The 53,055-nt window shown below is 40.5% G+C and overlaps 2 protein-coding genes across 2 annotated transcripts; one reads left to right on the top strand and one right to left on the bottom strand.

Annotated features, from left to right (window-relative positions):
• Positions 1 to 11,460: 11,460 nt before the first annotated feature.
• Positions 11,461 to 15,363, bottom strand: HINT1 (histidine triad nucleotide binding protein 1). Its single transcript, XM_057385117.1, has 3 exons — positions 15,209 to 15,363; positions 12,589 to 12,693; positions 11,461 to 11,805 (listed from the first exon to the last, which is right to left on the bottom strand). Exons 1-3 carry the CDS (start codon positions 15,317 to 15,319, stop codon positions 11,641 to 11,643), a joined length of 381 nt encoding a protein of 126 aa, XP_057241100.1. The 5' UTR covers positions 15,320 to 15,363; the 3' UTR covers positions 11,461 to 11,640.
• A 3,991-nt stretch (positions 15,364 to 19,354) lies between these two features.
• LYRM7 (LYR motif containing 7) lies at positions 19,355 to 27,265 on the top strand. Its single transcript, XM_057385106.1, has 5 exons — positions 19,355 to 19,420; positions 21,456 to 21,528; positions 22,148 to 22,218; positions 24,670 to 24,751; positions 27,122 to 27,265. The coding sequence occupies exons 1-5, from the start codon at positions 19,403 to 19,405 to the stop codon at positions 27,196 to 27,198; spliced, it is 321 nt and encodes a 106-aa protein (XP_057241089.1). The 5' UTR covers positions 19,355 to 19,402; the 3' UTR covers positions 27,199 to 27,265.
• Positions 27,266 to 53,055: the final 25,790 nt, after the last annotated feature.

The following is a 53,055-nucleotide window of genomic DNA, read 5'->3' as shown; positions in this document are numbered from 1 at the left end:
AAAAAAAGACAAACCCAACAGCAAACAGCAAAATGAAAGAGCTACTGACATTCAGAATACCCTTGATAACACCTGACATTCAGTCCATCATTTTGTACCTCAATGCTCCTCCAAACCGAAATGCAACTCCTTGTCTGAAGAGTGATTAAAACGAACTGTAGTTTTTTCAGTCAATATGAAGTGACTACAGCATTATTCACAAGGGGCTTTTATAGTATGGTGTATGAATCCAAAGCATTTCTGAAAAAAAGAATGCACTGTTATATAATTACAGCTAAGTGGTTGTTAAGCTATTTTGCGTTATTACTCAAGAGATTTTTAATGACCCTTTTCCGCTAAAGGTTCTGATATAGCTCTAGAAACATAATGATACACTGCAAAAATCCACTACTTGTCTGAATCATGAGACAACAAAGGTAGGATTCCTATTGCGAAGAGTTATGCAACCATGTATGTTTTATGTKCCTGCAGTGACTATATAATAGATGTGCATATAAGTTTTTACACATCCCACCTTCAAAACATGAAATACCTCTCATCTTTGTAGCACTTATATTGATAATTCTTGGAAAGGACCCTCCAGAAACATCAAGTTCATATAACTATAAGTGTAGGTAATGAATTCTCAAGGGCAATCAATGCACGATGCACAAGGACACCAACAAGACTTTTTTTTCTAAACACGTTGCCACTCTTAAGAATTCATCAAGCTAATTAGAAGCTAAAACTATGAAAACCTAAACCACGCTGCAGTGACGAATGCTGATTTTGCAAAGCAGGAATACTGTGCATCAGAGAAGAAGGCATTTARAAGCCAGTCTCACCTATCTTTTGTTACAACTTTTGCCATTAGCAKTCCCCCGCTGTCACACCGACGGGGAGAGCCGATCCGCTCGAACCAGGGGCCAACAGCGGGCTTGGGCTGCCCCCGCGTGTCGGCGCCTGGGCAGCACACCTCGGGAAGGAAAAATGCTCGGGAATTCCATCCGCCCCTCTAAGGCAGGATCCCGTCACTGCAAACGCAGCGCGCTGCTCTAACAAAGACACAAGGGCGCTTCACGGTGGATGCTTGGGTGTGGCGTTTTTCACTGCACCCGCTCGCAAAGTCCGTGTCATTTCAGTCACAGAACACACACCAGAATCAGGATGCCTCTCACTGGACAACATTTATCACTGCCACAATAATTTTTATATATTTTATATATTTTAATATGCCCTCGTATATCCAGACAGGACAGAGAAAATTTTTACAAGTGCTCAGGAAGGGCTAAATGTGGATGCCGCTGAAACTAGTGCAAATTACAAAGGCAAATGTCTGCTAAGGGCATTTGAAAAACACTTCAGCAAAATAAACATTAAAATTATACTTACTGCAACAGTCAGTATCTGGACCTGAAGTCATGTTCAGTGAGACATATTTATTTAATCTCCTATATCTCAGTAACCCTGAGATATTATCCTGTAATGTGCCTTGAGATTCGCCTTCTTTCTTYTATGATAAAACACAACTATTAAATTTTTGACTGTCACAGTCTTTCTTACGGTATTTTGTTCAGTTAGCCATTGTTCCAGCTACAACATATTGAATTTTTTAAAATTTATTCAATTTTTTAATTTCATCTTGTCACATCTCTTTTGAAACATCAGATGCAGTATATTTCATAAGCTCCAGCAGTCTAAGATAAGCAACTAATTACAAATTTCCTTGTCAAAGACTAACTTGGAGTTCTTTTGTTTAAATCTATCCCAGTATTTTCAAATGGGAGCTACACAAAAGTTCAGACTGAWCACAGTGACTCAGAAAAATGTAGTGCTAGTTATTTTGCTTGGGGAAAGAAAAGAGGAAGAATTTTAATGTCTGGCCACAACTGCCTAGATTAGCCAGCCAATCGCCTGCAGGTCACTTTTTTCCAGGCTGTGAAGATGGTTTTAAAGATTTGTGCTCTCCAAATACTGTCATTTTTCAATTCCTCAATCCTCCTTTCTGTAAGACTGAAAGAACTAGTTGACAGAGGATATAATAATTTTTCCTCTTTGATTACATCACAGTACCAACTAACCAAATTAACCTCATAAATGTTTGCATCAAGATTTACAATATTAACAAGTAAGTAGCATGCATAACTTTGKTTCCAGTTTTCCTTAAGAAGATGCAAGAGGTCTAAGACACAACAGAAGTTTGGGGATTGGAGTTTCGGACTCCAATACCTATAGAACAGCTTTTTATTTGTCTGTAAACACTGCCAGACAGTTTATTAATATATCATATTAATCTGCTTTTCCTGAGTTCATATGGGAATTAACAATGGTTAACATCCCAAGACAGTTTCAATCCATGAGGGAATGCAAGGGGGTAGAGGGACATTATCCATGTTTCTCTTACAATTTACATCCTGTAAAACAAGAAACAATCATGCATCTTTCAAAACACAAAATTCAGTCTGTTCATAGAGCATAAGAGCTCTAATTCTCCTTTGTTCCATTTCTTTGTGTTCTTTWCTCTTGTTTTGTGCTTGCAAGAAATGCGTTCCACATTCTGATTGTTTCCAGACATTGATTTACAATTAATTGTGGCTAACAATGAGCAGATTAATATGGCATTTCTCCCTTCCTCAACACAGAAGGGTAAGATATGTCACAAATTCTATACAAACATATAAAGTCTCATTGAATTTAAATTTCAAAATCACAAGATTTAAGATATAACCAACTCTTCTGCCTCACATGTTTTTGTCAATTTGTGGTTTTTGCCCTATGGCTTTCTTTTTCTTTCCATCATTTTATTTTAAGTCTTCATAGAAGATGTTTATGCTGCTGCTAATGGAACCACAGAACAATGTTGCAAAGGACCTTTGGTGACTGTCTMGTCCATGCTTCTGCTCAAAGGAGAGCCAGATTTTAAGTCAGATTGGTCAGGGTCTTGTCTAGTTAAACTTGGAACATCTCAAGTCTCCACAGTTTCTCCAAGCAACCTCCTCCAGCATTTAACCTTTCTCACTGTGAAATCTTTCCTAATATTCCTATTCAGAACTTCTCCTGCTGCAACATCCCCCCATTGATTCCTGCCTTTTCCCTCTGCATCTCCAGAAACCTGTATTCTCTACAACCATCCATTAAAAAGTTGCAAAGAGAAAACCCTCCTATAAGCCATTCCTTCTCCAAGCAAAAATAACACAATTTCTCAGACTCTGTTTGARTATCATGTGCTTCAGCAACCATCTCAGTGGCTCTCCACTAGATTCTTTCCTGTTCATCTGCATCTTTCTTGTGCTATTGGCTCCAAGTTGCACAAAGTACTCCAGGCACCATCTTGYAGTGCTAAAATGAGGGCATTAATGAATTCTCTCAATTTAAACCATTCCTAMCGCTGCACAAACTGGGCTTAGCTTTCATTGCTGCAAAGGGCATCCTGCTGACTTCTGTTCAAATTTTTGTCACCACAATTTTGTCAGCCACAATTCTGAGATCCTGCTTTGCAAGACAGCTTTGCAGTCAATACGCAGTGTACCTGTTGCATGAGACTGCTGCCATCCAAGTGCAGGGYTCAGCACCTCTGTTGAAATTTAAAGGACCCCTCTTGTGCCTCTGAGTATCAGTCCTGACCTCCAGCTTATCAATCACTGCCATTCCCAATTTTATGTCACCTGTGAATGTCCTAAACATTCGCTCCATCCCATTTTCTAGGTAATTGATAAAGACAATAAACGTTAGCAATTCAAAACACTGAGGAATGTCATTCCTAACCAGACACTATTTGAACCCCTGCTCTTTAAACACATGAGTCCAGCCAGTTTTCCACCCACTTGGAATTTTACCAATCCAGTGATGTTTCTCCCCTTCAGATACAAAGAGGTTGTGTCACATATTTTGTCCCCTCCACACCCACACTGTTAGTCACGTCGTTGTATAAGGTAATCAGGTTGGTCAGGCACAATCTTAACAGGTAATTCCGTGCTTGCTTTTCCCAAACACATTTTCCTGATGGGCCYAGAAATTATTTCCAGGAACACTGGCTTGATGATCTCCCTGGGGACTGCAATTAGGCTTGAAATTCCCCAAATTCACCTCATCTTTCTTCAGGCTAGCTGTGATGTGTGTTTTCTTCTAGTAATGTAGATCACTCAGGCATTATAACAATTTGAATGTCACAGAGAAAGGTTTCACAGTGACATTGATCAGTTTCCTTAGCAGCACTGGATGCACCTCACTCAGTCCCATCATGACCTTCTCTGTAACTCTAGATTGYTTAACTCAATCTTTATTTACCACGGCCCAAACTTGGCCTCTGTGTACATAGGCTTAGGAGGCCTGACAGCAGACCTTACCAGTAAAGAAAGTAAAAAATGCTACTCAGGCTTTTCTATTTCCTGTGTCACTGGGTACACCACCTCATCTTATCAGCAGATCTACACGTTCCTCAGACTGCTCTTGCTGCTTAGGCAGCTATAACAGTCCATGCTGCCCTTCTCATCCACAAGTTCCAATTCCAGCTGAGTTTGGCTCTTCTACTACATTTGAGAAATGTTTCTTTCACACAGCCCATCCCCGCTTCCACTGGTGTATAAGTACATTCTACACTTGAATTCAGTCAGAGCTGCCCATTCAACCATGTGGACCCCCAGGAACACCCCCTCAGTCTGTGAACTTCAAAACATGTTGTTGCTATGCCCAAAGGAGGCTATTCTTGACAATCAAAAAGCTGTTTCAGACTCTCCACAGCTGCCTCTCATGGGATCTAATCTCAAGCTGACTCAAGAAGTCTGTCCTTCTAAAGACAAGGGTCATTACTCTGCTACACGTTCTCTTTTCCTGCARTAGTACATGGGATAAACTCAGGAAACAATTTTAACATACTTATGAAGAARTGGTACCACACAATCTAAACTAAAACCCCTTACAAAGGTAAATGTGCTGCTGTGAAGGTCTGAAAGAATTTCATAAACATTTTTTATTTCTGTGCAACAGACAAGGATACTCTTCTACTTATGCAGATGGTTTCTGTAACACACATGGCCTCTCATTCAAGTCTGAAGACAATGATACTAAAGATTACAGAGACGTTKAGCTCACCCATGCCCAAAAACCTCAGACAGAACACCACCCTTGACGTACAAGTGCTAAAATGTGCAAGGAATCACTTTGTTTGATCTGGTTATCTATAGAAAGGTATGTGTTTGCCTACATTTTTTCAAAGAGGGCAAGTGTGGTTACAGCATAACTTACACACAGAGTCAGACATCATTATATACCATTGCCTCTGCAAGATCAGGACACATATCACGCAGTCAGGACATTTTTTTCTTCTTTTAGTTAAAAAGCTGTCTGAAAGAAAATCCTAATTATTGCAAAATGTCTAGYGCTGCATCCTATGTTTTGCATTTAAACTAGTCAGTACATTCTAGTCCAAATGCTGTTACTATGAGATAGAGGATTTGAGTTTCATATACAGGAATATAATTCTAGCCTCCTATCTTCCTCTACAAAACATTAGCCTGATCCTCATGTTAGTGTTCAACACATCTTCTGGGACCAGAGCGAGAGTTTTTCCACATTTCTCTAGGCTAAGTTTCACTGAATATAAATAAGCATTCCAACCACTGGATACAGTCACAATGCATCTTGTTTGGCCATGAAGCTGAAATTCTATTCTGTTYGTGCAGAAAGAACAGAGGAAGGCCCTAGGCTAGCTTATGACTTAATGATAAGTGGAGTCTCCAGGGAGACACAGATGAAATCAACAAAGKGCCTCAGAGCGGAAAGTGAACTGTACCAGGACTCCCACTTACTTCACATCTTCTGATTCAAAACTTGAATGTTTTCATGTCACAGCTGGAAAAGCAAATGCATGTTTTTTCTTTACTGTGAATAAAAACAGAAGCAATTTTGTGGATGCTGGTGTGCTGCTAAATGATAGAAAACCTCACAATAATAATAATCAAATGAGGTTTTTCTAACTACAAAAAAGGCAGCAATGAGCTAATTAATTCCATCAAGCATAAACCCAACTGCTCCAACTAAAATAAGATTCAGACACAATTTATGGGATACAGCTTTTGGACTAAAAACTAAATCAAGTTATATCTTTTTCCAGAAATTATTATGYAGTATTATCAAAAAGCAGCAGTGCAACTTGCAATTTAATCATTGAATGCATTCCAATCAACAGATGACAACAGAAAGGAAGACCTATGCAAATATTGTGATGTTAGGTTTGTCACCACAGCTCAGTGGAACCTCACCTCTGTGCAAGAGTACGGAAATGCTACGGACAGGTGGATAAACTCCAATGCAAATCAAGGCTCTGAGCTTATTGGACATAGGTTATTGGACAGAGGGAGACTCCTACCCAGCATGGAGCTGAACCATGGAGGAGCAACCATTCTCGGAAGTTATGCACTTCCATATTTCTACACCTGAGCACTCAGCAAAGTACCCAGAGAGAAAAATACCAGAAATATACAATGCCATGCAGAAAAAAAGTGGGGTGKTTTTTTTTCATCTTTCATCACCTCTCCTTCTCCTTTCCCCCCCAGATATTTTCTTCCTGAAATTATGCCTCTGGAATTGGTATTCTACACATGCTACACACTGTAGTTTAGATCTGACCCTAAGAATAAAACAAGCATAGGGATACAAAGCAGTAGCTCCAAWCCGCAAGGATAAATGACCTAGTAAGAGACTAAAGCCTCTGGGTCCAACATTGTCTAAAATACTGATCATACCTTCTTGCTCATGTAAAACAGCACTTAAAAACTGGCACTCTCAGAGAGGAAAAATAAAATACCTGAAGCAGATGCATATTTCAAGATTGAACTGACAAACCTGTTTCTGTTTTGCAACAGCATACAACTCCATGGTCTTTAGAGCTTTCTACAAAAATATAAGCCACAAGCAAGGCAGAATTCTCTCCTTCTCAACTATGACACTGTGGGGTAGGAATTTCCCCATATAGTTTCCATCTTTCGAACATTAGTATGATGTTTTATTAAGTTTCTAGAGAATTCATTATATTCTTCACTGTAAAAGAATTTTTATATTGACAAAATTCAGTAGGCCCATTTCTCTTCAGCATCTTTACAAATGACTTGGATATGGGACTCAAAGGATTAGTAAGTAATTTTCAAACAAYGCTAAATTGGGAGATGGAGACCTTGGCAAATTAGACTACTGTGCAATTGCCAACCACATGAAGTTTTACTGGGGCAAGTGCCAGATTCTGCACATGGGATGGGGCAACTGTGGGTGTATGGATAGACTTCAGAACAAGGCTGGAGAGCAGCGCTGCWGAAAGGGACCAGGGGATCCTGGTCAATGGCAAGCTRAATACGAGCCAGCAGTGCCCTGGCAGCCAGGAGAGCTAACCCTGTTCTGGRRTGCATCAGGCAMAGCATCACCAGCCAGGCAAGGGAGGGGATTGTCCCGCTCTGCTCTGACCTGGGGCAGTCTCATTTTGAGTGCTGTGCACCATTTTGGGCAACCAATATGAACAAGACATGAAGCCATTGGAGAGCATCCAAAGGAGGGCCACAAGGATGGTGAGGGGTCTGGAGGGGAAGCTGTATGAGGAGCAGCTGAGATCTGTTCAGCCTGGAGGAAACAGAGGGGAGATCTCACTGAGGAATTCAACAAGATGAAGCAGAGGGGCAGGTATTAATCTCTTCCCTCCTGTGACCAGTGACTGGACTTTAGGAAATGGCACAAAGCTGAGTCAGGGGAGATTTAGGGCTGGATATCAGCAAAGGAGATTGACTGGTCCTTGACCTTCAGCCAAACCAACAGTATAAATCCTTCCTGAAAAAGGGGTCAGCAACTACAGCTACAGCTTCAGTTTTTGTCCCCATTATTCTTCATATCTGAGGGCATTCTCTCCAGWAAGACTGTTTTGAGCAAGTTTAGCAGAACCAAATTAACCATGTTTACTCCGTAAGGTGTCAGAATCACCGAATCATCAAGGTTGGAAATGATGTCCAAGATCACTGAGTGTAACAATCTTCACAGATGTGGATTTCCAACATAAAGAACAGGAACCCTGCTGGCTAGTACATTTTTATCCTTTGCATGCAGAATTGCCGGTTCTTTCTCACTTCTACCACAAGCTGAGAAGAGCCAGTCTCCTTCTTCTGAAATCTCTTGATGTTCTTTCTCTCAAAATCCTTCTGTTTCTCAGRACAATTTGCTGTCCTGAAGTTTCCCACATAAAAGGAGTATTTCCCAACTTTCCTACTGCCAGTCATGGTCCTAACCCAGTTACTAAAGCAGTGACTTCTCCTTACACCACCATTTCCTCTTCAACTTGTACCCAAAACACTGCATTTTAGACTCAGATTCATTTTTTCTCCCACCTGGCAATGCTGTAACTACCCCAAGAGTCATGCACAAGCACATCACGGTCCAATGAAAGCCACATTTCCCTTTTAAATCCTGTATGACATATAGGCATAGGGCACATACCTAATGGCCTAAACTGGCCAACAATTCTGTCCAAGAGCATTAGCTCAGGTTTTGATTTTCTTCAAATTCAGCTATGAATTGGGTGGAGTAGATGATTACGGTTTCTCAAAAGGAAAGAAATTTGTAGCTGGAAGTGACAATAAAACAAGATTAAATTTTGCCTAGTTTACCAGAMATTTCCCTTCTGTTAAGAAGTAAAAGGAATTGTTGCAATGGCTATTTTTTTCCCTCCAGTAACTGGAGCAGAAAATAAATCAAGAGAGAACTTTGTATTTAAATCCATAACGAACACAAGTATAAAATATTTGTAAAATACCAACACAGTGCTCCTGAGAGAAATCCCACGGAAGYTGAGTGTGGTCCACAAAAACGAATTTAAACACACAAGAAAACAGAAAGATAAAAATAAAACCACTGCAGCCTCAGGCAGGATAACTTGTCCAAACCTGCAATAGTTACTGTCATGGGATTTTCAGCAACTGCATGGGGATGTGTGGGCAGCTTGGCTCAACAAGATTGGACAGCTCAATACCCAAAARAAAGCAAAATTTCATCCCTAGGAAGTTACTTCAAACCCAGTATCTGACATTTAAAAAACTGACATAAATTTCATGTGCAGTTTAGCTCTGTCTCAGTCAGTCAGGCTGTCTCTGATTAGGAGCAATGTAACAGTGGTATTATCTGGAAGATTAGACACAAATTCCCCCAGAGACCACTAAAGCTTACCGTAATAAAGCAGTCTTMCTGAAATGACAAGCAACATTAAAATTCCCTCTTGCTTCCAAACAAGGAGTTTACAGAGATTAACAATAGATGCTGCCTAGCTCAAGCATTCCATTAAGTGGACACAGTTTATACRTCAGCCTGTATTTAAGACAGGTAAATTGCTCCCACCTTCAGCCCATGAAGATTATATAAAGGTGAAGTCCTTGGATTGGTCACAGGTTTTTGATATCCAACTACATTTCATTGAGAGCTTTTCTTCTTCCACTGGGTGTTCCAGATCCCTGCTAATGTAGAATCAAAGGATACATGGCATAACTCTACTTTCTCATGTCCACTGCCCTGCTCCTTTTCTAAGCTAAAGTTTGCTGCCTCCCTGTGATGCAGTTAACATACCTCACTTTATTATGTGGCCTTAGAAATCATGGGCTAGAGCAGGTGTACTAGAGTCATCACCTCACCACAGAAGAAAAAGCAACGTAAGCAGAAGAAAATTGATGACAAGCAGGCTGGTCCACCTCTTAGCAACAAACTTACAAGTGCTTTTGAGAGGTAGAAGAGGTCARCTAACGCCCAGTTCTCCCACTTCCTAAAGGCATAAATAAGGGAAAACAGAGTTTTCCTTCTATTATATTTTTCCCACATTGAGTATACCGCTGTCTAACAGGTCTCAGTACCACTCATCATCATCATTTGAGCATCAATCCAGAAGGCAATCGTCTGAAATCAAAGCACAATTAAATTTGTCAGSAAGCTGCCATCATGGCTACCTTTGCGATAGATTCATGGTTTTGCCCTCACTTGGAAGTCTTCTTACCTTCCTGAAGCACATACACCTGTAAGTACCTCTCCATGATTCCAAGCAAAGCAACGGAAGTTTTACCAAGTTACTTTCATACAGGGTTTAGCAGTGAAAACTTCACCAGTCATGATTCAAATCACATATGCCATGTTTTTAAACAGTAAACATACAATAGAAATTAGGAGAAGCAGTACACATCACATGCCCTTTCCCACAYTTGGGTGCCCATGATTCATCTCACTATCCTTAACTGCCTTCCATGAACTTGTTCTGATAGCCAATTTCCCAGCCACAAACAGTAACTGCAGCCCCACTGTATCTGCTAGTGACACCTCATGTTGTGATACACATTCAGCTGCTGCTCAGGGATGCAGTAACTACAGGGACTGGGTGATTTTCTTCTTCTATGCAGGTCACACAGAAGAGCTATTAAACTACCACTGCAGAACCACCTGTTTATTTCTAACTCAACTATAGACCAGTCCCCTTCAGAAGTACTAGCTGATTTTTCAGTTTAAGTCACATTTCAGGATAAAATGTCTGAAAGTTCAGAACATTTAAAAGTACTTATTTTTTGGTTGAATGAACTCAGATGSCTTTACCAAACTCACAAGTTTTATCTTAACAAAAAATAAAATCCACTGCCTTTATCTGCCCTCCCACATTTCTACAGCACTTTTGATGCTCACGAATAACAAGCTCCTCTCAATACATCAGTCTAGAGGCTTTTACAATAAAAAGCTAGTAGCTGTGACTTAATTTTAGCAGAAAGAAATGTAGTTCAATATTTACACTAGCAGATACATCTGTAACCCTAACTTTCAAGAACATTTATTATCTTGGAGATGTGATGACTGCATTGCATGAACAACTTATGCAGCAACAGAGAATACTATTAACTGAAAAAGCAGATTTGTTCACTAAAATCTGTAATCTAAAATATATGTAAGCATACTMTATCATGCTATGTGCCGAAAAATGCCTTGAATATCTTCCAACAGTTCAGTATTTTCATTTCAAGTCCTCAATTTGATCAAAATTACCACTKACATACCCATGTGCTACGGAACAATCACAGCTGCCATTAAGAACTATTGTGTTACCCATTTTCATATGAAAAATGGAGCCTCATARTGCAGCCATTGATAGGGAGCTCCAACAGGTGTCTGCTCCCAACACATTACACTGTACTGATACAGCCCTTGCACAGCATRTTTGGAATTTCACTTTTTAAAAGTTTCAGCAGCAGCCTAGACTGGCTTTACAGTATTTACATAGTACATTTGAAAAGCTTAGAAGATTTCTTCCCAGAAGACATGAAACTCTGCTAAGTGGTTGCACCTTTGGGTTTCAAGTGCCTTAGCAAATCACCACCTACAGAACGCTTGTCAGCAGATCGAAAAATGTTACATATTTTGAACTCCAGACAACATCATTTCAACTTCAGAATTATTTCTATCAGTAAGGCACACCAGACAGAGACGATTCCCACATGCTTAATCTTTATTGTGCGAATGTTGTTCAGAGCATTTATTATCCTCTGTAGACACACATTAAAAAAAAAAATACACTAACAGTGGCTAGATTGGTGGACAACATATTAGATCTATTGGTGGTAACTTGTATGCATGCAGTTAACTCCTGTTAACTGTGACGCACAAATCTTAGCCAGGAGGCCAGCCCAACTGACGACCACCCAGAACATGGAGRTGTACGTGATAGACAGACTGCCCACCCTCAGGCCCTTCATTCACAACCATCCGGTATCCATTGGTCAGGCCCAGGTTTGCAGCACACTTCTTGCCAACAATCATTAAATGCCCGAGAAGCTGGAGGAGAAAAAAAAAAGAAAAAACAACAAACAGAAAAAACACAGAAAAGGGGAAAGGGCAGGAAGGGAAAGAATGAGAGCAGAGAACCAATAAGCCAGTAAGTTAATTCTTAGAAATTCAGCCACTGCTCTTCAAATAGTTGTCTGCCTGGAACTAACATTTTCCAAGAAAAATTATAAAGACTGACTATGTGCAATAGGGGGAAAATAGAACTATAGATTTTTTCAAGCAAGGCTGTAAGAGATTACAAAAATGTCGTAGAAGCTAAATTTACTTCACAGTTAAAGCCCCCATTGCTTCTTCAGCCAACTGAATATGTAATTCTAGTGGAAAAGAAACTTTATCTTACCATGCAAAGCTTACAAAATCTTTGAGCTTGCTGTTTATAGTTACAAATGAAATATTCAGCACCTCTCAGCTAACTTTCCTTTTCTTCAGCTAACTTTCCTTTTCTTCACCTCTGACCTGCTAAAAACCCCCAAGCCCACATTAGAGTAAGTAGTATTGCCTGTAAACCATGAAAATAGACATCAAAATTGTAAAATAACAAATACCAATTCATTTTTATGTAAAATACAAAGAGATATATTTTGCTTCCTCTGGCCAATTTTACTGGAAAACCTTAATACTATTATCTTTTTAAGCCAAAGGACAAGAATTATAGTATCAGGAAACTACTTTGCCTCTTTGAAATGTCAAGAGGAAAATGGGGAGAGCCTAGCACATTATGAAGTAATCCAAAACACGGTTTGGGGTACAGCAAATCTTTAGAGTACTTACAGATTCATCAGAATCTTCTGCTTCAGACAATCTGACGATTGGCTTCTTAGGAATCACTAAGAAATGTGTTGGAGCTTGGGGTGAAATATCATGGAATGCGAGGCACTGAAGGAACAGCAAACAGGTAAAATATAATTTGCTTTGGAGAAAGCTAAGTGCTGCAGTAAATCAATACAAACTTCAGTAAATCAATACATACTTCAGCAGAATATCAGACACCCTAAACATAAGCAGAGATAYTAAACTTTTCTTGAGTGATATATTATTCTACATCCTTTAATTTCTAAACACAAAACAGTACTTACCAAGACCTGATGCTATGACAAAAATCACTATTCTGTGAAGCACTGTTTAAAAGCGATARCCTTCTCATCAAAGTAACATGCAGTCAGGTTCATGATTTATTATTTTAATATATGTATAACAACTAGTAAAAGTGTTGGCATGTAAGCCTATAAAAAGTACGTTTATGTATATTTTTTTTATTAACACCATGTTTAATGAAACAAATGACCAACAGCTGCTAATCATCTTCCAGTTGTGCCTGGATATTTCTTGGTCAAAGACAGGAAGTCAATTCCAAAAATCTTTAAGTTATGTGATTAAGGCTATATTACACTTCTGCTCTCAATAGCACCAAGTAGTTCACAGTAATGTATCAGCACTRGCTCTGCTTCAGATATTCTGGCATTGATAGAAAGGCATCACTTTTGAAATACAAACTGTATTTATATTTGTCTCTAGTGAGTATCTGAATCTCAAAATACCAAAATTGCAATCAACCTGGCACTGCAGGCATCACCTAAATCTCAAATTAAGAACTGCCAATAGGTAAGAGAAAATTAAACTATGTCTCTCTACAGCCAACCACAGAAACAGGATTTGCTACTAGCAACCATGATAAACCTGCAGATGTACAGCAGGCACTCTGCCACCGTTAGTCCAAGGACATCTCTGACTTACCTACCATATTTAACAGCAAAAACCTGGTGGTTACTGGCTGAATTATGTCACAGACAGTAGATACTTAAAAAAAACATACCTAGACTCTTCAAAATACTTATTTCCTAAATATTGTTCTTTGTGAGCCCATCAGTTAATTTTCTTTGCAACTAGACTGCTTTTTTATTCTGAGCAGAAATGTGGCCTTTGTCAAGAGTAAAGGTGGTGAAAAGCCCACTTATCTTTTATACATTAATTCTGTCCAGTTTTAAGGTATCTTTAAGATGATCATGCCCAGTTTTTAATATCTGATGAGATTTGCTCATTTCTTCTCAACAGAGATGGACAGTAAGTAAATAACTGATCAATAAACTAATTTGAACCCAATTAAGTAACTCTTACTTTGAGTTGACCACTTTGAAAGCAGCTTTTCTATTATATGTAATCACACAGAGGCAGAATGCAAATGGCCAAACTGTGTCAAAGAATTTAAGGATAAAASAGCAGCAGCAGCATTAAGGAAAAGGCAAAGTCACAAAAATCATGAGTCCATGGGAAATCAGTCCTCATTTCAGCACGTTTAGATTCAACTGGAAAAACGGTGATAAAGCATAATGCCAGAGAGACTTTGCACTTTTCAGTATTTCCTTTTCTCTGAAGGTCAATTATTGATAAACACCTTCCTTATCCTTCTCCTTTTAACACTCSCAGCCACTTCTACTCCATCAAGTCAACAAAACTAACTGAAGACCACCCATTGGTCAACTAAAATCTAACACAAGTGCTACATTTTGTAGACTCTGAATTAAAAATCAGGTGAGGCACTGCAGATTATAACTCTTCCAGAAAATATTCTATACTAATGGCTGTCAAAGCGGGTTGTTTGCTCAGCAGAGTCAATGGCCTGATTCCTAATCAAGCAGTGCTCAGGTTACTCTGCGGTAACCGCCACAGCCTAAGTGAAAACTCACACAGCCTTGAGCCGGGTCAAGAATATGCCCTCACATAAACACAGAGCAGTAACATAAGTATGACTTTCAAAAAGCAGTGACTATTTCTAATTTTCTTTAGAGCAGATGGCAACTGCAACATTACTTCATCTATTATAAAAAAAAAAACTGCTTCAAGCGATGCATGATTTTTAAGCACATTAATCCKACAAACTGCATCCTTAGCGAGTCTATGTTCTACAATGACAATCCCTTATTTCAMAAGCAAAAGCCCTGTTATTGGGGCTCCTGTATTTCAGTATGAAGGACGGAGAGAAAAAGGGCAGGGGATCTTATATTGAATTACTACTTAGTTTACATATTGGAAATAACCGCTGCATTTTTTCTATTTTCATTTGGGCCCTAACATGCTGTGATGCACCAGCAATCCCTCTCGGTGGCTCACTGCCAAAGCCAGGCAGGCAGAGCTCAATAACCTCTGTAAGGCTATTGAGAGGCACATGGGGACCTGAAAAAGTAGCCAGTTGTGTTGGTTTGCTCGGAACCCGCAAGGAGGCTCCCTAGGGGTGGTAAAGGTTTCACGGCTACCGTCCTACACCAGCTATGAGAACCCTCGACCCTTGGCGGGGAGCCCGATGGAGCTCCAGGGACGGTGCAGGAAGGGCCCCGCCCGCCCCGCCACGCTTCCGAGCGCCTCCACGGCGCCCCAGCCCCTGCACCGCCAGCACCTGCTCGTCCTCGTAGATGATGTTGGCGGGGATCTCCTTGCGGATGATCTTCCCGAAGATGGTGTCCCCGCCGGGACGCGCCGCCTGCGCCTTGCTGATCTCGTCAGCCATGGCGCCGGCTCCCGCKCGCCTCCCGCCGGCCCTCAGCCCCGCCTTTCCCCTTAGCCACGCCCCCACGGCGCTGATTGGGCCGCCGCCACACGCCGGCCGTRCCCGCCTGTCTGATTGGTGGATCCACCTGTCACTCTCCCGCTTGTCCCCGCCCCCCGCGCTGGCGCGCCCTCGCTGACCCGGGAGTCGCGGAGGGATCGGGGGYGGGAGGTGTTGGCGGCTCCGCTCAATGAAACACGACTCTGCAGAAATAGTGCGTGCCTCCCCGGACAGGCTGTTACAGACAGGAATACTGCTTATCAAATACAGCCCAAATATCTGACTGATTTCTTGGGACAACCCCTCTAGAATGCTCCGGGCTGGGCTGGCGTTAGCTTTTCCATACAMGTTTGCAGGTGTTCTCCTGGAATCGGGATGGATCCTGCAGAAGGGCAGTTTAATGTGCCAGCCTTTCTGCACATGAATAATTTCGCAACCGTGAAACACACTAATCAATATGGCCAAGCAATAATTCCCAGAGCTTCACAGAGGGTGACACAAAGTTACATAGCTATACACCTAGTTGTAAATGCTTCTTTTTACATGTATGACACCAGTTGTGAAATTCGAGAAATGAAAAAGTGGAGGAAAAACCCCAGAAACCGGAAAGAGTAACAATAAAGCTTCATTTCATGCGGTCTAACAAGACCAAGTACAAGGTCCTGCACCTGGGTCAGAGCAACCCCCGGTTCCAGCACAGGCTGGGGATGGACAGATCAGAGCAGCCCTGGGGAGAAGGACTTGGGGGTGCTGTGGGTGAGAGGCTGGACATGACCCGGCCATGGCACTGCCAGCCCAGAGAGCCAAACGTGTCCTGGGCTGCATCCAAAGCAGCGTGGGCAGCAGGGGAGGGAGGGGATTGTGCCCCTCTGCTCTGCTCTGCTCTGCTCTGCTCTGCTCTGCTGAGACCCCACCTGGAACACTGCACCCAGCTCGGGGGGCACAGAACAGGAGGGACAGGGACCTGCTGGAGTGAGTCCAGAGTCAAGATGATCAGACTGACTGAGCACCTCTCTATGATGACAGGCTCAGGGAATTGGGACTGTTTAGCCCGGAAAAGAGATGGCCTAATTTTAGCCTTGCAGTACCTCAGGGAGCTTCGCAAGAAAGATRGTGAGAGACTTTTTACAAGGGCATATCAAATCCATAGGGCATATAGTGTCAGGACAAGGGGGAATGTCTTCAAAATGCAAGATTGGAAGTCTAAATTGGATGTGAGGAAGAAATTCTTYGAGGGTAGTGAGGCATTGGGACAGGCAGCCCAGAGAAGCTGTGGATGTCCCATGCCTGGAAGTGTTCAAGGCCAGGCTGGATGGAGCCCTCAGCAACCTGGTCTAGTGAAAGGTGTCCCTGGCCATCATAGGGGCATTGAAACTAGATAATCTTTAATGTCTTTTCCAACCCAGGCCATACTGATTCTGCAATTTTCTAAACTTCACAGATAAAATAGATTGATTTCCCTGAAGATTTATCTAGGAAGATATTAATACAGAGATTTATATATATTTGCCTCTATACAGAAATCTCACAGGAAAGCATTCTGGAGAGAAGCAGGGAAGAAACACTGCTGAGTGTCTTGAACCTGATATGGTTCTACAGCTGATTATCTAAACTTGTTATAAAAAGAGCAGAATTTGTCATATRTTTCTGGTAATAATTCTGAAATAGTTTATCTTGAGATACCCTGAACAAAGCTCTGATAAAGCATATTAAACACTGGAATTATATTCTCTTTCTCATCTGATTGTCCTGGATTAAGACATTTTGACAAATTTTTGTGTATGTCCTGCAGATGGTATTGGAGCTTTGTGACAACTGAAACAAGTGTTTCAAGGACAACTTTCTTTGAATTATATTGTTGTCTAACCATAGCTATTCAGCAAATATATGATTAATTTTATTCTCCCATTTTCTCAGGAGTTAAATGAATTTCATAAAAGAAGATCTGATATTAGTAGCTAGACAGACTCGGGAGTTTAACATACAAATAATTATTTAGGATCCATTTGCACATGGTAGTATATTTCAAGTAGTTCTATGGACTGCCGTGGAGTCAGTCTAGAAAGCATATTTGCATATTAAGAGGATACATAAAGAGACAAGTTTGGAAGATTCTCTGAAAAAGCAAAAAAAAAAGCATGTAAACAGCACATTTTATATTAYTTTGAATAAAACAAGGTCTTTTCAAAGGGTCTAATTCATTCACACCTGCAACAAKTATTCTTGGAAATAAATCTAAAAATAAGCACCACTTCTGCTAACAGGTCAAGTTTCTTTATGAGTTACATAGTTTAAAAAAGTATTTAATAAATGCTATGGTTAAGTATCAATAATTAATGAAAATATTAACATTATTGAGTAATAGTTTAGTGTTCCCATATTTCGATTAGCTCACAATGAAACTGCAATTGGTTCAATAGACTGTATTGAAGCTAGAGGTCTAGTGAGCAGTAAAGCTGATGACACAGAAAATCCTTATGCTGCCTGTAGCTAGTGCTGAATGATGTGTTACTGAACTGTAAGCTTGTTTGTATTTTTTAGAGAATGGCAATTGAGTTTTATAGAAGTAGAAGACATGGCCAGGCCAAGGCTGGGCTGTTCAGTCAGGGTGTGGGTAGGGCAAGGTAGTGCTGTTGAGAACTGGGTGTGAGCAGCCAAGACAGTGACCTGGCTAGAGAGGGGAAATGACAGAAATGACAGAAGAAAATGCCTGTCAAAAAATACCAACAAAGGAAAAGCCTGCCAAGGACACCAGCAGTGTCCTCGAAAAGGGCAGCTGGCCTCTTCCAAGTACCTAGAAACTGGAGAGGTCCTGAGATACTTCTGATAGGTGCAGAAACAGGGAAATATAGTCACACCTGAAGCAGTGAAAAAATAGACCGGGAAAGCAGAAGGAMCCCCAGAAAAGGAAGGATTCTGAACTGCCTTTGACTGTTGTAACTGCAAGAGCAAAGAAACAGTCTGGGAAAATAAAAGCTGATTTGAAGCAGCAGCAAACATCATCATTTATTGGCYATTGTAGGCTCACAAAAACTGATGGCTGTCCAGTTAGCCATCTGAAGCAATTAGATTTTTGCTGAGAACAATGGGTAGAACACACTGGTSTTTGTGCTACCCTGGGCAGTGCTCTGTGGACCCTAGACAGGGAGCAGCCCCTTGTCCCCACTACAGCTCCCCTTGGAGGGCAGGAGTCCCCACTGCCAGCTCCAGTAGGCAGCACTGCCTTCCTCCCACAGACCCCCTTTCAGCTCCTTTTACAGACAGTGGCTCCCAACACACCTTGGCATACCGAGGAGTGGCACTGTTTGCGCGGCCAAGAAGACCAATGGGATTCTGGGGTGCATTATGAAGAGCATTGCCAGCAGGTCAAGAGAGATGATCCTGTCCCTCTACTGTGTCCTGGTGAGGCACATCTGAGTGCTGTGCCCAGTTCTGGGCTGCTCAGGATGAGGCACGTGGAGCCTGGAGTGGATCTAACAAGGGCCATGAAGATGGGACTGCAGCATCTGTGTTATGAGGAGAGGCTGAAGGAGCTGGGCCTGATCAGCCTTGAGAAAACTGAGAGAGGACCTCATTAAYATCTGTCGGTATCTGAAAGGCAGGTGTCAGAGGATGGAGCCAGGCGCTGCTCAGTGGTGCTGAGCAGTRGGACGAAGAGGCGACAGGCAGAACCGATGCACAGAAGTTCCACTGAACATGAGGAACAACTTTACTGTGCGGGTGGGCGAGCACTGGTAGCAGATTGCCCAGAGAGGTTGTGGAGTCTCCCCTACCGGAGATAGAACCGTCTGGACACAATCCTGTGCCACCTTCTCTGGGATCTCTGTCCGAGCAGCCCAGCCGCTGCTGTCCCTTCCAGCCTGAGCTGTGTGTCGGTGAAGGCGGAGGCAGCGGGGRTGGGGCACAAAGGCTGCTCGGAACGGCGGCGGCGGCGAGAGGCACCCGGCGGGGCAGCATTAGCGGCAGCACCGGCAGCAGCGCGGCGCGGCGGGGCCCGTGCGGTTCGTCACTTCCGGCGGCGGGTCGGTGCGGGCGGCGGGCGCCATGGGGAGCCGCGGGCAGGCGAGTGACACACAAACACATTTATCCTTGCGTGCTGGGAGGTCGCAGCTTTGTAGCGGCCATACAGCCAAAAGAGATAGACTTGCAGGACAAGAAAGACGCAGAACTAGGTAAAAGAAAGTAGGGGTTTGCACGCAAAGGCCGTTGCGGGAAAAGGAAGGGAGAAGTGATAAGCAGAGGTTAAAATACATTGAAAGCACGTCTCGTGAGAGTAAGGGRAAAACAAAGACTTAGTTACTAAACTTTTATTACCGTGTAATGTCTTACCGGTACCTCTTTCGGAAGTGTTTTGAAGTCTAGTTTTGGGAGTGCAAYAGACTGAGGTATTCCTGGAGTTCTCTTAAAGCACCTGACTGTAGAGGTCAGMCGAGTTTGCATTAATTCATTTTGATCAAGGCCATCTAATACAGCARCTGTTGGTAGGTGTGGGGAAAGCTTTCCAGGAGGAGTTTGCAGAAATAGAACCAGGTAATATYCTGGGTTGGAAGGGAGCCACACGAATGATCGACTCTAGCTCTTGGTCTTGCACGGSACCATCCCCAAGASTCACACCGTGTGCCTGAGACAGATGTGCAGAAGCTCCTGAGCTCTGTCAGGCTGTGCTGTGACTGCTTCCCTGGGTAGCCTGTTCCTGTGCCCAACCATCCTCTGGGTCAAGAACCTTTTCCTGAGATCCAGTCTAAATGTCCTCTGAAACAGCTTCAGGCCATTCCCTTGGGTCCTGTCACWGATCACCACAGAGAAGAGATCAGTGCTTGCSTCTCCTCTTCACCATGTGAGGAAGCTGTAGACTGCTGTAAGGGTAGGAGGATGCCTGAAAATGCCTCGTCGAGTTGTTCAAAGTAGCCAAAAAAAAAAACTTCAAGTTTTACCACACATGAGTTCAACATAAAACCACTTGTAAGATTAACTTGCTGTTTGCGGGGATGGCAGAAGTATTATGGAGTAAAAAAAATTTAGGATGTTAAAATCTGTTAAAATACATCTGCAAAGCAAGGAGTTTATTTGCTGTGTTTTAATTCTGTGAGTGTGCTTTCCATAGATTCATCCATCTTGGGAATGGTGCAGTTAAAGGCACCATGGTTCTGTTAGTTTGCTGATTATTTSTGAGTTACAGCCCTCTGTTTCCTCTGTGTCCTTCTAAAAAATATTTGGAATACTACTCATGAGAAAACAATCTAGGCTTATTATGAAGTGCTTGGAATTGTGCCGGCTAGAAATGCCAAAGCATGAGAGGTGGTACTAGAAGGAGCTTCAAAAGGCATRGTGCTATCAAGATTATGTTCTTCTTGTGCTTGTCAGAGATTGTTTTCAGTCTCTAGCAAACACCAAGAAAGTCTCACGAGGACTTGAGGATTTCTGTAATTCATTACAGTCTGTGTGAATGATCAGCCAAAACCTCACGACTGCGACCTGTGGTTCTCAGGGGTTTTGCTTTGCATACATATTCAGGTGTGTCTTCTCTACATTACAAGTYCTAGATTTTTGAGTGTTTGCATTTATGGAAGTTTTTATTTGCTAACCTGGCAGTTATATTTAAGGACTTTGCATTGGTTTTGCCACACCACCTGCAGAAGATTATTATGTGAGAGTACTTAAGCCATTTCTGTTTCTGTCTTTTTCAATAGCTGTAGAATATCCACTGATGTACCCTTGATRGGGCCTTCAAGGAACTTGACTTTTAGAGTTATTCCAGTTCTTTTTTGGTTTATTTGATGTTGCCATAATAAATATTGCTTATGTTCATGTATTTTCAGGATTATATTCCTATAATGCCAAATAATTATTTAAGATTGTGGTGCCAGCATGTTAGGGTAATTTGAAATACCTGTCTAAGGTTTTAATGACAGCACATCTGCTTTTGTCTGCAGAKTTTTTATCAGGAATTGAAGTAAAGCATGAGATACTAATGCTATATCAAATTCCGTACTAAACAGAAAGACATGAAATTCCAACATTTTCAGTATTAATATGTCAATTTTAACTAATAGTCCTGCTAGCAAATAAGGTAATTCTATTGATGTTGTTTTGGCAGGTTTTGAAGCTTTTTAAGTTGTTACACCGAACACGGCAAGAAGTTTTTAAAAATGATACCAGAGCACTTGAAGGTGAGATACTTGCTTTGTGTGGTGTGTGCTTACCATATTCCATATTTCTGTGGAACTCTCTTCTTGGAATACAGAGAAAGAGAATTCTTAACATAATTTTTCTTTAAATTACTCCCTGCATATTTTTTAATTAATCATTGGTGAAACTTTTGTGTCTATAACCAGACATCCTTTTATTTGAAACCAAAATATGGTCATTAGACTCAAGCAYGCATATTTTGGAAGGGAAACATCTCTTTTTTGAATATTCCTGATCTTCCTGGGAGATTTTTTTCTTTTATTTTTTAAGTTCCTCTCTTCAGTCCAAAGCATGTTTAACTGTCGTAAGTATTAGAATTAATTCACTGTGTGTGGTTTTTCTTCAAGGGATTAATGCTGCTTTTAAATAAAGCATCTTCTGTATGCTAAATAGGGAATCTTATTTTATTTGTATACCAGTCAACTTAAAATGTGACATCACATGAATTTTATGGAAATTTTACATTGAAATACTTAAAGCATAGTGCCCCAGGAAGGTGCCATAAAGAACTAAGATTCTTAACTTTGGGGAAATGACAAATTCGGAATACATTTTTTGTTCATGCTTCAGTTTTTTACTTTTTTTTTTAACTTTGTTTAGCTGCAAGACAAAAGATAAATGAAGAATTCAGAAATAATCGAGACGAGACATCTAAAGAGAAGATAAATGAGGTATATTCTTGTTTTCTGTTGGTTTTTTTTCCCACTTTGCATAAGAATATTTAGACGTGAGCTTTTTATCTAAAGGATCTCTAAACCAATGTAAACACATTGAGACATTATGAAAGTCACATTGGTTTAGAAAGGCTTCTACATGGATCTTTGTTCATAAATATATAGTGGTATTAATGCTGTGGTATAGAATTTTGTACGTACAAAAACACGCAGGTAAAATTGTATTCTGGTAGTTCAATGTGATTATTTTGAAGTTTATAATAAAATTATAGGAGAAAATATTTAAAGTTGCTATTTTCATGTAAGTATTTTATGCTTTGTTCATGATGTCTGTCTGCACTGTGGTCACATAAATTTGCCAAATAATTATTGATAACCACAGAAACATATAGAGAAATTAAACAATCTACTCAGTTGCTGACAGATCACAAATGAGTCACCATCTTTGTCRAAGGCAAAAACCAGCAAAAATTATGATTGTAGTATAGTATAGCAGTAGTAGTATATATTATACTGCAGGAATTTTCTTTCTTCTTCTTTCCTCGCAATGTATTAAAAATAGGGCATTCTGTTAACTCACCAAGTTCATTATCTTTGCTCAGTTGTCACCATAGTACTTTTTGCTGAGTCATTTTCTAAAACTTACTGAGTTCTGGAATGGAATTTCTGTATTTTAGATCATTTTAGTTACTGACATCCATACAGAGCGAATAACTTAGTCTTTGTCATTCAGCCTTTTATTAGACTGTATTTATGTTGTCACTGGGCATTGGTTGGCATCCATCCCTTGCAGATATAAATGTAAACCTTTTCCTCGTACCAGCCACTGAACAGTAGCACAAATAGTTCTGACTGTTTAGTTAGGACTTCTGAATTTMATCTTGTTATCAGCCTCCTGTGATAGTACTCAGTGTTTGTGTTACTACTGTCTGGTCAGCTAACTTATGTGGTTCAGGGTTAGTTTTTTTAATCAATGTACAGGAAAAATACTTGAGGTAATTTTGAAATCCATATTTGTTGAGACTGGCAACCTACAAAATACACATATATAACTTTTTTACATGCGTTAGTTAATACTTGATTAACTGTGTCAGTGAAAGAAATGCTAGACTTCCACCCCACGTACACTCCTGGAACATCACAGAATTTGATATATGAATTACATATGCACATTGAATAGATTTGGTTGCAGAGGAACTGAATAAAATGATACACAGGACTTGAAAAAGTCTGGGCACTTGCTTGCATGAACAAGGTGCTGTTTGTGCTGCTTTGGACAGCAGCTGAAAAATGGACCAGCCAAAATAGAAAGTTCCAGTGTTTTCTAATAGGACAGCAGGTGCTTGAATCTGTACATGCTTGTACATATCAAGTATGTCCTGACATAAGGAGATTAGGGCAACTGCCTACAGTATGAAAATGAGAAATGTGGCAGGTGAATGTAATGCACTGGTTTTAGTTCAGATCAGGAGTGCACTTATGACGTTACCTTGGTTATTTCCACTTCTGTGGTTAGTCTTGTTTTGTAAAGCAGTATCAGAGCAAATAGCAGAATTCCCTTAAGGTCAATTTGAAGAGGAAGATTCAGGAGCGTGCAGACTGGCTGCTAATGGGCTTTCAGCAGGGGGAACTGGAGGGTACCTACTCCAAGCCTTTGAAAGGGAAAAGCATGAGAAGAAATGCAGTGTAGATATCAAGTATTGAGTGCTAGCCTTTGCAGAGATCCACTTCAGTTGGTACACACCACTTCCTATTGTAAGCATGTCTCCTGAAGTGTCTCACTTGCACAATTTCGTTTATTTCTGACACAGGTATCATGCAAACAAGAATTAAACTTCTCTTAATGGTTCAGCAAAGCYAGCAAGGGTGCTTCAGCTTATCCTCTTTGTGAGAAAAGGAATTCTAGGCATTTTGCCAAATGCTAATACCCCTGCTAATCTTTAGGTAGTGCCTTGTTTCTGCACAGCTTTTCTGTGAAACCTCAGTATTCTTAATTCTTGTCATTTTTTACCCTTCTCTTTGTTTCCTTGTTTCATGAGCAGTAGTGTTAAAAGAGYGAGACTGCCGTTTCACTAAGGGAAGTCAAATGTTACTGAGGCTTTCGCAAATGTCTTTGATCATTGGAAGCTAGTTGATTAGTTTTGTAGTTGCATTTCACCTTATWAATTTGCAGTTTTAATTGGAGCCTAGATGTATGTACTGCTGTGTTACTGAGCCAGAGTTTCCCTCTCCATGTGCTTTATGTCAGGGCCATGTACCTATCAACCTGTAAGTTATTCCAGCATCCCCAAGGCAAMAGCTATATTTACTGAGTACATAAATAAGAGAATAGTAGGACTGAATGGCTTTAATATTTGAATAGTTGTCTAGTGTGGGAAATATCTTCAGGAATAGTCATGTATAATTTAAATTACTCTGTTGATCCTCTCTTTTTGTTCYTTTTACTAGCTTCTGAAAATAGGTTCAGATGTCGAATTGATTCTCAGAACTTCTGTTATTCAGGCAGTTCACACAGATTCTGACAAAATAGGTGAGTAAGCATGCTAAAAAGGTGTTTAAATATGTTATAGTCCAGTAAATAAATAGTGATGCAAATAGCCTTTCTTTTATTCGCTGTTGAAACCCTTAATCTAGACTTAATTAATGTCACTACTTAGGGCAGGTGGAGATTTCAAAGGTACAAAGTTTCTACACAAATATGGAGGTTGATAGAAAAGAGCCCTAAACTAGCTACAGCTACTGTCAGCAATTAGATAGCRCGTCAGCATGCATGTACAGGTTAGTCAGTCAGTGTATGTCCAAAGGCAGTAGCCACAGTATCTCCCTGTAGATGCTTACTCTGCCAAATAGGGAGAAGCTTCCTGAGGAGAATTAGCAAATGCAGTATGTACACAGGCTGTAGAAGCGCTTTTTCATTGAGGATTGAGTGTTTTTTCCAAAACTTCTTTCCAACAATTTCCATTTGAGGTTATGCTTTGTAAGATTTGTGMCACAGTGATGGCCTTGATACAAACTCTGTCAAATTATGAAATTTTGATTCCTGGTTTAGAAGTTCTTTTATTTTACAATCCAAAAGAGAAGTGGTGGGTAGATTCAGTATACAACTATGTGGCAGAGAATAGGGGAAATCTTCGGCTGTGTATATTGTTTCTTTATACTTCTGTTCAGTGTTGTCTGTAAAGTTTTGTAACAATTTTCAGTTTTAGGTTTGGTAAAACATATAACTTCAAAAGGGCATTTATGATCACGGCCAAAGATACGTGTCAAGTCTTCCACAGTGATTCCAGGCAGATGATAGCAGATGAAGAATAGGAACATCTTTCAGCTCTTCACACCTGGCAGCACTTCTTGGGCCAGGGATGTTTTCTGGCTCAGTTATCTCCAATGGGCTTGTCTTTAATTACTATTCATTTTTACCAAACTCATTGTTCATGAGTTTTTAAGTTCTTTATTGCTTTCTTTTTGTTCACTTCCATGAAACAACTTCTCTTGGAAGCARCAGGTGAATGCCTGTGATTATTCTATTGCTATTTGCTGCACCCTCTTCAGTTCTCTGTCTCAAGATGGTTAAGGCCTTGCTATCTTAGTCAGAGCTGAGCGCATTTGTAAAGCTATGGGCAAGGAGGCATTTATACATACAATGATAGCACAATGATGTTTTCTCTTTCATTTTCAACGGAATTTCTGGTCACTGCTAATTCTAAATTTTTGACTCTGAAGCATATATATTATTTGTTTTTACAAAATTGTACTGATTTAATTCATCAGAGTGGTTATAAACAGTTTCGAACTTACCACTTACTTTGTGAAGTTAATATTTTTCTTGACCTGTGTGCATTTTATGCCTCTTGGTGTAATTTTGTGTCAATTTTCTAGTTACTCAGTCATCTTTCCATTTTTCACAGTAAGCCATTTTCTTAATGAAATATTTCAGCATGATAAAAACCATTTTTTCCCAGGTTACTTAAAAATACGTTGAACAGTGAATGTGCCTACAAAAATAACTGTAGAACTCTGCATTTGACATGCACTCCAATGGATGACCTGATCATTTATTGTTTGCTTCTTACAGTTTAACCAGTGACTTATCTGTGCAAGACTTCTGTCATTATAAAGCTGTTGTTTCATAAAAGCATTGACCAAGGGACGTTTGGGAATCCAAATATGCTGTGGCAACCTCCAAAGAGCCATGCAGAGAACTCCAGCAGGGACTGTGGAGTAAGGGGAACTTCTCTTGCAAAAGCCACATGGATTCAATTTCAAATTCTAGGTTATAATCTAATCCTGTGTGAGTGTATCAGAATGGGGTTAGGACATCCAGGTGGATCAGGAACGGAAGGAAGAGGAGAGAACATGTGGACCTGCAGCAGAGTAGGAATAGGGACCTGGAAAGAAGGGACACAGAATAGTCAATTCTGTGACAATATAATGGCAGTAACTTACGTTATATGCTTTCTTTTCCTGTTGGCCTTTTAACACATGAGGTAAGATGAATATTACAGATCAGATTCCAAGACTTGGGAGAGAAAGCTGAGCCAAATTCAGTATTAATTTTTGAAACTGTTGAATTAAGCATAGTACAACTCAAGCTTGAAAAAATTGCCATTCAGTCTCCTGCTAAAAGTTATGGCAAGACTATAATTTTCTRTGGCGTCTTAATGATATCAAAATTTTCAATGCTTATAAAAGGAGAAAGAGAAAACATCATTGTGACCAGCTAAAAGTAAAATCTTAGTATGATTTTGTGTTAGATATGATGCTGCTTGTACACTTCCCAGCAGTTCAGATCCTCATTTTAGTAACCTGATTTTTTGTTTGTAAACGTAAAAACAACTTCAGAAYTTGAAATAGTATTTGCCATAAGATTGTGGTCTTACTGGGTATTTTTTTTCTATTTCAGTACTCATCCCCAGGAAAGATCTGCTACAAGATAACACTCCTTACATGGATAAACCAACAAAAAAGCAAGAATCCTGAGTATTGTTACTCGGAAAAAGAGACTAAAATAAACTCACTGATTTTGTTGAGTGCTGTGGTATCATCATGCACTTCTTCAGTGAAAGATACTTTCACAGAACTTAAAAGTACACTGCTGAGATGTTACCTCAGCCAGGAATGTTCCTGATTATGACAGCTATCAGACAGAGATTGTTTCCCAGCCGTCCAGTGTTTTTCAAAGCTGCATGAAAAATAAATGGGGTTCTTAATACTGATAATGTTTATTTATAAGTTTTTTGTTAATCATAAGCTGCTTTGAAGTAATGAAAAAACATCTTGTGGCGTTCAACGTTAAATTTATGCTCTTCACCAASTGCGTGATTTCTGAAGTTGTCATTAATTGTACACTAGTATAATGTGATGCTTGAGAGAGTTCTTAAGGTTTATCTGAATAAATTATTTGTGTTTTACAGATGGAAGAGTGTGTCTAGTGTTTTTCTTCCCCTACACGCTTTGGAATGAGCAGGAATGTTAGGGTTTGAGTTCTCAGATGACAGCACAAAAGAACCCAACCATAACCAGAGGATATTGATTTAGATCATCGTATGCTTCATGAATTTAGGGATTATGAATTTACGTTTTGTGTCTTAACTTGTAATCATTGAGTAACTGAGGCATTTTCCAAAGAAAAGGGCTTTGCTATTCAGTTTCAATTGAACTTGGTAGAGTGAATATATGAAAAATTAGTAAGACAAATCATTTGCATTTTTCTTAGAGGAGACTTACTTGCTCTTTGTGGAATTCACCACAATGTTCTATTCCCTTGCATTTTAATTGGAATGAGGTACTACTGGAGTGATACATAGAATCTTAGTGAAATTGGTAACAGGCATCATCCTAGAATCTTAGTACCTCACRCAGGAGTGAGGTAGTCCAGTAATACTTCTCACCTCCCGGGGCTCCTTTCATCTTTAGTAAGCCTCCAAGATGTTAGAATTGCATATCCCTGTGTGAGCTCATACGGCTTCATTGGCTGAGTAAACTAGAAAGCTAGTACCTTCATCCAGTCTCTTTTTCTCACARAGCATGTCAGTGTTACAAGTACTCCTTTCTTCAAAATAATTGCCTCTGGCTGCTATGGGCAGGGCAGCCAGCAGCAAATACAGCTGTCAGTGACCCTCTTTGAATTGCACTGCTACTCCCTGCACTGTAGCTAAAAGGCAGCAGGCACATGATGGGAGATAGAATTAAATGACTGCAGTTCTTGCCATTAAGTAGTGGCTCCACTACAAAACAAATGTCTCAGTCACGTAGGGGTTGTCCTGTTCTAGGCTGCTCRTATTGTTTACTTTCATAAGGACAAGCTATATTCTCTGGTTTCCCATCCTTCTSCAGCCTGCCTACACTGACTTTTTTCCCCATAAGGGGCATAAGAGAGGCATATGCCAGGAAGAGAAAATACAGCACAGTTGCAGCTGTGAAGAGAAGGTAGATAATTGCTTCAAGTGAAGTGACTACCTTTTGTGCAGAAGTAATTAAACAGGGCTCTGGCAAGACTGGCATATTATATAACCATTAACCTATGACAGGTTGTTTTTGGGGGGAATTCACCTTTCATAGCCACTGCTTTAGGCTGTGGGTGTTGTCTTAGAGATTTTGTCCTTCAGATTGACCTTACAGAACTGAGGCCTGCTAAGTTTTCACTTTCACTACTGATGTAAAATTTTGCAAGCCCCTTACCATGCAAAATATCTAGTAAAAGACTGGTGATGTCAGTGGTAGAGGGTAGTCTTCTGTACACTGTTTGAGGAAGCCTCAAGTGGAGAAATTTCTCATGTGACTTGCTTTGGTATTGTTCTGCTATCATGTGTTTCGGGGTTTTATTTTTAGTAAGAACACGTAAGTAGAAATACTGTATGGAAGTGTCAACTTACAGGATCAGGCTTGTGATTCAGCAGGCATTTGTGTGCTTCATCTTACCCACATCTTGAATACACAAAACAAAAATACAGAATAAGTGACTCGAATAACATAGTCAACTGTTGAAAATAAAGTACATGGTAAAAAAACAAAAAACAGTAGGTACAATTTGTTGTCCTTCAGAATGATTCTTCTTACACTCCAGTGCAGTATTTTATGGTCTGTGTGTTAACCTTCCATGTTCCTGCTGTCTTTGGCATTCCTGGACAGCAAAGACAAACAAAATTTTGTGGTGYTGAGATGAAGAAAATCAAGGTACAAAAAAGGCTGCTGACGTAAGAGGCTGGCAGGCCTATGCGTTGCTCTCATTCAATGTGATCTTAAATAGGAGCCAGAGGGTATCTAGACCAGGATAAAKGGGAATCCAAATATATTACTGAGCCTAAAAGCATCTCAGTTTTTGCTTTCTGGGCGCAGCAGGTGTTTGCTTTCTTCAAATTTAATTTTTCAGTCTTGGAAGACTCACAGACTTGCTTAATGAGCAGCTTGTAAAGCCTTCTTTGTACTAGTTGGTCATAGTGGCTATTCTTCWACCCCTTATTTCATGCTTACCTATTCGGTCACATTCCAGAATCCAGCCATCTCTCCCAGTTTCCATTTCCTTTTTTAATTTCATTCTGCGTGTGAATCTGTCCTTGATACTGCTGGCTTTGTGCTCATATATATATATTTTAAAAATTAATACCAATAATAATAGATAAGAAGACAGAAACTATTATTGCAATCCCTCTGCAAGTTTGACGTGTTAGCTGAAACTGCTCATTACACATGTTTTCACTTAATGGCTTGGGAGAGGAAACATTTGATTCTATACAACAGAAACTCTAGCTGAATAGATTCCCAATAACACAATTCAATCACATTAAAGTTTTCAGGTTTACTGGGGTAGCAGCATTTTGAAAACGATGTGTGTGCCTTTCCTTCCAGAATACGTATCATCCATCATCAAAGATAGGCCTTAAAGGTAATAGTTCATTAAACTGAAATTTCATCATGTCTGTGTCAAAAAATTTCAGAGAGGCCTTCTGCAGGCAGACAGGATGTGCTCTTGGAGAAGGCTTGGTGCTTGTTCAGCTCTGCTGCAGTTCAGCTGCCACAGCCAAGTGGCCAGCACGTGTTGCTGTCCAGAGGTGTGACCTGTACAGACACCAGCAGTGCTTTACAGGAGGGTTTCAGGTCTGCTCAAGGTAGCCACGCATATACAGAGTTTGGCAGAACAGATGTCACCTCAGTAGTTCCATGTAGCTAAATTTTAAGCACTTCAGCTTTTCGCAGCATTGATTGGAGATGCCTCTGTTAGAACTTTCTGCCTTGGTATTCTCTTTCKTGAAGAGTTGCCTTCATATACACTGTAGCTTTATGGAAAGCATTACATACATCCAAAGAGTACTTCCTGTTTAAATTTCGAGTTTTGGTCTTGTGCTAACCACCTTTCCCTCTCCTTTAACAGTTTCAAAATTAAAGGTTTGTTCTGCAAGCTTGTTCTGATCAGGGTAAGGATCAAGCATGGTATGTCTGCCATAGTCTGATGTTTACAAAAYACAGGTGATAGATTTAATGTATTAATTGATTTTGTTTGTGTGGGTGGGATTTGTGTTGAACTCCTAATGGTTTCAGGTGAAACATGGTGTTTTTTCTAATTTAGCAAGTTTTCTAGTTGCACATTAATCCCCTTCTCTGTTCCTGTACACTTTGATAAAGAAAGCATTTAGTTGCTAATTTTAAAAGGMGTGCTTTTAAATGACAAAGTGATTTTACAAAAAGTTGACATGGAAGTGGCATTAAAAGTTTAGTATGGAAAAGTGGCTTGTATGTTCCCTGAGGAACTGAGTTCGCAGGTGGTTTTCCAGGTAATGTGACATTAGCAAACCTGTGGCAACTGCAGTGACACTAACATTTATTCTAAGTCCTGTCAGCTGAGGGAGCTGAAGTAGCCTGAATGCTGGATAGAATTATCAGTCCTGTTTGTATCACACTGGACTTGTAAATACAGCTTCAAGTACTGGCAGTTCTTTAAACTTCCTCTAAAAAAGGAAAAAAAATATTGACAAATTAAAACTAAAAATAAAGACTGACCAGCTTACAGGAAGAGCTGAGTCCTAATGCTTCCCAGCCGCAGATAACACTTTCCAAACTACGTGAAAATTTCATCCTAATCTCTGAAGTTTGGTAGATTGTCTGATCTTTGATCTTTAGTTTTATGGAAAATAATTACTTAATATGAAGCACAAACAGGAACATGAATTTTATTCATGTATTAAGGTTGGTATTCTTGTTAAGGATACTGAGGTGCTGGAATGTGTCCAGTGAAARGCAACAAGGCCCATAAAGGATTTGATAAACATCCCTTATGAGGAGTTGCTGAAGTAGCTGTGTTTGTTTAGTCTTGCCAAGAGGGGGCTCRGGGTGGACCTGATTGCTCTCTACAGCCTCCCTGAAAGGAGGCTGTAGAGATGTGAGGATCAGTCTCTTCTACTGTGCCTGCAGTGAGAGGATCAGAGGAAATGGTCTTCAGCTGAGACAGGGGAGATTCAGAATAGATATTAGAATATTTTTTTCACTTTTAGGGGTGGTCAGGCATTGGAATACATTGTGAGGTGAAGGTGGTGGAGTCACCATTACTGGAGATGTTTAAGAGGCACCTGGATTTAGTGCTGGGTGATGCRTTAGTGGTTTAAGGGTTACAGTGCTAGTGCTGGGCTTGTGGTTGCACTTGACCATCTTAGAAGTCTCTTCCAACGTTGATGATTTTGTGATTTTACAGTTGTAAAGTTTTGATGTTTTGATAGTAGAAATCCAGCCATCCTTGAGGGTAAAGTATATGTAGCTTCCACGGAGTACATCTGCGATGCAGATACCCAATCTGGTTGAAAGATTTTAGTAGTGAAGCTTGTATGATAGATTTATTCAGTTTTTAGAATTCTAGTTTGCCATGACATTTTTTTCTGCCAGCAAGAATAAGTCTGAGGAGAGGAAAAGAGAGGAAGACCATGTCTTTACRCTCTGAAAAATAGCAGTAAGTTTAAATAATTTACTTCTTTATAACCAAGTATTTCCATTTAGTTAAATAATCTGATTTGCCTCAGATGGTGGAGCAAAAGCAGCTCCTTTCCAAATCATGCTTTCCTTTTTCTTTCCATATGTCCTCATCTTTTCATCTCATCTTCACAAAAGGCTGTGGCTTGAATCCATGATTCGTCAGGATTAAACAAACAGCTGTGAAACTCTGGAATGTGGCAGAGAGGATGGCATGCTTGGTGTTAGGCCATACAAGTGGAAGGAGCTCTGCTGCTCCGCGTGTTGCTGTGGCTGCACCATCCYGGTTCCCTGGGGTCAGGGGCTGTGGGGGAAGGTTGGCTCAGCTGCCCTGAATGTCCTCACCAGCGCAGAGACACTCCATAAACGAGAGTGGGAATTCTGTCACTTTGCTCACTGTGSACAAGAACTGTGGTAGTCAAAACAAGCAGGCAGTGACGTGAACAATACTCTGCACTTTTCCCAGTCAGTTTGTAAAGGCAAAAGCAAAAAGGTCATTGAAATGCTTCCTTCCTTTTCTACGTGTGTATTTATTAAGTGGTCTGTTGCTGTCCACCTGCAGATGAGCCTGCACTGATGCTGCTGTGTGGCTCTTTTGTCAGTCCATTTGTATGCTTTCTGTTTGGGAGGGATGCTATCCTTTGCTTCAGATTTTCTCCTAATGCTGAGAGGTGCAGTCTGAAGTCAATTTCTTGGAGGGTTTTTGGAAGCTCAGAAAAAGCTGCCCATGAAAAGAAAACAATGCCTTTAAGCACAAGGAGGGGACAACCTGCTCACGTAGCTGTATTTTCACACATAGCCGTGTCTATCCGTGTCACAAGGCTTTCAGGCTGTAATGCCTTTGYATGTGATTTCAAAGGCTCCATAACATGTATAGTAACTTCTGTAGCATTTTGCCTTGGTCTACTGTAACATATAGCACTGTATCAGTGGAAGGGGTCCTGTATAGCCCCGAGAAGGGGCAAAGAAGAAATTTTTATCTAGCTGAAAATAGCCCCTGAAGGATTTTTTTTTGGTCACTGTTATTTAATTATGCATGTGGTTTCCTCAGTAATTTTCCTCCAAACAAGCTTTGTGAAAATACAAGCWGACAAATGGTCTCACTGGACTCTGCAGTCTTCTCCAATAGTAGCTGAGGTAAGTCTGTCTTCTGTCAAACCAAATGAGGTCCAAAGTGAATGAGCATATGAATGAGAACAAGAGCATTAAAATGTGTAGAGGAAAGAGTAAATGGAATAAAGGAGTATTAAGGACTAATTCTGCATTAGTAAAACAAACAAAAAAAAAAGAGGTACTAAATGGTTCTTTAAATAATTTTCCCTTTTTAGATAAATGCCAGATTTTCATTGTTTAATTATAGTCTGCAGTGCAGAGTGGAGGTGAAAAGAGCACTGATTATGTTTGGACTGAAGAGGAACAGAGGATGGAATAGAGAAATAACAATATTTAATTTGTGCTTGGTCTGGCCTCATTGCAGTCATAATTAGAACTGCAGCATATTCAGAAAGGAACTTCTTTGAGCAGAAGCATTTAGGTCAATTACCTGTTTTGTAGTCATTTTTCTGTGTAATTTTGCTTGTTTCTGCTTTCTTTCAGGTGCATTCAGTGGGACTTAGATAAATAACTACTCAGTTGCAATGAGTCGTGRAGATTTCTGGCTGTATTTTTATTCCTTACAGACAATGAAGGAAGAAAATTTCCCCTACAAGACGACTATAAAACTCTTAAATGTTATAATGAGGGAGATCCTGTAAAAACTTTAAATGTACCCACATTGCTTTCTGGTATTATTGTAGTTGTGCATACATTAGGAAGCTCTCAGCTTCTCACAATTTAATCAAAGGTAGAATTAAATACATTTAGGTATGAGAAAATGAAACATGCTAWCTTATGTCAGGCTAGCTATATAAACTCAAAAGAAGGAAAAAAGACTATAGAAATGGTGAAGTTCCTTTTGCAATGCCTTTAATGTGTGTTCAGAGCAGAAGCCATGTAGCAAGGCCTCAGCTGGGTAGAACTGTGACAGGAATTCTCAGTACTGCTTTGCTTTAGCTGCTATGTGAAAGGCAAAATTTAGGCCATTTGTGGCTCCGGTGAAAAAACACTTGACACATAATTGTAAAGATACAGTAACTGCCTTTGTCAGATGGGAAACATGTTACGATGCACCAGCTACATCAAATGATGAATCATTCTTTAAAGCATGCTGTTTGATGTTCTACCCATTGCCCTAAGAGAGATTTGTTTGAAATTCTGTTTTAAGATGCATGTTGGGATTTCTTTCACTATTTTCTAAACCACATTTCAATGAATATTTGAAACTACAAGCACTTAAAATGGAGAAAAAACATGCTAATGTCAGCACATGTTTATTCTCCATTTCAGGGCAGAACACTCCAAATATGCAGGAGAAAAGGAGTGCAGAAAAAGCCCCCAAAACCAGGGAACAAAGTACACAGCACTGTTTCTGTGATCAAAATATCCAGTAAAGCTTGTTGTAGATTTCATCATCTTAGCCTTGTACAGCGCCATTTGGTTAAAACTTACTTTTCTAACAGGTGAATTAGTTACCCAAGTAATATATTAAATATACAGTAACTCCAAGCACAAATGTTATGTCAAATAGTCTCTCAGGGATTTTTCTAAAGTGTTATTTTCTTTACTCCATATCAAAGAAATAAAATAATTAGGGAAATATAAAATTTTAAAGAAACAAAGAAATCACAAGGCCTGCCTTGTGATTATTTTATTTCTTTGATATGGAGTAAAGAAAATAACACTTTAGAAAAATCCCAATAGCATTTGAAATGGATGGCCTGCAACATCTGGAAAAGCATTGARCTAAAATCTCATTGAATCCTAAAAAAACCCACCTCTCTGGAAGTAATGAGATCCTGCAAATTTTAGCAAAAAGAAATGAAATTTTAAGAATTTTTGGGTTTTGGGTTTTTTTTTTTTTTTTTTTAAAAAAACCCACCTCTCTGGAAGTAATGAGATCCTGCAAATTTTAGCAAAAAGAAATGAAATTTTAAGAATTTTTGGGTTTTGGGTTTTTTTTTTTTTAGAGGACTGTTTCATATGTGAAATTTTTAAGGTGCAAAAGCTGCCTTAAAATTCATTTCTTCATCTTCAGATGAAGAAATAATGCTTTACTTTTATTCCAATCTGAAGTTAGGAGTAAACCAAGATAAACTAAACAGTTTAAATAAGTCTCCAAGGCAGTATTCACATGCATAAGGAAATGAAGAAGAATGAGCTGTAGTTCTGGCTGGTGTGAAATAAYACGCTATTTTGATATGATTACTGTACAAACATATGCCCTCAGAAGGTGAGGTAAGGCTRGGATGGGTTAGCAACCTATAACCACGACTAGTTCATGGTCTCTGCAGTAGGAAGTCTTCCTGCCAGGTGACTAAAGATGAAAATTGAGTGAGATGCTAGCTTTTTTTTTTTTTGTCTTAACAGCTCTTGTATAAGCACTGCACACTGTGTAATCTGTGTGGTGGGTTGACAATGGTTAGATGCCAGGTACTCACCAAAGCTGCTCTATCCGTCCCATCCTCAGCTGGACAGAGCAGAGAAAATATAACAAAAGGCTTTGAATGATAAGGACAGGGAGGTATCACTCACCTATTACCATCATGAGCAAAACAAGCTCATGGTGGGGAAAGTGGTTGAATTTTATTATAAATAAGATCRGACTAAGATAATGATAAAATTAAAACAAATCTTAAAATACCTTCTCCCCACCCTTCTGTTGCTTCCAGACATGACTCTTGGTTTTCTCTGCCTYCTCCCCCTGAGTGGTACAGAGGGATGGGGAATGGTTCTGTTCATTCTTTACTCCTCACACTCTTCCCTTGCTCCAGTGTGAGGTCCCTTCTACAGGAGATAATCCTCCACGAACTTCTCCAACATGAGTCCTTCCCACAGGCTGCAGTTCTTCGCAAATTGCTCCAGTGTGGATCCCTTCCAGTGGGCCATCCTTCAGGAAAAGGCTGCTCTGTCAGGGTCACAAGTCCTGCCAGCAAACTGCTCCAGCCTGGGCTCCTCTCTCCATGGATCCTGCCAAGAGCCTGCTCCAGCACACGTTTCCCAGGTGCTCACAGCCACCTTCAGGTGCGTGCACCTTCTCCAGAGTTGGATTCTCCATGGGCTGCAGGTGATCTCTGCTCTGCTGTGGAACCCCAGGGGCTGCAGGGGCACAGCTGCTTCACCACAGTCTGCACCATGGACTGTGGGGAAATGTCTGCCCCAGCACCTGGAGCAGCTCCTGCCCCTCCTTCTGCATTGATCCTGGTGTGCACAGGGCTCTTGTTCTCACATGTGCTCCTCCCTTCTTTGTGATTGCAGAGGTTTTTTTCCCCTTCTCAAGTACATTATTCCAGAGACACTACCATCATCACTGATGGGCTTGACCTTGGCCCATGGTGGRTTCATCTTGGAACCAGCTGGCATTGGCTCTTCTTTTCACAGAAACCCCTCAGCTAACAAAACCTTGCCATGCCAAACCAATGCACCACGCTCTTCAGAGCAAATTTCACAGATGCTGTGAAGTTACAGTTAGYACTGTATTAGCAAGGCTTATTTAATCCTTAGCCAGCAGGTGGATTCTGAATATACCTTTCCTGAAATGTTATCAGCTAAAAATCATTTCCAGGGACCCTGCTGCTATTTCCACCAAGTTAAACATGAGAAAACTCAATCCCACATAAATCAGTGGGAGTCCACTGTTCCCACTCCATGTTTCAGGTTCATTCAACATCTATTCAGGAATATGAGAGGGCTTCTTGTAAGCATGAATTTCYAGTTCTGCTTACCCATGAAGAATTGGCCCACAGCAAGCTCTGATTTGGGWACAATAGTCAGAACAGGCTTTGACTATGTACAGAAAAGGGTCTTTTTTCTCTATCTTTTCTGTCTGTTGGCCACTATCTTCTTGTCTTCTTCAATCAAGATTTTCATCATTTTATTGCTGAGAATCAAAGTTCTCCTTTTTTGACAATATGCAGGGACCAATGCTAACCATCCACCAAATGTCTCAGATTATTCTTTTGGAGTAGTTGATGGCTTCTGCTACTCCTGYGGAATTATTAGAAGAGTTAACAGCAGCCTATTCCATGCCAGATACTGTATATACAGCATGTATATCACTGTGGATATCCTGAGTCCATTAAAACCAGAAAGGCTGGTGCTTCTTGTTGCCTTATCTTCACCCATCAATCTCATAACAAGGAAGAAGAAAGGTGCTGTATGGAAATACAATTTTAAAGGCCCTGGTTGTGCAGCCCTCACCCACATCATTACTGCCACARCAGTGAGAGAGGATTTTCAGTAAGGAGTGTCCTATTTCCTTAAAGCATGACTTTTTATGAAATTTTCAGCTATGACATAGAATTTGAACTGGGCAGCATTTGAGCAAATACATGCTTCTGCTTATATAAACAACCTAATTAAACCCGCTGCTTAAAAGCTTGCAGAACTGGCAGCATGCTTTAKAAGGACAGCTTGCCAAGGAAATAAGGAACTCAGGACTAAAATTTTCTGCCTTATGCACAGAAGCAACATCTCTGAATTCACCCCCCCTGCATAAAGCAAGCAGAATTTGGCATAATCTTCCACGTGTGGCAAGCTCTTGTTTGCACTGCCTGCCTTGGGTACGCAGTAGCCCTAAAAGCAATACAGAAATCTATAGAAAGAATGCATAACCATTCATTTTATTTCTGGAGCCATTTTAAATTTTTACCCTGGTAAATACCTGGATAGATCTTCACCATGGTGACTGATTTACTTTCAAAGAAAGCAGCTTTGTGGCTCATGTTTGTGTGTTTTATCTCTACCGACAGTGTGGCTGTTATCTAAGAAATGTATCTAGTACAGTTAAATATATACATATGTGTGTATAATGCTGTTAGTCCAAAAAGATATTGTCACAGAATCAACTGGAGAGAGCGATAGAAAAGCCTTTTTCAGACCTTCTAAGCTGTGCTTGCACATGGTGTTTTGGTATCGAGCAACAAAATTGTCAAAGAAACTCAACAAAGCTCAAAATTGTCAAAGAAACTCAAAGGAAGTGTCAAGTGTTTTAACTTCTCTCATTTGTTATGCTCATCTTTATGCCTTTGCATATGGCACATTGAGGCTTTAACAGATATTACCTGACTTAAAGGGTAATCTGAATGATAAGGCTCTCCCATAACCTAGGAGCCGGAACTGCTGGATCCTCGCAGCATCATCTGCCCCCTTGGTCAGTAGCTGGCCCCTCGCCCTGTTAGGGGTGCTTAGCAATGACCAGCCCCAGGCATGGCCATTCTTAGGGTCTGAGCACGAGCAGASAGGGGAGATACTGAGGAAGGCATGGGATGTGACTGGAGTTTTRTGGGAGATGGACATCACCTCAACATGAAGAGCTGGGTAAAGGCATAACTGCAGAGGATTCCTGGAAAGATAAAAGTGTTCCTCAATGGCTGCCTCCAGACCCCTGGAAATCCACAGGGATTTTTAAATCCCTTCAGGAGCATAAGAGCTTCCTGCTTGGAGTTTCCTTAAGCCAGGTGAGTGCAGCAACTGGCAGAAGAGCTAGGAAAAGTTGATTATAATGATCACAGAAATTCTTACCTGTTTTTCCTCCTTTAGCCAAAGAACTTGATGTGATCCTACAGTCTCTGGGCCTACAGAGCCCTCTCTCATTGAACAATCTGTCAGCAGCAGGACTGCCTGTTGCTGGACTGTTTGCAAGCCACAGTCAGTTCAGGAAGCACAGATTTTTCTGTTATTTCATTAGGTGCAGACACGTACTGGTTTTAGGATGCAAATACTTTATAACTATGCTGATTAAACTTGCATTTTGATGCAAAGACTAGCGGCAGTTCTAGAATCCTGAAAATTCCTTCATTATCCCTTCTTGCTAGGAGCAGTACTCTAGGAGGGAAACTATTTTAGGGAAAGGGACAGGGCTTTTTTTTTTCTTTTCAGAATTTTTGTGCTGGAGGCAAACTGTCAAAAGACTGTGTAGTATTTGAATGTCAATACCAATAAATAAAGCAAAATGAAGTGTGTGTCTGTTAGTCCTTAAGTTTGTCACAGTAGCAAAACTASTTAGATTGGATACTTCAAAGGAGGRTTTTTCTAATCCAAGTCTCAGTTTGGTAGGTGTTGAGGGTAGATCCATAGTTATTAAYGGACAAAGAAGGAGTAAGGTCTGAAAAGTTATAGTCAGTTGAATTTCATTACTTGGTGATATTTGATTGCTTCTTCATAGTCTCCAAAGAGATTATTTTGTGGTTCAGGCCAAACTTTGCAAAGYCAAAAGCTTCTCTATAAATTAATAACAATTATAATTATTTGCCATTTTAAAAAGTAGTAAAAGCAAATGCCAGGAGGATGAGGAGGCCTTAAAATGCAAAGAAGAGATTATAAATGAATCAAAAAATAAATGCAACAAAGGTAGAAATGGAGCTGGGTACCACAAAAACTTGACCTGCTCAGCCTAGCACCATGAAGCTCTGTTTTAGAGCATACATATATACTCAACAGAGATGCAGAAACTGAGATAGAGTTATGAAAGAGATATGGGAACTAAGGAGGGCAAACATCTCCAGCTGGTCAAGGAAGGGGACTGTCCCACTCTGGTCTGCACTGGTGCAGACTGCCCTCTAACATCGTGTACAGTTTAGGCCACCACAATAKAACAAAGATATTCAGATTTTAAAGAGCGTCTCATGGAGGACCATGAGGATGATGAAGGGCCTTGAGGGGAAGCCGTGTGAGGACTGAGGTCACTTGGTCTGCTCAGCCTGGARGAGACTGTGGGAGACCTCACTGCAGTTACAACTCCCTTATGAGGGGCAGAGGGGCAGGCACTGTTCTCTTCCCTGTGGTGATGGTGACAGTGACAGGACTCAAGGGAATGGCCTGAAGCTGAGTCAGGAGTGGTTTATGTTGGATATCAGGAAAAGGTTCTTCACCCAGAAGGTGGTTGGGCACTGGAACAGCTCCCCAGAGAAGTGGTCACAGCACAGCCTGACACAGTTCAAGATCAGTTTGGACAATGCTCTCAGRCACAGGGTGTGAGTCTTGGGGCTGTCCTGTGCAGGGTCAGGAGCTGGACTCTCTGATCCTTGTGGACCCCTTCCAACTTCACATACTCTGTGATTCCATGTGATTCTGTGTTTTTTCATTAAGAAAAAACCCAGAGATGGCCAGAAAGAGATTGAGGGCACCTCCAGGGAGARAAAACCATGATGTGAGCTTAGCAGCCTGGTAGTGTAGAGGGTGAGATGTCCGAGGCTGAATTCCTAGAGCAGAACTGGCTCTCACTTAACTGGGAGGTCAGAACACCAGCCTGGAGCTAAAGGTAATGAAGAGGGTTGACAAGGCCAGGTTTATAGAGAAGTCGAACAATTCTAAGATCTGCTTTATAGATTAATGGCAGTGAGGAGCCAAGGAAAAGAAGTTTTAGCTATCATGGTAGTAGGTTGTGGGAATCCATACTCTCAGTTTGATTACCAGAACAGCAGAAAGAATCCAGGTAATCTGGATCTAAAATATTTTGTAGAAAAAATATTTTGTGTGTTGTTATTTCTTCATATTCTGATCATGTCAATGGGTAATGTTTAGGATAAAATCTCCCTGACCTAGCTAGCATAGAAATACTGAACTGGTTGTGACAGGACTGTTTTGAATAGAAAACAGGAAATTAAGCTCTGATTCAGATCTGTTTCTTATCACTCTTGTCCTGCTTTGAAGTTCCTATGTCCAAAGTATTTTCCCTGCAAGCACAATATTGTTTTCATAGCAATAACTCCCCTCCCTTCCTCCCTTCATCAAATTAGCTGTTGATTCCTTTACTTACATATACTGTCTGAAGAAAACATCTGGAGCCAAGGCAGGAGTGAGCTGTCCACGTCAGGGTCTGGAGTGTCCATCTGTGTGGCAACATGAAGGCACCAGGGAGTGTAATGRAACCTGCCCACGCTGCCTGGTCCAGAGCGAAGGAGAGGTCAAATGCCACTGAGCTCCAGACGTCTGGCTGAGGGAGGGGATGAATGCTGGCTCTGTATCCGCAATGCATTAATGGCCCATACATTAAAGGCAGATGAGGGTAAAAAACAGATGCTGTCAGCAGAAAGGACTGGAGCAGGTTATAGTTCCCAAAGGCAGAGGAAGATAGCCAGAGGTTGTGCTGTCCACAAGACACCACAGCTGCTTTTCAGAGTGACTGTGCCTCTCTTTCATCTTCTGCATTTAGCTGTAGGAACAGAACACTGCAAAATTTAGCAGTGTTGGGTGTGGATCTGCATCCAAGCAAACGAGCAGCGGGGTGGTGAGTGTGCACTGCAATGTCTGTGCAGAATAACCAGAGACTGCTCTGTTATCCACWGGAGCACCCTGCATGATGTCAGGGCAAACAGGCAGAATAGGGTGGGAGACAGTCCATGGAAAAAGTGAGTGATCAGCAGCTATGTGCATAACCACAACAAGGAGGACACTGCTTAAACTGGAACAGAATATGCAGCGTGAAGAGCCAAGGAGGCAGAATAGCACTGCCTCACAGCTGGCCACAAGCCGACCTGTGAAAAGGGGACTAGGAAAAAGAAAAAGGTTACAGTGGCCTTGCAGAGTCTCCTTAGGAGGAACTGTCTCTTCCTTWTTAATGGAATCAAGAGCTTGGCCCTCCAGGCCACAGGCATAAGGCTGTCTGTTTAAAAGCCCTGTTTTTCATTATGCACTGCACAACCTGCTCCTGCACCTGGGTGGCCTTCCCTGCACAGCTATGTGGAGATGTATCAGCAGAGGCAGTTCTTATTTCTCATATTTAATTAATCAGCCCCCAAAGCGGAAGCTGCRTGAAATAATGGAGGGGAAGGGGTTTCACCAGTTTGGTGAGAAGGAAACACCTGCCTTTGCATCTTTAACCTGGCTTTCCATGACACGTCAACAGATCTAAAACTGGGGTAAAAGGCTTGGAGGGAAAGCAAAGGTCTGGGGCCTGGGGTAATGTTCTGGAGGTCTAGCCCTTTTTTTCACAGTGTGTGTCTGAGATGGATGTAACAGTACTGTTGTGGGATAAAGATCCTTCTCATAGAGGTCATGACTTTCTTATTTTAATTTACTTCTTGTACAAATAACAGTACCTTGTCTTATTCATCTTATAAAGCTTAGTTTTAGACACCTCCTCCCTTGTATGAGGAGACTGGTACCTCTGCATGGGATTGGCATGTTTGTGTATGCCCTTACAAACACATRCATGAAAAGTCTTGATAGCACTATTGCCATCTTGTCACAGATCAGGCTTTATAAGGTTACTTTCAACTGGTTTTTTACAGTGAAACAGAGGTATTTTTTAGGGCTTTGTATCTAGAATATGAAATTTAGGAGCTGAAGAATACATCTGCAGGGACCAAATACTGCTCTAATTTTTCTGCCTCTCACAGCAGGAATTTCTGTGAGAAATCACTCATTAAAGCTGATCCAGTGAGATATGATGCACTGCTGCAATTCTCTGATGAATTACATACAGCATCACTGTGCTACAAAATAAATGTTTCACATGGAATGTATTTTCTGGGAAATAATTATCTGCCAGACATGCACTATCCAGAATAAAGTTGGGGAGAATTTGCTGATGCCCACAACAAGATAGGAAAGATTATAAAAAACTGCCAGAAGTTTATAAATCACTGTAATAGTTATCTGTGCTGTTTGATGTTGTACACTCCTACAACATGAAGAAAAAASACAGCTTCATTGCCTTTAGCTTGTCCTAGAAGAAGATCTGAATAGTATGATTATGTGGTTAATAAAATGCCTAGATTGTGGTCCATGATCTTGTGTGCTTGTATATTTATATATAGGTAATTCTTGAATGTCCTGAGCCATCAGGTGAGACTTAGATCATGAGGCTCTGACACTGGGCAGCTGCCCTTGCAACGTTGAACTCAGCTCAAGGTCTGAATGTGTGGGTTTCTTGCCCCACAGCACAAACTAGACCCTGCCTGAGTGTGGCTTTAGTGCTCTTTTAGGGGCATAAGGACAGACCCAAAGAYTTCCTGCTGCAGCATGCAGGCTTCCCATGCAAGTGTAATGGTTGTGTTTGAAGCTGGCTTAATCTAATGCTGATGCTGGCAGGCTGTGTTTGACAAAATTACCCTTCCACACACATAGTGCTAATGGATGTTACATAAGGAAACACTGAATTCATAAAACCCATTGGTTCTGGCGGTGCAAAGTGTGTTCACCATTCAAAGCGTACTTTCTTAGCATTATGTCATTGGGTTAAGCTTCTCCATGATGGAAACTGAAAAGGGAGATTGCTCTCAGGCATGAGTTCTCTTTCCTATCAAAATTTGAAATTATTTAGCAAGTCAGGTATCTGTTGATCTGGTTGAAAACTGTGCCTTCAAGAAAGAAATATTGAACTTCAGTAAGATCAGAGAGTTGACGTGTCTCATGGCTGAAGGACCCCTACAAACATGCAAACACATAGCAAGCTTGAGCAGCTGGATATCGCAGGAGAAGCAGAACTGCTTCTTTTAACAGCAGCAGGGCCTAAGATCAGCTCAGGTGGCAATAAACCACACCCTCACTCAGGACCAACTCAGAGCTGCTCCTGTCGCTCAGCAGACACAGAGCACCTGGAAAGAAAAGCTACTGGCCTGTTTCATAAGGCATCTCTCATCTGGGTTGAAAAAGTCCTACAGAAGCCACAGACTATTTATGCCTCTGCATTTCCTAGGTGAATCAGATGTGATTCATTAATTGAACAATTTTGGTTTTTTTGTTTTTGGGTTTTTTTTTAGTTACAATAGTCCAAGTAGTCTTCATGGAAATTTTCACTAAAATGATATGGCAGTAGCTAATTATTGACAGAAAACAAAGGAGCAGGAATAAATGAACATTAGATCTATGCCCTCCCAGCAGCTGTCACAGCCTACAGTCCCATTTAAAATCACCTGAGCATATATTTTTGTAAAGCTGATGTCTTGTTCYATGACTCTGCCGGGTCCCAGAGAGCTATGAATACCTATGACATAAAATTTCTTCATTTACATTGTGGTGAACAGCATTGAACAAAAATAACTTCACCTCTGCTTTGGTTAGAGTATGAACCAGTTTCTCTTTGTTCACTGTACATAAGCTTATGAAAAACATTAAGTTTTATATTATTAGTGYTTTTTTGGTGCCTGGAACACCTTAGGAAAGAAGGGATTTAATGGCATTCTAAAAGCTGTACTTAGAATAGTTATCAGAAGTAAACTGCTTCATAATCAATGCKGCCAGGAAGGCATTCTTGATGCAAAGGAAGTATGTGGGCAGAGGAGTAAAATAAGCACATCAATGGAACTAACTGCTGCCTCCTTATATAGAAGTTGTTRGTAACAAAGAGCAGTAACATGAAATTTAGATCAATTATGAAAATGAAATTTATTATTCTAATGACTGATGTGTGTTTCTGTCTCTTGTCCTTGTTCYCCTCCCTTCCCTACCGTAAGGTACCCAAATAAGACTTAGACTGCGTGATGAAAATATTCCAGCTCCTGCCACTTGTGAAAAAAACAGAGGCCTCTAGACAGAAGCCATTGCACTGCTGAATGTTGTATCTCTTATGTTCTTAGTTTCAAATTTAATGGTGGAAGAGAGTTTATACCCTTGACTTTCTCATCAGTGCTTGAGACAAACAATATGCTAAGGAGTGGGGCTCGTAAAGGCCATCACTGGTAAATTCTCAGWACAGAATTATATGAGCAGGAATCAAATACCAAGTTTAGGCTGTTCCTTTCAGCCAAGTGACTTTTTTTCCTTTACTGGACCTCCAAGTAACCATCTACCTCTACTGACTCCTTTCCATAAAATAGCCCTCATATGAAGCATCTTTTTTTTTTTTTTTAATTTAAAAGATTGGTGAAATTTAGATGTATCCTTTATTCAAACAGCTGTTACCCCCTAGTGTTGCAGCACAGTGTTATAATACAGCTCATAATAACTGAAAGCAATTGCTGGCATCAGAAAGACTGGCAGTGTTTTAGCAGAACGGAACTGAACCATCAGTTCAATAGCTCTTGGGAAAGAGGCTTACGAGGGGAAAAGGAAAGGGAAAGGGAAAGGGAAAGGGAAAGGGAAAGGGAAAGGGAAAGGGAAAGAGGAGAGTGAGTCAAAAGAACAGGGTGGAACGGCAGAGTGACAAGCACCTCCTCTCAGGATCATTTTCCACTTTTCCCAAATGCTCCATATGTTTCTCAGCTCCAGAAAATCTTCCAATCAAGAGTCGAATTACGTATATGCCGTGGCCGTGGCCATTTTTAGAGCTATGTGTGGGGGTTGGGCTGGAAAACAGCCTGGCCTCAGACATGGTCAAAACAGGCAGACTCTAGCTGGACGGGATTGGACAGATGAAAACATCCACCAATAAAAGACAAAAACATGCTGCATAAACATGGGAAGCTGCCTGGCCATGTGATCTGGCTGAGGCATGTTTGATTGGTGTGTTCTCAAAACCCGGGAAAGATAAGAAAAGTATATATAAAGCATGCTAGTTGCTGGGGGTGAGGAGAGCTAGGAGAGGAACGAGGAGAGCTAAGAGGTGACAGCTGCAATCACTAAGAGAGACAGAGAGCAGAGCTGAATATCACTATATCTAAGAGAGTATGAAATTCCAAGATTAATAAAGAAGAAACCTGGACCTGCCCGCCTGCCTGCCTCGTGTCGTGTGTCTTTCCTGCGCGGGAGATCTGTGGGTGCTGCTGGGGCTCAGTGAGGCAAATTCAGTATCTGGTGACCCCCACTGAACCAATGGACAGCGTGCCAGATCAAATNAAAAAAAAAAGAGAGAGCCTGACAATATTCATAGATTAAATCCCAAGGGGGAAAAAAAAAATTAATTGCTTATATTTTTACTTCAGGGTTTTTAAACTCTTCTCTGCCAGATTAGTATATGACAGCTGCTAACAAAATTACCTGTTAAATGACCTCCAGACCTACAAACCTATGCAGGAAATTCAGCCAAAAAGTGTTTGTAGACCTTCACTAGTACTGACCTGCAAAGTAGCCGTGGTCAGCCCATTGCTCAAACCCCCAAGTCAGACCAGAGTTATGTCCATTCCTGATATTGTGCCAAGTCCATCAAGGCCTGGGCAGTAACACCTGGCTCTTGAGAGACATTCTGTTCTCATGACAAAGGTACTTTATTTGCAAAATGTAGCCAGCAAGCTTGGAAAGAATTGCCATTCTCATTGGACAGGTGGAGTAACAGATGTGGAGAGATTAAGTGGGTTGTTGAAGGTCTTCAATAAAGTTGGTGGCAGAGGTAAAGGCATTTCAAGAAGACCAAATCTCATAGCCTTGATTTAAGTGACACCCTTCGGAAATCATCTCATTAGTCACACCTGCTTTTTTTTTTTTTTGTATAATAGGGATACTTAATTTCAACTACAGGAAAGGAGAGCTGTAAGAAATTTTAAATTATGAGAACAAGGTTAAAATCATTAATAAAACAGAGGAGAATGTTTAGTGTTGAGAGGACCACTATGTTGAGTAAATTGAGCACTACTAGTTCTGGCTTCTCCAAGCAGCATTTGCTAAATTAAAAACTGGCAGAAGTGATCTTTTACTCCATTTCCAGATATGGGCTTAGTTTCCCCAGGGCTGTCTTCCATGCATTCATGTTTTAAATCACATAAACTATGACTTCCTGAAAATAAAAATAGCTTTGTTAAACTTAGACTTTTAATAAAATACGCCAGATTACATGAGGCAGGAAAAGAATTTCTTTGCATAATAAAAGCTTCTGGCTAGCAACAAGACATGTTAAGACTTAAAACACACACAACATCCTGAGCCTCCTCTCATGTTCACCAGTTGATGGAGCGAGTGCTACTTCTCTCCCCAATTAACTTTCTCCTCATGCTGAAATTTTTAACAAAGATAAAAACCTACCCTTTTAATCTGAATTCTTCTATCAGACAGAGAAGTGAAACAACACAGAGCAGTACCAGCATTTTGTATTTTCTTCCCCTTGTACAGCCGGACTTCAATCTGCATTCAAATTTGTGAACAATCTTACTGAAGGCAATCAAATTATTCCCATACTAGAATATAAAGAAGAAGAATATGYCTTTTTAACTTGTGAGGCAATGTGTTAGGTGAAATTGCAGCTTCTGCAGGCAGACTGCCAGGTCATGTAGGCAGTGTTTAATTGCTGGGCTACCTGCCCTCCCTCCAGAGCAGGCAYGTGGTGAGCACAAGCAGCACAGGCTGGAGCACTGTGACAGGCATTGCCAGACACGAGCAGCCTCGCACTTTCAGACACGTCAAATGAATGAGACAACTTGTCTSTATGAAGTTTGACATGGATGCGTGAAGGGCCAAGGCCTCAGCAATGTCTTAGAGTTATTACAATCATATTTTCAGGGGAAAACTAAAAAGGAAAGCTAAATCCTACAAATGTGTCCAAACATTTGAGACAACATTTGAGATCCAAACACAAGCAATGTACTATACCATCTTTCTGAGTTTGTTCGCTGGCCTGAATCACAGAGGACTGCTTGCATTGCATTTTGTCTGTTCCCCACAATGTGTGTGTCAAGCAAGTTAGGGAATTTGTTTTTTATTCTTGTTTTGAGGATATGGGGATATCCCTTGGCATCATCTGAGAATGGATGCTGTTTCAGTCTAGCCCAGCCTAGCACAAGCCGAGGACATTATTCCCTGCTGGAGAGGATGCTGAAGAAAGGGCCCATCATCCCTAGGTASTTTCATTCATCCCTGTCAGTAGCTCTCTTTCTTTCACTTCTGCATTGCTGCAGGAGGTTTATAAGTGTTGGCAATTGCCAACCCACTTCACCACTGACAGCAGAGTGAGGTGACAACTGGGAAAGATCTGTAGGAGAAGCAGCAGCTAAGAACAGAGCTTTCTATAGCACCTTGCTGCCAGCCTGAGGAGACATTATAGAGCTRTTCACATTTTCTGCAGTAGCTTTTTTATCTGAGATAATAGAGGCACACAATGAGAAAATGATGGAATTTCAAAAATTATGGAATTAGCAGCCTTGCAGTATTGGCATACTGTGACAATATAAAGRCAGCAATCACTAAAGCTGTTTTGGTTGTTTCTCTCCAGATAGCAGCATTGGCAATGACTCAAAAATACAAATATGAATTGCAGCAAAACCACTGATACAAAAGGGAATAAAGAAGAACAATGGGGATGTTTTTAATGAACCACTTGCTCTGTTCCAGGCAGTTTTAAAAGGTTAGTTTCATGATTAGTTTGTATTTATACACTGTTTGCAATTGGGCTCTTGCTAGTACATACCACTGACTCAGTTTGAAAAGCACTTCTCTGTTTTTCATGCCCTCACAGGAGTTTCRGGTTGTTGAAGCCTCATGAAAATGGTTCTTTCTCTTTGTCAACCATGCATGTATGTATGTGGATTTGAGCTAAATATTTATTAATTCTCTATGGAGAYTATAAATACAGCAATCAAACAGTCCTTGTACGGCCAGGATCCAACAGCCTAAATTTTTGGAGCAATATTAAGGTGAAACATTCTATGCATAGCTGTTCAATTTACATCCTTCGTTGTACATCAGTGAATTCAGGTGGCCTAAGTTAGTTTTTAGGGCACTCTACAATATTTTGAGATCTCTGTGTGATAATAGGAAAATACTGGAAACTTAAACAATATCTCTAAATGTGGTCTTCTTTTTTTTTTTTTTTTTTTTTTTTTTTAACCAACAAATGAGGATCCAGCAGTAGCTGTTTTACTCAAACATGAAAATAGAAAGAAGATAAATAACCTGTCTGGTGAGATTGCAAAGATGTCCTGAGTATAGGTTGGGAAGGCAACGGTCCTGAGTTCTGGAACAAATTTCAAACTTTGATGACAAATTTACATATGCAAGTCCATACTTGGTCATTGTAATAGCGTATACATTATGTCAGGACTGTTTACAAGAGCCAGAAAGCCTAACACACACTGGCCAAGTTGTCCGTGGGTTGCTAAAGTCTGTTATGTGATGTGTGCTTACTCTAAATCTGGAATAGTTCAGAAAGACAATTTCCACATGAGCAAGCAGTGTGGTGCAGCAGGAGCAGCGCCGTGGAGCAAAACACTCAATGCAGAGGACACAATGTTTACACTACACACTCCGGAAGTCTTGAAAGACAAATGCAGGTGTGAGTTAACAGGAAATTCCTGAATCCACAGTACTTGAAAGAAAAAGTTATTACTAGAAATTAGAAAATAATTGAGCTATTCAAAGCAGGACCTATGTATTGCTCTCTAAAACCTGAAAGGAGGTTGGCCTCTTCTCCCAGGCAACTAGAACAGAAGAGGACACAGTCTTAAGCTGCAGCAGGGGAGGTTTAGGTTGGATGTCAGGAAGGGTACCTTCACAGAAAGGGTGATTAGACACTGGAATGGGCTGCCCAGGGAGGTGGTAGAGTCATTGTCCCTGGAGGTGTTTAAGGAAAGATTGCATGTGGCATTTAGTGCCATGCTCTGGTTGACATGGTGGTGTTGAGTAGTGGGTTTGCCTTGCTGGTCTCAGAGGTCTCTTCCAGCCTAGCCAATTCTGTGTGATTCTTTAATTTCTAGACATGTGAGAACATTCTTGTTTTGAATTTTCAGAGGTCTCTTCCAGCCTAGCCAATTCTGTGTGATTCTTTAATTTCTAGACATGTGAGAACATTCTTGTTTTGAATTTATTCAAAAGTTTTGAATTTAGATATGACATAATGAGGGTTTTGAATGTTGGTTCAAGATAAGCAGTGAACAACAGCAAAACAGACAACAATCATATAAAATATCCTGAGTTTCCATTCCATTTTCAGTGTGTTTCTGCTCCCTGTTCTCAAAGCAGGTGTCCGCTTTGGGAAATAAATGAAGACATAGTCATTTCCAACTTCTGTAGATTCAGTCTGTTGTGCTAGTAAAAATTGTACAGGCAGGGGTCATACATGGGTGAACTCCAAATGGACAGAAAAAAAGAGAAACTGGTTCAAACACATACATATCAGGAGATAAAAAATTTGAAATTACATTGGACATTTCTGGGCTTTTCTAACATCAGCATGGGACAAATAGACTTAAGTGCACTTTGTGGCACATCCCACGCTCTGTAGCACCAACATGCTCAACACAGAACCTGCTGGTGCTTAGCTCGGAGTAACCACCAAGGTACAGCCAGGAATGAGGGCTCACACATCTCTGCCTGTCTCCCAGCTCTATCCTGGCATCTGCCTCTCAGCTCTGTCCTGGTGTAAGTGTGCACTCCTAGGCTGAGACACTGGAAAGATTGTCACAACCAAATTAATAATGTATGCTGAAATGCATGTAATTGATAGTGACAGGTAAACATGAAGTTCTCAGCACAGACGAGGCATTTTCTGAAACTGAATCTGTCCTGTTCCTGGGTCATAAATTTGCATGTGGGCAAGAACTGTTTGATAAGGAGGGAGCTTTGGGAAGGGAAGGAGGAATTTTGTAGCTTCAAGAGAAGACTTCGGGGTTGTGTGTGTGTATATTTGGATTCTTTTTAAGCCTCATTTGAGAGAAGYGATGGTAGCAAGTTGTAAAGGAGGACCAGAGCATATTTACTTATTCAGTTCTCTCACCAGACTGTCTGGGCATAATAAATGGAACACAAACCCATCTGCATGAATTCATACTTTGGAAGTCCCCCATAGATAGACAACTATTCTACCATTAAATATCCTTTAAAACTAACCAAGCTTAACCCAACTCTCACTGAAGTCAGTAGGAATTGTTATACGGATTTCAGAATTTTTTGGGAYAGAAATAGGCCTTTGGGATATATCCTTCCATTACTATTAATTTCCTTCACTTTTGTCAGATTATGTCACCTAAGTACATCTACATTCTTGGGCGAGTAGCATGGGAGATAAATAAAGAATTACACTTCCCAGGAAATCTCACATTATTTTCTAAATCTAGAATGGGCTGGAGGAAGAAATTTTGAAAAGCCCTCCAAATTAGTCAGTACATTCTTATTGTTTAAACTTCCATTAACATATGCCTGGATATTTAACKCAGTTTGCCCCTACACAAATATCTTACAAAGTATCTTGCAATACCAATCTGTAAACTTTTGCTAGAGATTACTTTTTTGGTAAAAAAATTCCAATCTTTTCTCAGTGGTGTGAACCTGCTGGTGTAACATTACAGGGGAAGCTCTGGCAACTATGTGGAACAGGTTTGAGCAGCACTGGTTGCCAGCAGCATGTCTTTGCTGTTGTTACCACTTGTTTTCCACATTACTGAAGTTGATCTAGCACTGGCAGCATGAAGGTTAAAAAATAACTTTAAACAAAAGCTTAGCRTTTTGAGAGGATTTAAATAGTTTTTAAACATGATCCCACATTGCATGGGTAAATTGGGTTAAATATTTTCCACCAAGATTGTGGTTTAAACACAAATCTGGCCATCCGTACTTTAAGTGCCATGGGGAAAGGTCTTAAAATTGAATTAAAATAAATATCCAGAAGCTGACAAAACTGCAAACACTGAGGGAAGTTATGAAGCAGAACATCATTCWTAGTTCAACTCCCACAGCTTCCTAGTTTTTGGTGACTACATCCCCTCTTCTACCCAATATAGTCCACAAGAGCCTGTGTGAAACTCTTGGATGTTTTGAATCCCTTGYTCCTGGACAGGGCAATGCAGTGTGTTAACAGGGCGGATGCCTCAGCTGGCTCTGGTTTTGTCACACAGGTAGGCGGCAATACCCTTGGTGAARCAAGTGGTGGTTAAATTGTTTCCAAGTGTGTATTCCGACCAAGAAAGCTGGAGATACAGATAGCAAAAGGGAGGCAATCAGGTGGTGGAGACAAAGCACCAGAGTACGTACTGATTTTCCAAAATTACACATCCTTATATCCTCCAGGGCACAGTCCTATTTAGATATCATTGCCATGTACAGCTCAGCTTTGGGTTGCTTGGGGAAAAGACCTTTTACAGTTTCAGTGAGGTATTCAGCAAAGAAATCCTTGGAATGTTTTCCTAAATCTATAAAAAAGTGGGATATTTTGTATAGTTGTTCCCTGTTGCTGTCCTCCACATTTTCATAATAACTCTCTTTATTAAACTTTATTTTTGTTCCTTTACGTTTTGGTTTCTTATGCACWCTGGAATCATGACTCTTTGTCATGGATTTTTAAACTGGAAAACAATTCTTCAACAGTTTACTCACATTATTTTTGGGATGTTAAAAAAGTATCATTAGCACTATTTATTAGAGGGTAGCCCATTAAACTGCTGAACCTGGTCTGGTAGAATACTTGGCTGGTACATACACTGGTGTGCTTTGTTTACAGAATTAACTGTACTGGAATRAATAGCTGAAATCTACTCAGACGCAATAAAAATTCTATTGCTTTTTAATAAGAGATGTTCCTGAAGTTGCTGGGGTTTCAATATCTGGAGCACCACTCACATATAATTTGGAACCTGAATCACATTTATTATTCATTTAAAACATAGATTGTTTTAAAGTTTGTTCACTCAGTATTACCATGCAGTGTCTGTTTTTTCTTTGCAATTACTCAGAGTCCACCAAACTCTACTCAAATTGCTAATTAGCAGGACCTGAATGCTTCTATTAAAAGGGGAAAATCAGGTGTGCATGCCTTCATTTTTTTCCCACAGAAACTTAATTGTATGAGGTACTGTAGTTGTTTCATTACTCTCACCTCAAATATTTTCTTTAAACAGTTCCAGAACAAGATGGAGGTAAGACTTGTGTGAGACAAGTTGTGAATTCTGAATGTTCCAGGATTTCTCTGAGTGATTGGAAGGAAAGATACTTCTCAGTACTGCAATCACCTCCTGCTGTGCTACTGTTGATGTCCCACAAAAAAAA

The sequence above is a fragment of the Malurus melanocephalus genome, unplaced genomic scaffold (genome assembly GCF_030028575.1).
Source record: "Malurus melanocephalus ecotype Western Australia unplaced genomic scaffold, MMel_1.1 scaffold_15, whole genome shotgun sequence".
NCBI lineage: Eukaryota > Metazoa > Chordata > Aves > Passeriformes > Maluridae > Malurus > Malurus melanocephalus.
This window is presented reverse-complemented; position numbering and strand designations above follow the sequence as displayed.

Bases quoted from the DNA above. Each gene is read 5' to 3' on its own strand.
- LYRM7 (XM_057385106.1), top strand. The intron at 21,529-22,147 runs GTGAGATACTTG...AACTTTGTTTAG, and splicing joins TGATACCAGAGCACTTGAAG to CTGCAAGACAAAAGATAAAT. The intron at 24,752-27,121 runs GTGAGTAAGCAT...TTTCTATTTCAG, and splicing joins CACAGATTCTGACAAAATAG to TACTCATCCCCAGGAAAGAT.